Source organism: Carassius carassius, chromosome 35, assembly GCF_963082965.1.
Source record: "Carassius carassius chromosome 35, fCarCar2.1, whole genome shotgun sequence".
NCBI classification, from domain to species: Eukaryota; Metazoa; Chordata; class Actinopteri; order Cypriniformes; family Cyprinidae; genus Carassius; species Carassius carassius.
In genome coordinates, this window is record NC_081789.1 from 24,791,685 (window position 1) to 24,849,606 (window position 57,922).

The 57,922-nt window shown below is 34.9% G+C and overlaps 5 protein-coding genes and 2 long non-coding RNA genes across 7 annotated transcripts; 4 read left to right on the forward strand and 3 right to left on the reverse strand.

The window, feature by feature from the left end:
- Nucleotides 1–2,697: 2,697 nt before the first annotated feature.
- On the reverse strand, nt 2,698–7,753 carry LOC132116320 (C-C chemokine receptor type 7-like). Its single transcript, XM_059525112.1, has 2 exons — nt 7,211–7,753; nt 2,698–4,205 (listed from the first exon to the last, which is right to left on the reverse strand). Exon 2 carries the CDS (start codon nt 4,201–4,203, stop codon nt 2,953–2,955), a length of 1,251 nt encoding a protein of 416 aa, XP_059381095.1. The 5' UTR covers nt 4,204–4,205; nt 7,211–7,753; the 3' UTR covers nt 2,698–2,952.
- On the forward strand, nt 5,601–12,977 carry LOC132116322 (uncharacterized). The gene is made up of 3 exons (XR_009425622.1): nt 5,601–6,072; nt 11,642–11,774; nt 11,921–12,977. It is a non-coding gene; the product is annotated as an uncharacterized LOC132116322 (long non-coding RNA).
- Nucleotides 12,978–16,268: 3,291 nt separating this feature from the next.
- Nucleotides 16,269–20,299, forward strand: LOC132116321 (receptor activity-modifying protein 2-like). Its single transcript, XM_059525113.1, has 5 exons — nt 16,269–16,396; nt 16,647–16,682; nt 18,008–18,037; nt 18,134–18,284; nt 19,290–20,299. The coding sequence occupies exons 1-5, from the start codon at nt 16,342–16,344 to the stop codon at nt 19,531–19,533; spliced, it is 516 nt and encodes a 171-aa protein (XP_059381096.1). The 5' UTR covers nt 16,269–16,341; the 3' UTR covers nt 19,534–20,299.
- A 3,792-nt stretch (nt 20,300–24,091) lies between these two features.
- On the forward strand, nt 24,092–27,731 carry LOC132116324 (uncharacterized). Its single transcript, XR_009425623.1, has 3 exons — nt 24,092–24,175; nt 26,342–26,358; nt 26,715–27,731. It is a non-coding gene; the product is annotated as an uncharacterized LOC132116324 (long non-coding RNA).
- A 2,335-nt stretch (nt 27,732–30,066) lies between these two features.
- Nucleotides 30,067–34,494, forward strand: LOC132116323 (C1q-related factor-like). Its single transcript, XM_059525115.1, has 3 exons — nt 30,067–31,138; nt 34,101–34,317; nt 34,445–34,494. Exons 1-2 carry the CDS (start codon nt 30,488–30,490, stop codon nt 34,278–34,280), a joined length of 831 nt encoding a protein of 276 aa, XP_059381098.1. The 5' UTR covers nt 30,067–30,487; the 3' UTR covers nt 34,281–34,317; nt 34,445–34,494.
- A 10,756-nt stretch (nt 34,495–45,250) lies between these two features.
- dcakd (dephospho-CoA kinase domain containing) lies at nt 45,251–47,663 on the reverse strand. Its single transcript, XM_059524182.1, has 5 exons — nt 47,432–47,663; nt 46,956–47,068; nt 46,193–46,396; nt 46,015–46,102; nt 45,251–45,661 (listed from the first exon to the last, which is right to left on the reverse strand). Exons 2-5 carry the CDS (start codon nt 47,065–47,067, stop codon nt 45,376–45,378), a joined length of 690 nt encoding a protein of 229 aa, XP_059380165.1. The 5' UTR covers nt 47,068; nt 47,432–47,663; the 3' UTR covers nt 45,251–45,375.
- A 2,980-nt stretch (nt 47,664–50,643) lies between these two features.
- On the reverse strand, nt 50,644–57,507 carry LOC132116325 (protein FAM171A2-like). Its single transcript, XM_059525116.1, has 8 exons — nt 57,311–57,507; nt 56,466–56,693; nt 55,487–55,579; nt 54,236–54,388; nt 53,865–54,044; nt 53,594–53,707; nt 53,208–53,334; nt 50,644–52,926 (listed from the first exon to the last, which is right to left on the reverse strand). Exons 1-8 carry the CDS (start codon nt 57,405–57,407, stop codon nt 51,360–51,362), a joined length of 2,559 nt encoding a protein of 852 aa, XP_059381099.1. The 5' UTR covers nt 57,408–57,507; the 3' UTR covers nt 50,644–51,359.
- Nucleotides 57,508–57,922: the final 415 nt, after the last annotated feature.

A 57,922-nucleotide genomic window follows, 5' to 3' on the forward strand; every position in this document is an offset into this window, starting at 1 on the left:
TTCTGTCTTTGTAGGGATGCCATCGACCCGGTGCTGTACACTGCTGTTCTTTCATGTTTAACCACGGACACCCGAAGCGCTCACAGATAGGTACCCAAGGATTGAAACCAGTGGGAGATATCCGAAGTTACATCTCCCACTTCGGGATTTCGCGAGCCGGTCTTGAAACGAAACGAGTGGGAAATGTCCGAAGTTATTGCTTTTTTGTAGCGAGGTGAGAGTTCGCGAGCTGGGACTTACTCCGGATGCCGAAGAGTGTCGGTATCGATACTTGTGTGAAGACATGATGCCAAATTTTCGGCAATTTGAAACTGCTGTTATGAAGCGAAGTCAGGATATCCGAAGCGCACTTTTGTCTTGCAGGGATGCCGACATCGGGTTTGAAACGAAATGAAGAGGAAGATGTCCGAAGCTATTGCTGTTCTGTAGCGAAGTGAGAGTTCGCGAGCTGGGACTCGAACTCTGGCTTCCGAAGAGTATCGGCGTTCCATGTCAGCGCGCTGCTCACCCGGCTATCGACCTCGAAGCACACCCACAGTGATTTCTGGTATACTTATGTTCGTAACATGAAGCCTGTTTCTCTGAAACCACGTGATTTTGGCAGTCGTGTATGGAGGACCAAACCTGCAGAAAATAAAAATTAATTAATTAATAAATTAATAAATCTGTAAATAAATACATGTGGGAATAAATAAATATAAAATGCATGAATAAATACATTTAAAAATAAAATATTTAAATAAAATAAATATATACACGAATGAAAGTATAAATAAATAAAAGTAATTATAAAAATAAATGTAAAATAAATACAGAAAATAATACATAAAATAAAAAGTAATTTCAAATATAAATTCAGGGTTAAATTTGATTACAAATGAACTGTTGTTGGTTTACCACATCATTTATCTCACCTTTTTAATACATTTATTTATTCATCTATATATTTATTTATTTTTATTTTCTGCAGGTTTGGTCCTCCATACAAATCCTCTCGCTTTGGCTGGCGCTGAGCGAGAGAGACGCGTTTTTACAGCGCTGCACTTTGTAACCAATCACACAGGATTCTGCTGAGCTGCAAAGACCAATCAGAGACGTTGAGATGAGTCATCGCTGAAATGTTTTGTTCAGTGAGCGCACTCGCTGCAGGAATTCTATTCTCTGACGATTCTCTCATAAGAAACAAGAAGGTACAGATATAGGCCTACATACGATGTAAGATATTCATTTCAGAGTGTAAACAGCTTCAGTGAATATACTGAGAGTTTATGAGAGTGGTTCAATTGTTATTTGATAATATGAATGTTCTTTGCTTTCTTTTTCTACGATGAAAGTGTTATAATTACAATGTTCACATTAAAACATCGTCAGTCATATATAATGGCATGACACCGACACATATACTGTAGTACCTAAGTAAAAAGCTGGGGTTTTATGCGTAGTTTGATTGCACTATTAGGCTATATGCTCATCTCACATTATAGATCGGCTAATATTAAGGTGCAAAATGCATCTACTTACACATATTTGAGAATCGACATATTTCATGTTATATTTAACACATGAATCTTTCGGAAAAAACGGGAAAAAAAATAATAAAACGATAAGCCTATATCAGTTATATTTATATGGCTGCTGTAGGACGAGCATGACGAGCTTTATTTAGCATTTTTGTCAGTAGAAGAAATACAGGGCACAGAAATTAAAAAATGAAAATAGCAGAGAATAACACATATATTACAAAATAATTTTCATTGTAATTAATGTGAGCATATATTATTTACATTATATGTCTAATATATATATATATATATATATATATATATATATATATATATATATATATATATATTTCTTCTTACATTCTTAGTCTAACAGTGTACTAAAATTATTTAGAAATGAACATTCCTGGAAACCAGACTATTCTTTATGCTGCTGCTAATTGTATGTAAAGCTTTATATAGAGTTTTTGTGTACATGCAGTTGTCTTTTAAAAATTGGAAGTCCAAAATATTAATATAAAACTCAAAATTACAACAAAGTCAAAACATTCTTGTATTTTTTATTTTTAAATCTCAAAATCTTTCATATTAACATTTTGCCCTTTTTTATAATTATGACATTTTTAATCTCATAATTGTTTCGCATGATTTTTTTTTCTTGTGACATACAGTATCGGCTTCTATACTTATTACCTTTAAAATGAGAAATTATTTATTTCAGATTATCTAATGCGCATTTATTGATGACACCAAAGGTTTATCTCTCCATTTTTCACCTATGAAATCAGACTTGACCACAAGGTGGCGCCAACTTGTTAATAAAGACCTGCTTGAGTGTTTTAAACACTTCAAAAATAGGCAACTAACAAGAATTAAATGCTGAAAGAAATGTATTTCCATAGGTTTCCATTCATTTCTACCCATCGTTTTGAAATGCAAAAAAAAAAAAATGCAAAATTTATACAGAAAAATAATCTTTATTTTGCAGTTTTGCCAGTAACAGTAATACAGGTAAAACGAGTAATACATGTAAAATGAGAAATGAAAATAGCAGAGAATAACACATGCAAAAAATTTAATAATTTTAATTGTAATAAATGTGAGCAGAATAAATGTGGGCAAAATGTATTTACAGCATATATATATATATATATATATATATATATATATATATATATATATATATATATATTAACTCTTAATCTAACAGTGTACTAAAATTATTTATGCTGCTCATTGTATTTAAACTGTATAAAGAGTTTTTGTGTACATGCAGTTTTGTCTCTTATCCACTGGAAGTCAAAAATATATTAACATGTGATCATTTTTAATCTAATAATTGTTTTACCAAAGCATGTTTTGTTTCTTCTTGTGGCACACAGTAAATGGGTTTCTATAATTATTACCTTTAAAATTAGAAATTATTTATTTCAGATAATCTAATGTGCATTTATTGATGACACCAGCTCATAACTGAAGTCTTTTTACTAGATATGGGTATTGGAAAAATGAAGGTTTCAGCTGTGTCTGCGGCAGGTGTGTCCAGGGCAGGTGTTTTCTTGGAAGACAGGTAAGAAGATGGGAAGGATGAAAGTATGGTTGGAGCCGGAGACGATGGTGTGATGGAGCTTCCGTTGTCATGCTGTGGAGTTATATGGGACACACACGTGCACATGCACCCGGTGTCCATCAACAGCCTGATAATGTCGTTTCTGAATCTGACCCCAACGAGTGCGTAGAGCAAAGGGTTCAGGCAGCACCTCACATAAGCCAGATTGCGCGTTATGTTTTCCTGAAGGTGGAACTTGGTCCAGTCTTCGCAGTTTATCTGAGTGGGTTTGAATATTTTAATCAGAAGCACCATCGTGTAAGGAAGCTGAAAGAGAAGGAAAAGAACCACCAGAAGTGCCATCAGGCGCAAAGTCCTCTGTCTGCGCCAACAGTTGCCACCGGCACGGATCAAGGCACGTCCGATCGCCCCGTAACACACCACCATCGCCACGCAAGGGATGCAGAATCCTGCGATCTTTGCCATCTGGGCCCACAGCTTCCATTTACTCACTGCATCGCCCCAAACTTTCATATCACACAAGAGGACGTCTGAACCCATGTCGTTCTCCACGGAGCTGAAGAGCAAGTCTGGCAGGCTCAGGAAGACCGAAGTTACTGCGACTCCAAGAGCAGACAGTGTGCTGTAAAACAGAGTCCCAGAACTCCTCTTCCGTATGGCCCTGGTGCGAACCACCACCAAATAGCGATCAACACTAATGCAAGCCAACAACAGCAGACCTCCATAGGTGTTGATGGCATACATACCACGGTTTAGCTTGCACAGCCCCTCTCCGAACTCCCAGCTGCCGATCAGTGTCTCTCCCGTCTCTAACGGAAGAGTCAGCAGAAGCAGCAAGTCAGATAGAGCCAGGTAGAACAGGAAGACATCGGTCATGCAGCGTAGACGTAGACGACGGTATCGTGCAAAGGTGGCAATGACCAGCCCGTTACCAAACACACCTAAGAAGAAGACAATGAGGAATACCGTGGTCTGTACAGCAGTAATGGTCAGCTCCTGCTCTTTGCTGGCTACACACAGCTCCTCAACATCAGTGACATTGGCCTCGGTGACCATATCAGTATAATTGTAATCATAATCATAAGTGTAGCTTGATGTAAAATCTTCTGTAGTTGAATCAAATTGCGCCATACCTGCAACATGGCAGAAACAGTTCATCAGGTTGTCATCTTTGATGCATCAATTTCTAAGTCCTCTAAATGATCAACATGATCAAAACCTTCCTCAAAACCCTGTTATACACAATCTTTTCCATGCATTCTTTGTTTTAATTATTAGTTCATCATCCTTAGCAAGTAAAAGGCTAGTATAGTTGACCTTATTTCATCTTACGGTTTGCGCATATAAATAACAACTTAACCAAAATGCATATTTTTGCTTAGTTTGGACTTCTGAAGAAAAAAAACCTGATATGTTTTCCCATATTCTCAATATACTGTATCATCCTATAGGGGCCATGAAAGCTCAATATGATACAAAACATAAGAAACTACATGCAGTTGTTTTATATTTCGATTTTGTATAAAGGTTCAGGTTGTGTTAAAAGGGTTCAAAGGTTGTGTTATTGCAGTTTTCTACCAACTAATGGCGCTATTGAGATTCTGGTTTCATGTGAATACTAATCTCTAAACTGAGAATGTTTAGATTTCTACAATGTTTAGAAAGTGCTAAAAAAACAATAAACAATTATCTGATCAAACAATTACACATTTTTCATAATTTTTAATCAACCTGTCTGTCTTAGTTGACTAAATTAGTCATGTCATTCATAATTTCACGGGATTAAAGCAGGAATCTAAGGGGTTTCCTAGTGATTGAAGCAGAAAAAAATCTAAATCACTTGCTCAGGGATGCAGCTTAAATTTTTATATTAAATAAATAATGCTGAAAAATAACCAAAGGTTTAGTCAATTATTGTGGATGTTTAGTTTAACAAATTCCTTAACACATCTTTTAAAATGCAGCTGTTAGTATGTTTTTTAATTGAACCAGCATTTATGTCAATTGGATGTATCTTTCTTTTTTTAATGCAAAGCTTAGGCTACATAAAAAAAATTGGGATTCATTTGGGGTTTGCATTGCTTGACTTGATTTTACTGTCACGTAATAATATCGTAATGTCTTGTGGTCGGTGTGAGTTTCCTTCTCTTAAAACTATGCGTTAGTTTTTTATTTTTTATTCCTCATCGTGTTTCATTCAGTCTTGTGAGTTTTTCAGTTAGTGATATTTCTCTTAAGAAATTTATGGTGTTGTTTGTGACGCATAGTTTAATTCAGCAAGCAGTTTGATCTCCGTGTAACGAATAACTTTACTTTTAACAGGCTAGCTGTTAATAATACAATTTATATACTTACATACATATAAATACGCCCTTAAAGTAGTTTGTTATACACAGGCCTATATTTATTTGATCTTATCCAGAGTTTTATATATATATATATATATATATAATTATTATTATTATTATTATTATTTTTTTTTTTTTTTTACTCGAAAAACATAAGATCGGAAAGTCTCGCGTGTCACAACAACAAACGGTATCTATAGTAACTCGCGCCTGGGTGCTGCCAGATGGGTCTCTTAAGAAATGTCACCTTTAGTTTCAGGTGTGTTTTGTGGTGAATGAGAGCACGAAATATCTCTGTAAAAAATCTTCAAATAACGTCTAGGATGAAATTGTACTCATTCTAATACTCATCGCGTGCCACAGTCAGACAGTCGTTGGCGTCAATCTGTCATCCATTTCACGCTTTCAGTCAGCATCGCGTGCCAACGCGCTTTAAAACACTTTCGTGAGGAACGGGTTATTTATTCGAGCAGAAGTGAAGCTGGAAGAGCAGACTGAAGGGAGATCTCTTTTTATGATGGTTTTGTGGAGACACAGGCTTCTGTGCGACTCTCTGGTTATGAGAAGGAAGAGGATAATGATGATGGTGACGATGAAGCTCAGGACTGCATCACAGGTTTAAGCCAACGGCGAGACTGCATCAGAAACAACCGTAAGCTATCAAACGTTTATCAAATTAAAAATAATCCAGACATAATACATTTATTTAAAAAAAGTGTTTTAATAAACCATGCTTTAAATAATCCTAATTGTTCAGTTCATCGTGTTAATATATATTTTTAAACTGAGTTTGCGCTTAAAGTTGTTGATTTGATAACCGAAAGTGGCAATGCTTTGGCAGTGTTTTAATAAATTATGTATGCAGATTTAATTTAACACATTTAACACAGGTTTAACACAGATTTAACATTTAAATACTAGAATTAAAACACGATACATTTTATAATTTGCAACAATGGGGAAAAAACGAGACAGAAAAATTACATTTTAATATTTTAAACCGAACACATTCGTATCGGAATACAAAGTTTTTATTTTATTTTTTATAATTGATCAGTTTATCTATTTTTCTTATATTTGAGCTCTATAATAAAAGTTATAAATAACCCATATGTCGATTGGTTCAGTAATGTTAAATTATATTTCTCACATAAATAAAACCAGTTGATTTAGATGTTACCATTTCTTTAATGTTTACACATCAGGTAAAATAAAAAGTTTATTTGTAGCCTGGTATCTGGGATAATGTTTGTTTATTTGTTTATTTATTTTTATTAATAAAAATAAATTAACTTTCTGCATTGATATCTCGTAAATTATATTAAATATAATTTATATGAAATAAAAGCTTTTTTTTACCATAGAAAAAATATATAAATACTACTTTTGATGAAAGATTGGTGAGGTGTTAAGCCTGAAAATGTGGAATAAATCATATTTACCCAACTGCTATATATATAAATATATAAAAATATATATAAAAAAACACTAGTATTTCAAACATAAATTATTGTAGACATTATTATAGAAATATATTACATTGATATCCACTGTTATTAAGTGTTTGCAGTGAAAATACCATGAAAATTTAATATTTTGTCTGCAAAAAATAAAGCATTTTATTTTTTGCGTAGCCTAATTCACAGATATAAATGCAGAACTGAAAGCATATATTTATTATTACAATCTTAATAACAATCTATCTATCTGTCTGACTTCCATTAAACTCTGAATGTGGGCATCTGTAACCCTGGAAGGTATTAAATTCAATAATATGTGTGTTGACTCACCTCTGAGCGCAGGTCTTCAGGATATCTGCCTGTAATTCAGACCTCAGTGGTTTCTCTGAACTTCTCTGCTGTTAAGGGGCCAGTGTCACTCTGAGAGAAACTCTGCCTGGCACCCTATTTGGGCTTTCACTTCTTTGTTTGGCTGACTTTGCATTGCCCCACATTTCACACCAAAACATTTAAAGCACAACGAATCTCATAAACAGGAGGAGGCGTGTTTAAGTGTGGTTGCTGTTTCCTTAAAAGAGCACCCTAAGATGGTTTAGCATCAAAAGCCATAATATTTGAGTCACAAGCATGTGAACCATGATTAAATCAATGGTAATTAATGCACATCTTTTATAATTTCATGGTATCGCAGTGCACATTGCACGTCACATTGCTTTATGTTAACATGACTTCAGGACTTTTTTTTAGCAATCTGAACTTATCTCTGTTTTGCAACGTTAAATCATGCAATAAGCAGATTTTAAAGGATGTGCTTAGAACAGTTGTCTGTAGTTTCATAAATATCAGATTTGGCAGGCAATTTTCAGCTCCACCACACAAATTTAAATGCTAAATTTGTCATTTAAATTTAAATGCTAAATTTGTCCCTAAGAAAGTCCCTGCTTGCTAGGTAGTACTTTTTCAAAGGGCCGGAACTTCTGGGGGCGGGACTTGGACGCGTAACATTCTGATTGGTTGAGTTCACGCAACATTGTATTTCAACCACCATATATTTGCAGAATTGTTTAAAAATATTACTGTTATTGTGTAATGAAATGTAGTATTAAAATGATGTTAATTAGGTTTATTTTAAAAGACATGTCACCATGCAGACGATTTGCCTTCTTGGTACTTTAGACCACAATGGGAACGCAGACAGTAACAGGTCTGGGGGGGGGAGTTTGTGGGACAAATTGATACACTGAAACTGATACATGAAAAATGGATTTAAATCATTATATACTTTAGATCATTTAGCCTAGGTCATTTTCTGCATAAATGTTTCTTTTGCGAAACTCAAAAAACAAACATGGAAGAACAATTATTCTTTTCTAATAATTTTTTATTTATTTATTTATTTTTAACATAAAAGGGATAGTTCACCCCAAAATTTAAATTCTGTCATAATTTACTCACCCTCATGTCGTTCCAAACCTGTATGAGTTGCTTTCTTATGTTGAACATAAAAGATATTTTGAAGATTGCTGGTAATCAAACAGATGGTGATCCCATTGACTTCCATAGTATTTTTTTTCCTACTATGGAAGTCAATAGGAACCACCAACTGTTTGATTACCAGCAATCTTCAAAATTTATTTTATGTTCAACATAAGATAGCAACTCATACAGGTTTGGAATGACAAGAGGGTGAATAAATTATGATAGAATTTTTATTTTTGGGTGAACTATCCCTTTAATTACTTACTGTAGGAACTCTTGTAGTTTTGTAGCATTTATGTGATACATACATTATATATATATATATATATTAGTGCTGTCGAATGATTAATCACAATTAATCACATCCAAAATAAAAGTTTTTGTTTACATAATACCTGTGTGTGCTGTGTATATTTATTATGTATATAAAAAAAACATACATACAGTATATATTTAGGAAATATTTACGTGTTAAAATGTATATATTTATATTCATATATTTTATATTATATATAAATATATTAAATATACAAACAACATTTTCATGAATTATAGACATGCATGTCTGTGTATTTATATATAAATAATAAATATACACAGTACAATCATTTGACAGCACTAATCTATATATATATTCATTATTAGTATACATTTTTATTGTATTGTTATATATAATTTATATTATATATATATATATATACATATATATATATATATATATACATATATATATATATATAATTTAATTTCTACATATATATATATATTAGTTATTTGCAATAGAATGTAATTACAGTTGAACTTGATAGATGTTTGTTTAGATGGTTTGGGTCTCTTGGCTTGGTCTTGAGTTCAGCAGAAAGTCATACTGGTTCCCCAAAGTGCAGAGACCAGGTAGGTTTTATTGTGGTTATATTGTAGGTTTTGATCAGTGGAATTTGAGGTCGAATCTGCATGGGTGTCTGTTGCACCAGAACACCACAAGCTTTTAAACTTGCAAACGAGAAGCAGTATGTTTGCAGAAAATAGTTAGATAAAGCGTTCTGTTCAAAAACATGTTCCATGGGACATCTGATAAAACTGCATTTCAATATTCAAGCCCATTTATTCGATAAGTAACCATATAAGCAGCATCATGTTCAATCAGTCGGTCCGTATCAGTGGTCCTGATCACTTATTTTGCATGAATGATTTATAATAATAATAATAATAATTAACTAAACACAATCCTTATGTCTTAGTTTTGTGTACATATAATTTAGTCTGTGTAAGTATCAACGGATCGTAAAATTCAATTGATTCTCAGAGAGCACATATCTTTTCTCACACAATGCCCTACACCCTTTCTCTTTCCCATCCGTTTCTCTGTTTTGTTTTGAGTAATCTGTGGTTGGCAGATCGTTGATGGGTACAATGTTTACTTGAAGCATGCCGTTCACAGTTCATTCGAAACACACACACACACACACACACACACACACACACACACACACACATAACATTTGACCTTGTTTTGCCTGTGGAAGGTAATTGCGAGGCATTAGATGCTCTCAGTGCAAAGTCTGTTCCAAGAAGTTCAATTTGCATCCAAAAACATGTCAATGTTAAACTTTATTAAGAGTTGAGTCTCCTGCACTTCACGCTAATGAAAATAGCTGCTGTTGGCAATAACCAGAGGCTGCTAACTAAGTTTTAAAGTTTTGATAACAACAAAATTAGATTTTAATCACTGTTACATTACACACACACACACACACACACACACACACACAGTTTGTTGTTGTGAAAAGTGGGTTCATCCCATAGGCGTAATGGTTTTTATACTGTACAAGCTGTATATTCTATGGCCCTACACCAACCCTACACCTAACCCTCACAGGAAACTTTGTGCATTTTTACTTTCTCAAAAAAAACCTCATTCTGTATGATTTACAAGTGTTTTGAAAAAATGCGGACATGGGTTATGTCCTCATAAGTCACCCTCTCCTTGTAATACCTGTGTCATACCCATGTCATTATACAGAGTTGTGTCCTTATATGTCACAAAAACACGCCCACACACACACACACACACACACACACACACACACACACACACACACACACACACACACACACACACAGACACACACACACACACACACACACACACACAAAACACCTAAAATCTACTTGCATATGGCATATATGGACACTTTGATTTCAATAAAATTCTTAATTCAACGCTTGTAAATTTATGTATTATGTTTGGGTTTTTATGCATTTTCTTAAATGCAAAAGTATTATTTTCATACATATTTGCTGCATTCTGCAATTCTTATATGCTGCTTTTTGCGGTTTTAAAATAAGTTGTGTGTATGCTTGCAATCAAGTTGATAGCAGTATTAATGAAATGAAATGCTTATGACCGTTTTTTTTTTTTTGTGCAACACTTCAATTTTGTCACGATACGAGATGTGTTATAGAGTGTCACAGGAAGTATGCTTACTTGGTGCAACTGGACAATTTCCGATCAGAACGATAATGCAGAGACAGTGTTGGTGACATCTGCAGACTCTACACTGAAATTCAGTGTTATACAGTGACCCAATTAAAAATTATTATTATTATGCAAAGTTTCAAAAAAATTATTTATTTTTATTTTTTTTTGGGTGGGGGCAGCTATATATATATATATTTATATAGGTATATATATATATATATATATATATATATATATATATATATATATATATACGTATATATCTATATATATATATGTATGTATAGATATATATATATATGTATATATACGTATATATATGTATGTATATATATATATATATATATATATATATATATATATTTGTTTTTTTTTTTATTATTAAAAAAAAACTGCTTGCTATTTCTAGTTAACTGTAAATCTAAAGTTAGATATGTTTCTAGATCATGGCAACTATGCTAAAAAATTAACTTTATATTGTTGTTTTCAAATTTACTTACTTTTTCAGGAACACACATTTAGTGGAGCTTTTATATTATATGTTTGTATTGTTTATCATTAAGTGTTATTTATTTTTTTATTTTTTTTCTGTTTAAACCAACAAATATTGCAGGTTGGGTTAATGCACCAAAAAAAAAAAACCTTACTTTTGTGGTTCAGTGCCATTTGCCCTTTCTTTATAAACACTAAGGGATACTGGATAAATATTAAAGGGATAGTTCACCCAAAAATGTAAATTCTGTCATCATTTACTCAGCCTCATGTTATTTCTAACCTGTATGAGTTTCTTTCTTCTGCAGAACACAGTGTATTTTCCCACACTATGGAAGTCAATGGCTACCGTCCACTGTTTGGTTACCAACATTCTTCAGAATATCTTCTTTTATGTTCAACAGAAGAAAGAAATTCATGCAAGTTTGCAATAACTTGAGGGTGAGTAAATAATGAAAGTTTTTTTGTATGTTTTTGGGTTACTGTCCCTTTAACATAGTTGATAATTTTCCAGGTGTGTGTACACCGTAGTGGCAGATGTTATTAGATTTTTTCATGTTTAGTAAGCTGTTGTCTTGTGATGTCAGGTTGGGTTTGTTCCTCTGTCAGAGTTGCCGGTTAGATGACTGTTAGCCTCATCGTGCTTCACAAGTGTTGAGGAATATGGCTTTTAAAGACATTATAAGAGTTTTATTTCATGTGAGTGTTTATGTGATCAATGTATAATACATATCAATACATTTCAGTTCGATTAGCTTTATTGTCACATCCTGGAAACAAGTCATTGCAATACAATAGATATTCAAGAATCTGTACATACACACTAATACATTACAGGCACATGCTCAACTCCACATAACTGAAGAAAACATTCTGAAATAATAAATCATAGATCAACGAAGGCATAATTTTAAGTTCACTCAAGACATTTATTTAGCAGATGAATTTAACTCTTAAAGCACATGCAAACATTTGCCTTTGAGGTTTTTCATCTTTGTCAGTATGAGACATCTTACAGGTCACCAAAAATACACAAATAAGCAAAATTACCCGCAGCATGCTCACATTTGACTGGTGGTGGGTGTTCATTTCACACCATGCTGTAGAAAGATGCCATGTTTTCAGATCAGCACTTTTCCTCATGCTGTGTTATGCTATGTTTGTTCAGTTTATGCTTTTTCTTTTCCATTTTTTTTCTATTTTTATCTTGTATTTGCCAGCAGATTTTTTCCTCACATACGGGCCGCTGACTGAAAGCAGACGTGCACACATGGCACTGTTTTCTCAGAGTACTGGGTGCCATTTAGATAACTGTGCTCAAAATAAAGATATTGATCAGTAGGGCAGCTTTTTGGGTAATATGTGACAGGATGTGACAGATGTTTGGTAGTGGCAGCACTGCCAAACTAGCTAAAGCCCATTTCCTGTGAGTTATTTGCAGAAATGAGTCCTGTTTTTTTATTTGACACTGTGCCTGGAGTGTTGTTAGCTTCATGCCAGAAATCACAGTTTACAGCAGTTATAGAATCTCCACAGCTGTGAAATAATAAAAACAATATGTATATAGACGTATTTTTACATTTAACAAAACTAGTTTATTAAAGTTCTTAAACAATTGAATTAAACAAAGATTATTGGAGTACATTTAACAAGAAAATTCTATTTTAGTCTTTCTATTTAAAAATTGCATATTTAAAATTTGCCAATTCTTTGTTATTATTTGTGAAATTTACTAATACTTTCAGAGTGAACATTTTTCTACACTGATTTTATTTCTGAAGTAGGAAAATTAAGATTATTGGAGTAAGTTTTACAAGAAAATACTATTTCAGTCTTTCTACTTTCTAAATATCACATTTAATTAATCGTAATTTATTTGTAATTATTTGTGAAATGTAAAAATATTTTGAAAACAGGTTTTTAGTGTGTTTCTATTTTGAAAAAAAAAATGAGCACAAATGTTTTTCCTTACAAATTCTATTATCAACAACCATAGATGAGAAATTTTAATTGCTTAAATGTCCATAAATTCTTTTGGTTTTCTATTTTATAGCTTATTTTTGTTTATGTTTATTTATGTTTTAAATACAAAAACATAAAAAAGAAACTTTCATTGTAATCTCAGAGTTTTACTTTTTCGATATAATGATATAATGAGTTTTTAGATTTAAAAACGATCAGCAATCATGCTAATTTGTTTAAAGTAATCTTTATTCTGAAGTATTCTTTAAATAGATTAATTACAGGAGTACTTTCAGTTATTTGGTTTTATATGTAAAAAAAAAGTAGGCTATAAATGTTCTGTTGATCTGTTGACAGTAAATGACCTTTTAGACAAAGTGTGTCAGGTCTCGTTGCATGTTTATCCCTTGTACATGTTCTCCGCAGACAGCATGCAACCTCACGTAAATCAGCCGCAAGTTGTATGTTTAAATATTGACGTCTGGGTTTGGAGATCCCCTTATGGCACGTATTTGAGTAGATGCAGAAAAACAGCATTAACACTAAAAAACAATGTTTTGCTGCTGAGTTGGCGATGAAAATTGTGAAATACTATTGCGTCTTCTTGAATTTATAGTTTCTTGCATTACATCACGTATTAACTGAGCTGTCCGTTGTACTGCTTAAAGCATGAAAGCTGTAAATGGTCAGCAGAAACGTTCATATTTTTGCAGTGATCCTGCAATTAAGCATGCCAAAAAATTACTAAATCCTGCTGTGTGTGCTGTGGCATCATGAAGTTTCAGCTGTTTTGTTTTATTACCTAATATTATCTGAATTTGAGACATAGTTTAACAGAAGTGATTACAGCAAAGCTCTTTCGCAAACATATTGCATATTTTCATTCGAAATCTATCTACAGGAAGACCTAAAAAATGAACACAGCCAACAATTGTTTAAGATTATACAATTTTTCGTCTTCTGCAACATTTTGCTTATAAAGGCACGCCATGTGCATTTCAGCTTCAACTTTACTTTACTGTCATTCTCCCACATACAGAGTAAGAACGAAATGTCATTTCTGACGGACCAAGGTGCAAAGACACTGACAAAACAAGTATAAACACATTCATTATGAGGGTTAGACATCTTTAGCTGTTTACATGTATAAAAGTGTGCTTTATTTGAAATCGAGTTTCTGTAAAGTTTTCTGTGTTGCATAATTCACTTTGTGAAGTTTATTTACTCACCTTGATTATAATGTTGGATTACCCTGATCTTTGTAAACATTCATGTCACTATACTGTTGATCGCACTAAGACAGAAAGCTTTATTTATTTCAGAATACTGTGTGTACACCAGATTATACATCACATAATTGTGAACAGGGTTGAACATAAAAAATATACAAAAAAAAAACAATTGCTGTAAATTATGTAATTTTTTTAATGCATTGCAGTCTGCAAGGGACTAATTTGCACTCGTTGTGGAAAATTTGCAAGATCACGCTATAAAGATAGAAACTATGAAAGGTGTCAGTCTGGAAGGAAAGTGTTCTCAAAGAAAGCGGCAAAACTATACAGTTCGAGTCATACCTGCAAACCACAAGAAGTCACTTAGAATGAAATTGTGGTAAAATGGCATTTTAGTTAAATAAATGAGTTACGACTCAAAGAGTTGCCATAAAGAGATTTTAATTTCTTTTTCAATACAACATTGTTAAAGGTTCTTTTTTGTAATTATTGGTTTCATTAAGAACCTTGAACATCAAGAACATTTTTATTCCTCAAAAGGTTCTTTATAGTGGAAAACAATCCCTTTGATTATTTAAATGTTCTTTACACCAAGAAAAATTCAGGTTCACTGGAAGGATCTTTGAGAAAACAAAAATTCTTCTTCTTTGGCATCACTCCAAAAAACCTTTTTTGAAACCTTTATTTTAAGGAGTGAAATGAAGACGTGTTTTACGGTCAAATTATTGATTTATGATTTACTGAAAGGAAAATGAGAACAGTAAATAAGTTTATTTGTTGTCCTTTTTCTTAACACAGTAGGAGCGGAAATGAAATGTGTCTCCAAAACCACAATACAGAACTTAAAACACAGGTTAGTCAACATCGGAAATAGACGTGTTTACCACGTCAACAGTTTTACAAAGTTCTCACAACAATCAGAATGAATGTGCTTTTTTGCTTTGTTCAGGCTTTCAAATTTTCTGTTGTGTTGGAGACATCACATTTAAATTTTTCAATTGCTTGAAAATGGTTAAACCATGTATTTACTCCTAAACATTTGTGACATTTTTTTCATTTAGGGTGTGCATGCAAAGTTTCAACACATAGATGTGTTTTGGAGGCTGCACAAAAATTTTAAACAACCCTTGGTTTTCATCCAATTTGCCAAAAAAAAAACTTAGAAAAACACAAAAAAGTCAGGTAAAAAATAAATAAATATCCTGAAAACCTTTATTGTAGCTTGTCAAACACTAAAATATGAAATACATGGAAACTTATGAAGTACATGACACAAAATTGCAGACTCGTCTTCTGAATCATTCACAGTCAAAAAAATATGTGAAATTGTATTTTTGGCTGTTAGTTTTTTTTTTTTTACTAGACCATTGTTTATGAAATGTATGTTTATGAAAACATATCTGATAATAAAGCACACTTACTGGATGTTGAAAAGCCATTTGAAAGATAGCGTAGGAATCATGTAATCCTGTAGTTAAGTTGTATAATTCCCAGTGTCCACTGAGAAAACGCCCTTCGCAGAGACTTATCATCAGGGCAGGAAGTCAATAGCTCTGGCTCCAATGTGCAAACACAAAGCTGCACTCCTATTTCCACTAAACTGGAGCTCCAAAGAAATCTCTCATCCCAAACTATCCGCGAACTCCCAATGGATGGGAATGGGTGGGATGTTTTCTTTAGCCACACAGTCTCCCTGTGTTCCTCCCCTCTTTTGTTTCTCCCCTTAAATGCTCCAGCCACAGCTAACCCACGTCCATTTATTCACCCAATAGCTCCCTCACTCACTCTATGTAGTTGACATTCATAATTTCACAATGCTTCATCTCTCTGGATTACTTTTGCTTTTGCTGGATCCATCTATGATCTGTGGTAGGAGATCTTTAGTTTAAGATCTAAGATAAAGCATGGGTGTATCTGTATGAACATCAGCAATGCCGTTACTATTGTTTATGGATACTATCTAGGAGACATGAAATAACATTACAAGCTTTCTATGAATCATCATTACTATTGTTGCACTAAGCTTCCATCTTGTTTACAATAGAATAGATTTATTATAAGAAGTTGTAGCACGTCTGGGAGCAACATGGATGATCATTAAAAAGTTTGTTTCTTTCAGGTCAAACGACGCAAGATAACAGAATAGTATTTGAAGGTAAGCGAGAAGATACTAAATTATCTCTTAAAAAGAAAAAATACTCTTTAAAATCGTAGTTATTTCTTTAGGCATCAACAGAGAGAGAAAATTGAGATTTGCCAAAATCACCTGCTTTTCACATATTCTTCTGAGAAAACTAAAGCAATCACGCCGGATGTATGTTTTCACCACAAAATGCAACAACAACAAAAAGTAATTGCGACTTTTAAATCATACAATTATGAGTTTATATGTCGTAATTTGCAAAAAGTCTGAATTGTGAGGTAAAAGGTAAGAATTATGGGATAATAAAGGGATAGTTCACACAAAAATTTATGTTGGTAGTCAAACAGTTGCTGGCAGCCATTGACTTCAATGGTATACTTCAATGGCTACCAGCAACTTTTTGTTTTTTTGTGTTCACCAGAAGAAATTAATTCATATAGGTTTGGAACAACATGAAGGTAAATGATGACAGAATTTCCATCTGTGGGTGAACAATCCCTTTAAATCAGAAGAAAAGTCAGAATTGTGAGATAAAAAGTTGCAATTACCTTTTTTTTTCATGAAGTAAATGGTTTTCCACAAATCTCAATCGCAATCTCAAATTGTTTCAAATTGTTCTCAGATTTGCCAAGATACCAAAGTCTGCAATCAAACGTGAGATATTTCGATATGAACCCAAATATTTCTCATCTACGATGTCCATGTTCATTCTTGCTGCATGTCATCATTGTCTCGTTTGTGTCTTTTTTTTAGTTAAGAAAGTTTGGGATGAGTCAAAGATTAAACTTCAATGAAGTCTCATGAGCTATGAAAGAGAAACCTCTGAGCAATAACATTGTCTGGGTATTTATATGATTGTAATTTGAATGAAAGACAACTGACATCCATAAGAGATATTTTTTTCTCTCTAGACACACTAAAAATAATCTCAAACAATTTTGATGTTAATACACAAGTTTATCAACACTCTTTAATTCACAAAGGTGAAGGTTTATACAGTTAAAGAGGGACACTGCAGTTATTTTTATGCAATTTCTTTTCTATATATTTAAAATATATATTTTTTCATATTTAAAAAAAAAACTATGATAACATTTTATAAAGTGTCTATTCACCCTATATTGAATTGCATTGATAATAGGAATGCTAAAACGTCATTTACTCATTTCGTAATGGTATTTTTCCCCTAGATGAGAGGATAAGAGTCAAAAATGAAAGTGTACAGCAAAAACTGGACAAATCTTTTAGCACATGTAAATAATGGCTGCATTATTTATGCTTTCATGATTTCATCGCACACACTGCTGACATTCATAATGATATTTTCACTCTTTCAGAGAGACCCAATGTCACGTATGAGGACAATGGTAAGAGATTTCTGTGACTCTGGATGTTTCATTATCAGACTTTACTAGATCAGTTGTAGTCAGTATCCATTATTAAACAAATCTCTTGTGACTCAGAGAATTTTCAGACTCAAGATTCTCAAATTAGCTACAGTCACTGTCATGAAGAGGATTTGAAGTATAATGTTGGATGGTGCTGGGAGAGTTTCAATGAGAGCATGAGTGAACTGAGCAAGGACAATTGGTGTAATATGGAGATAGTGATAAGGTAAGCCAAAACTCATTCTTCACATGTGACTTTACTTAAAAGGAGTATAATGTCTATGTTAATCACATTTTGGGTCCAAACAATGCTCTGTTCATATGTCTTGTGGTTGTATTTTTAAGTATATACATAAATGTTTGCATCAAAAAAATTCATATGCATTTATGCATGTGCATCACATTCTAAAACTAAGAGTTTCTATGTCTTTTCGTACATACATTCTTGCTTACCTACATGGTTTATGCACAAAGAAAGGAAATGGTCATAGAACAATTGAAGGATGTGCAGTAGAAGTGAGGTATTGAAGTGAGGTAAGAAGTGAGACTGATTGCTGGCTAGTTAAGGGACACCGAGGCTTCCTGTTCCATTGAACAATGAGAGACATTTCCATTTTCTATAAAAACATAGATACGAAATCATGTCGTTGTTGTGAACAAGATTTATTATGTGTTTTTTTTTGGTACTATTTTCTATCACACAACTGACTTTAGGATAGTATCATTATAAACAGTAGCACTGCCTATATTTCAAAAGAGGTCAGTATATTGTTAACGTCTTTGAAAGAAGTGTTGTATGCTCTCCAAATATGCATTTGTTTAATCAAAAATACGGTAATTGTATTGTGACTGTTTACTGCAATTTAAAACTGTTTTCTATTGTAATATATTGTAAAATGTAATTTATTCCTGTGATGCGCAGCTGAATTTTCAGCATCATTATTCCAGTCTTCAGTGTAATCCTTGAGAAATCATTCTAATATGATGATTTGCTGCTCATTTAAATATTATTTTTTCCTTGAGGAAACTGTGATACATTTTACATTAGAATTCTGTAATGAATAGAAAGTTCAAAAGAACCGTTTTTTTGTAACAAAGTCACTTCTGATCAGTTTAACACATTCATTTCCAACTCCTTCATAGTGTACATAGTGTAGTGTAGTAAACCTTTGTGATTACACATTTCTTTCTGTCACATGCTCACTTTATGTTTCTCTCTCTCTCTCTCCAGAAACTACAACAAGTTAACTGAGTGTATTGAGTATGAATGCAATTTGCTGGAGTGCTTCTACCCTAATCACGTGGTGGAGGAGCTGTTTGTGAGGATACACCAGCAGTACTTCAGTTCTTGTAACAATGAAGAGGATTTACCCGACGCCCCGGCTGGAGTCGTGCTCATATCCACACTGCTGCCTATCCTCCTCATACCCTTCATAGTCTACATCGTGGTCTGGAAGAGTAGTTTAAGGGACTGAATGCTTTTGCCTTATCCTGGATGAGTTAAAGTGATACTTCGTCAAATCCTGTCATCATTTACTCACACTCACATCTGACACCTGTATGACTTTCATTCTTCTAAAGAAGATATTTTGAAGTTGTTGTTTGGATGTTCTTCCAAATAGATTTTCTTGTGTGTTTTGCAGAACAGAGGATTGAAATGAGAGGAGGTTGAGTAAATGATGACCCAGTTTTTTGTTTTTGAGTGAGTGGTTGCTTTAAAGTAAACTTTGAATATACAAAGTTCGTGTGGTTCACAATGATGTAATTACTGTAAATAAAACACGCAGTGGGTGTGTGAATTTTCAACACACTCATGATTGAATGTATAACAGATGCACGATTTGTGATCATGATATGAATATACTGTGGCTTACTAAAAAATACTGAGTGTCCTACATATCCTGCTAGACTTTTTTCGGGTGTTGTATGTCAGTTTACAGCTATTAATTGAAGTTTGAAAATGCTCAGCAACTTGTTCACACACGTGTAAACCTAAAGAACATTAAACTAAATATTGAAGCCTTATTTATAATGTATTATAATCATATTTGTAATGGCATGAATAATGCCTTATAAAAACCATTATAATCTGTTGCATCATCTCATGAGTCTTACCTGCAGTTATACATTACAATACCTAACAATTTTTGTTTATGCCTTTTAAAAGCATAATGATTTATAACACACAATGAACACATTATATACAAGTTACAATGCATTATGGTTCCCATAGTTATAATGAAAGTCTTATATTTTGACATTGTTTATAATATTTTAACCTTAGGTTTAATGTCTTATAACCACTTCATAATATCATAATGATTTTTTAAAAGGAGATCAAGACTTTTTATTTTGTGAAAAGCAGACAACTGCTAAATAGTTATTATTTATCATTACAATGTATTTCAGTTGTATACTAGAAAACTTAATTTGTTGATTTTAAGCAGTAACAAAACACTCATAAAATTAGTAAGATACTGTGCAGATTCTGAACAACATCGAAATATTACAAATATAGGAATTATAATTATTAACATTAATTTAGTGAGCAGTTATGCATGAATAAAACTAGACATTAAAATGCATGCTTTTTCATGCATTGATCAATTTTGTGCTCTTTGGCTTTTCATAAAGAGTTTCAGACTAGTGGAAAGAAAATATCCAAAATACACAAGGCATTATCCAGTGTTCAAGTTTTATTAGTGCATATTAATAAGATATTGCCTCCTTTGAATATTAAAACATACCATTTCAGAAGACTTTTTATTTTTTAAATGTATTCATTTATTTATTATTATTATTTATTATTATAATATATTTTTTTGCAATTCTTAATGTTCTAAAAAAAAAAAAAAGGTAAGTACGATCTATTAGTTGTTGTTTTTTACCTATTCATCTGAGGTGCTTTGCCTTAAGAATACACCTGCAATACATTATAAATACAGGCTTCATAGAGAGTGTTATTAAATATTATTTATTGTTTATCAGAGCATCTCTCATATTTTGATTTCTGTCTCCTGCACATTCTAAAACACAAATAGTGTAAAAGAAGAACCACAGCTCCTCCCACTGCCAACACCACTGCTAGCAAAAAAATGCCATCACGTCTTAAGAGTGATACGAGTACCACCATAGACATGTGTAGAAAGGCTAGATAGCTTACCGGCGCTGAGAGCCAATGGGACCCGACGACGTCACACGGCGGCCATCTTAGGACAGGACCGCTCGTCCAGTTATAACATTAAAGTCTATTGTGCATGTAGTGCTGAAATAACTATATTTTGCTCAATTTTCCACCGATTTTCAAACGGCTTGGTGTGTCATAAACTTCAGGGATGCGGCTATTTAACTGCATACTTGTGAAAAATTATAGCCACGGAGTTTATTAAGAAAATAGTATATTAAGTAGACTAGACAGGTAAAGTACTAGGTATACCCATACACACACACAGTAATGATTATAGTCAATATTTATAAGGTACATGAAACATGAAATAGTGCAATTTAGTTTATTACTAATATTTACATTATTAAATACATGTGTAAATTTATGTATAATATAAATCTGTCTCAAGTTGCCATTCTGTAAAATAAAGAGAAAAGAGATGGGTCTTTGTTTTTTGTTTTTTTACTTAGGTCCAAAGGCACACAATTAGAAAAAACTTACAAAAAAAATACACAAAAAAACAAAAACATTAAGACACAATTGGACACAAAACTCTTTCCATCAATACAATATAATCAATACAGCTCCCTCCCTCTCCTCCTCTCATTTTCCACAAGCGTAATCAGAAGTTCTGTAAACAAAAAACCAACAAAGTAATCCAAATGTAAAGATGTTTTTAAGAAACCAAACCACTTGGAAATCATGTGTAACTCAAAGCTATGTTGAAACGAAAGACTAACCCTGCCTCTCAGCCATGAAACACACAGCTACGCTGCAATGTTAAGCGTTTCTCAAAACGTGAAGCTACAATTTAAACATCGGCATCAGCACAAATCATAGCCACGTTAATAAGGTTTGTAATAAACCAAACCGTTTGTAAATCCGTCAAGAATTCAGCAAGTTACGAGCATTTTAGTTGGCGTATGTCACTAACCTTCCGTCCACAGCAGCAGGGAGCAGCAGCGCAGTCTCCTGACCTAAGATGGCCGCCAAGTGACGTCACAGCTGACTCCGCCTTGAGCCATCTAGCCTTTCTATACATGTCTATGAGACGAGTACCACGACATTTAATAAGAGTCTGTATGTAAATGGGAAGCATCCTCATGCCACATGACGTAGTCTATCCAAAACAGGGCGCTGCGATTATTGGTAGGGTTACTATTATGGCTTTGCAGTGCGGTGCATGCTCCTTGACTTATCAGCTGCTGGCAGTTCACACCACGGTGACCTCGTGACCTCTGGAGTGAAGGACCTGGATCATATTCATGTTGACCCAGCGGCTGCCGTCCACAGGAAAAACAAGGACCTTCCCAGCCAGAGCAGAGGGAAGGTTTATGAAGAGGAATCAGAGTTAGCAGCAGAAGACAGCGTGTAGATTTTATGACATTCGTTATGCCCTAATGCACAGAAAAACAATAATTTTGACAGACATAATGCATAACATGATGAAATCGTAATTCCTTGAACAAAAAAATGTTTGCTCTGTGTTTATTTGATCGAACACATTCCTCCAATGTTGGAAAATACCTAATACTTGAGTGCATGCATGGACACACACAGTGTTTCGGAAAACCTGAATAGACAGTGTTATGAAAAACAGATGTGTCCTGTCAACCATTGAGTTTTGGGAGAAAGATTGCATGTTGTATTTGCACGTTCTTTTCGTGTGCATCGTGCATATTATAAAAGACTCAATGGAAAGTGAGACTAAAAATGCTGACGGCATTTTCTGCATTTTAACACGAGTATGATATAACAGTTGTAAGGTACAGGTTCATTACTATAGAAACAACTGATTTAACCAAGTGTAGTTTTCTTGCAAAGAAAAAAAGAGGAAAATAAAACACCATTACCTTCTTCTGTTGTCTTCCTCTCTCTGATGAAACAAGAGTTTGTTCTGTCTGGTTCCACATTCAGATCATGATTTAGTATTGCATAACCGAGTGGAGGTAATCCCAGGAAAGTAGGCATTGTTAATGTGTTTGAGTTTGCGTGAGAAGTGTGCACTAGTACTGTTTCATAAAAACCTTCTCCAATGATTTCTCCAGGACTTAAAACAAGGAAAATGCACTTATTATTGATAGCCTATACATAAACAAATCTCCATGTTTATATACATATAAAGAGAGAATCAGAAAAATCAAAGAGAATTATTAATTCCATTGTTTTCTCTCTTTCTTGTTACAGTTCAAGGATGATGGCAACATGGTTATATGTTTAATATCTTAAGAAAATTAGATTAAATGTCAGGTCATTAAACTCTTTAGATAGGAATAAAGTGTTGGTAGACTGTAAAGCATGCAAGACAACACCATGAGAATGGAGTGAGAAGAAAATATAGTAAAAAATATTCTAAATGGTCAAGAAACTCAAAAATAGTAACAAGACACATATATAATATACCATAAATAATATTAGGTCTTTTCACACTTTTGCATAATATATATATATCATTCATAGTGAAAAAAAGTAATTAATAATGTAAATAATCTAAATTGTGTTTGTATTTTGATTTCTTTTCATTGTTCATAGAAAATTTGAGGAAAAATACTTCCAAGGTCAAAGTTCAGAGAGACTTATGATGAGCTCATGAGTTTCCCATTTTATATCGAAAAAGTTATGAAGTTACGCATTGTTGAATAAAAATCATGCTGTCCTTCATAGTAGGTAACAACGTCAAGTTAATAAATTATTACAATACTCAACTAAACGTTTTTTACTTATTTATTTAAAAATGCAAATGTGACATTTAACATAACGGTGTTTAATATAAAAATAAATTATTAATCATTGATCAACATCTGAAATAATTATTTTCCACTCCGGTCGCGCCCATCTAAATGAAAAATCAGACGCATTGAGCATGCGCACATCCTGAGGGCGGTAAACTACTCATCACGAGCACGGTGTTGAGGACACTTTAAACGTCGACCTACATATTAATAAATAAGGTGAATTTTTTGGTGAATTTAACTTTAGCATAGCAGCATAATGCCACAGGATGGCGACATTTACAAGTGAATATTGTGGCTGAGCTTGGAGACAAATCAACAATTAATACACGTTTAAGTTTTAATGTTCGTCATTGAAAGGCCTAAGTTACTATAGTGGAGTCTAACACAACTCAACACACTTGTCTGATATGATTCATTTATGATTTGGGCCATTTCTTAATGAATGAAAGGTTAATTTTTAGGTCAGAAGAGGTTAGTGCTGTCACAAAGATGTAACATCTGAATGTGCCCTCTTGATCCACAATCATTAATAATATCAAGACAATAAATGACAAAATCCATGTTAGGACAGTAACCCACTTTATATTTAAGTGAATTAAAAGTTCAAATCCACTATGAAAGACTGAAAATGGTCATTAAAAGTAGTCGTCAGACAAATGTGTGTTGTTTAGTTTCAAATAAATATGTGCTCATTTCATAGTCTTTTAACAATTAGCCAAACCAATTAACTATCATTTGAAAATATTTTGTAAAATTACGTAGGCTAGTATATGTATGAATTTGTCTGTGAATATAGAAGCAATATAAGCATATCAGCAGATTTAATTCAAATAGTAATATGTCATATAGATCCTAAGCACAGATTCTGAGTCATGTGTGTGCATCTACAAACAGCCTTCAATGCAAACTCAAACTGACACGTTGCTCTGTATGGTGGGTGGAAAACACACACAAACACGCACACAGAGAGAAAAACACACTGATCTGTGGGCAGGTAGCAATCTGACATGAAAAAGTACACTTTGGCACGTTACTGTTTGAATGTGTGTGTGCATGTTTGTGTGTGTGTGTGTGTGTGTGTGTGTGTGTGTGTGTGTGTGTGTGTGTGTGTGTTTGTGTGAGTGTGTGTGTGGTACGTGCCGTAGGAAGCAAGCATATGTAAATCAAAACCATCTTGATTCCCCACATATTATTTTGAGGTTTACGGCCTCCACGGAGACAACAATCACTCCTACTTATACAAAGACAAACAAATCTTTGTTTCACTGATTTAAAAAACCTTGACCAAAAACAATAATTAAAAATTAAATTACAGTAAATAATCTTTTGGCTTGTAAACAATATTGTGCTTAATTCATAAGAATTAAAAGAAAAGTACCATCTCCCACTATATATATATATATATATTCGTAATTCGTTCTGTTAATGTGTTTGGGCAATTTTTGCACACACTGAACCACAAGTAATACATTTTTTTTTACTTAAAACATGCAGAAGCCCTGAAGAAGAAGGTAAAAGTGTATTTTTGATTTGCCTTCATGAGTGTTTTTATAGGAATGCACAATATATCGGAACTATGTTTATTTTTGGTTGATTTTAGAGATTATTTTATTGGGATCGATATTTATGAAAACCCATTTCTACCACATAAAAATAAAACAAAATCATTCTTTTGACATAAAGTTTTAGTGATGGGACTTGTCTCTTAATTTCAACATTATATGCCAGTTTTTTTCTTATGTGGCAGAAATAGATATTGGACCTTTGTGCATTTATTATGACTTTTAGCTATTTTTACATTTATTTGCTGCCAGATAAAATTCAGATTTTTTTTCATACTGTACATTGTTTTATACTGTGTGTAATGTGATGCCTAAATTTTCTTGATTATTTTAGTATGTATATAAATATTTATGTATTTATATACTTTATGTATATGAAATTGTATAGAATTTAAATATCGGCTGTTGACTGGTTACAAGTCATACTAAAAATAATTATTCATCAAAACAGTTAATAACATCAGCCAGCATTTTAATATGTGCATTCATATCTATTTCCTTTTTTATTCCTGCTATGTGTAACAACACAAACACATCAAAATGACATATTTCTGTACCGTAATTAGCATGTACAGTGGTTTCAACTCTGGCCAAGAGAGGAACATTGCTAATTATGATTTTTTTTTTATTCCTCCATAAATTGCCCCAGGTCACCTTGACTATGAGAAATAAATGCTTTCGAGTAGACACTAAGAAAAATGCAGGGAAATTATGCACAAATATTTTAGGTGCTTTTATGTTGTTACACACAGAGCAAAAACATGATAATAAAACTGAATAATAAAAATGTTTTTCCTGCTGTTTTTACCTTTCCCTTCAGGGCTGTTTGGGACATTGGTGAGTGTCTCTCACAATATTTTGTAGTACGAGTTCCTCAAATGCCTTGGTACCATAAAATAGTGTGATATTTAGGCTGTGTGAATGCATTGTGTAACTTGTGAGGTGATGCTGAAATGACTGGACAGTGTTTTTTATAATGCTTTTCATCGCTTTTAAAGTTACCAGCTATTGCCTTTCCTCAGTGTGCTGCCAGACATGGACACCATTTCATAAAAAAATCCCGCACATTTATGTCCATGCATACAGACACTGAGCACATGCATGCAAAAGCAGCTTAAAAGATCATTCTAGCTTAAATCATGGTCTGTCCGGCCCAGCCTGAGGTTTATCTGTACATTATGTTTGCTTTCAAGTAAAATCGAATAAGCAACAAGAATTCCCCCCTCGCTCAAGGATGAGCAGGACACGTGCATCTCTCTGGGGGCTTGTGACTGACTCAAGGGGCTTGTTGTTCTCAGCTGGCCGAGGCATAGGGAGGAGAAGAGCAGTGGAGGAAGTAAATTACATAGGGAGGGCTGGAAAAGTCTCTGTTCTTGTCGCATTACTGCGGCCGCCGTCAAGGGCACCGCAGCCGTGGTTTGAGTCACTGCGCTCGGAGCTCCGCACGGCCTTTGTTCCCTGCAGCCAATGATCAACATTCTCTCTGTTTCAGTGACTCACAGTGATAGTCAGCAAACCCTCCCCTAGTCTTCATCATGTCCCATGACAGCATCACAAGCCACTAGAGAGGATGGAAAAGTATGTAATGTCTGTGTGAAAACGCAGCTTCGGTCTTAGATTGTTGTGTGCGGTGGAATAAATGAAAGGCACCGTGTACTTACAAAGAGAAAATTCCTGGAGCAACATGAATTTAAAGTGATACTAGATGCTTTTTTTTTTTTTTGCTGTGTATAGAACTTGTTTTAAGAACAGTTTTTATCCATGCCTTTAAAGAATATGGGGTCCAAAACAACATTGAATCCCATCTATTATCAATGTATAAATATAAAATATTTCAAAACATATTCCATAAAAGGAAGAAACTCTTGTATCTGGAATGACATGAAAAATTACGAAAAGTTCTTTTTGGGTGAACTGTCACTTTAATTGTCCTTCTCAAGTGATGGCTCATGGCTTATAGCTATTCTGGTTACTAGCGCTGACCTTTAGCCATTACACCATTGCAACCAGGAACTTGAACTGGAATCTAATGAATAAAATGAATTCATAACTCATTTTACTTCTGTAATGCAACACATTTCTTAATGAACCAAGATAAATATGTAGGTTTGGACTAAATTATATCCTGTTGTGAGGAACAAGTTATGACTTTTAACAAATGTTTACAAAGTCACTTTTAATTTGTACATAATTTGAGTAAATAATGTGCACTGAGGCATTCTTCACAATAAGACCAGGACCATGCATTAAATAGGTAAATAAGTAGAGAACATTTTGATCAGTTTTATTTTAGTTATTGTATTGTAGTTTTTATTAATATTTAGAATTTTAGTTTTTCGTTTTTATATTTAATGTTTAATTCCGTCTTTTAGGGTATGTTTACCTGACAATGATGTACTAAATTTAAAAAAAAATGTTTTTCCTTTGTGTTTTTTGTCTACAGACCACAATGTTGTCAAAACAATCCCTGTTCAGGCAGATATGCGAAAATGACCTAAAACATTGTATTGTGCATGCTTGGCCAGTAGTTGACGATGTCACTTTGTAAGGAAAGGCTACGCACACATGTAATATGCATGCATAAGATGTCACCATTTCCATAAATTTGAATTTATTTTGGTTTACACAAAGAGAATAATAGTCACATGTTAAAAAATGAATAAAAATAAATTACTTTGACACCAACTTTCAAAAGTTTGCGTTTAGAAAAATTGTACGTTTTTAGCAGAAAACAGTGTTATGTTAACGCCCACTGTATGTGCTTTTGCTATTTTTATTATTTGCATTTTTTAAATGCATTTTGATTAGTTGACAAGGCAACAGTTTTAAATCTAATATTTAGATTTTATTTAAGCTTTATATTAATAAGTATAAATGTTTTAAATAGATTTAGTTTTGATTAACAATAAAAACCCTGGTTTTATTCCATGTTAACTTTACCAACATGACTCCATTCTCAAGATTGAGCATTAGCTCCTGCAGCTGCAATGGAACATCTTTTTACATGGGCTGAATCAGACCCAGGTGTCCAGCATGGTGGGAAAATTCTACCACTGTACCAGAAATGTGCCCATAACAAGCCCAAGGCTGTGCATTTCTAAGCAAGTCCTCTTTCAGACTTGGCATTCATTAAATAAATGGCCAGAAAGGACCTGTAATAAACCAGCAACCTCAGGAAACCATTTACCACCTGCTTCAGCCGGCCGTGTGATGTTCTTGAGCTCTTCGCTTAAAGTTGGTAATCATAAATCCTTTATGATGGTTGCTCGCAGAAATGTGTATGTTGAATGTGATGTAAGGTGCTTTAGAAAACAGCATGTAAACAAATGTATTGAGATTTTGCATGAAAGTTAGTAGTCTTTTATGTTAGACTGTAAAGTTTGACAGAGTTAGTTATGCCATCAATGGGTCATGTTTTGACATCCACTTTGACGTGCATAACAAAGAACTCAAGTGATTGAACTTGATCATGGCTGTCGGAAGGAAATTTGTGGACCGCTCATTTTTCAAAGCAAACTTAAGGTAAATTATAAATATCAAGAGAAAACTACCAAGATATCATACCAACTTTTATTTTCTTTCTCTCACAGACAAAGTATGTCATTAATTGCTGTTCAAACTGATTCTTAATTAGATGACCATTGTAGGAGCAGCCACACAGCAGGATTGTGTCGCATAATTTCTGACCCTGTCAGAACTTCGTTGGAGGCTAAGATTAATCACAAGGGCAACTGATTGTTTACTGGTGAGCATGTCACATTGAACATTAAAAGACCTGTAATAAAACCATTCCAAAAATGCTATTTTTTCTCTGATGGAATAAATGTGGTTTACTGGGCTTTAGAAAGTTGGGTTGATGAAGAAGTCTGGGCCCTAATTCTCCATTCACCATTCACATCTTGTTTCTTCAACTTTTCAGGTAAACGACATGGGAAAGCTGGCATTGCATGCGCTTTGGATCGAAATACCTCCTGAATGAACAAATATAATGTAAATATTCCCATTTTCATACAGTTGTGTTCATTAAAGCAGCCTGCTGTTCGTGGTACAACTGGATCATAGCACAAGACAACAAATGATCATCAACTCTCATACGAGTTAGTGTTAATTTAATGAAATGAGACAATACTAGCATGCCAGTAGCATGTTGTCATAATCCGAGTGAACAATGGAAGAATTACTGTGTGTTAAGTGCACATAAATGAACAATGACATAATTACATAACGATGCCAAGAAGATGTGTCGAGGGACAGAGAAAGAGGGAAGTGGAAAAATCCTTTTGCTTGCACTCAGCAGGTGTCCCTTTCGATTAACTGATGCTTAGAATGCATCCTGTCATATTTACTTGACCATCACGCAGACAGAGAAAACAGACTATCTCTTCTTCATTTTCCCTCTCCTCTCGTGCTTTATCTAACCACCACGTCTAAACCCTGCCATCGAGTCTGGCTGTTCAACAAGTGGAAAATCAAATCATATTTCAAAAGACTGCACAATAAAACACACTTAAAGGACTTGGCATTGGGTTTCCCCAAATACCCTTCTTTCTCTCTGATTTTCTCTCACTCTCCCACTGTTTCTTCTTTTGCAGAAAGTCTCCTCCCACTTGTCCTTTTTGAGTCATACAAAGAAACCCACTAGAAGGGCATTCTCTCTCTGTCTCTCTCAATCCTACTTCCTTCCTCAACGCCCAAACACTTCTCTCCACTCACCTGCTGAAACAGTGATTGCTCTCTCTCTTTCAAGCAAGAAAGACACACACACACACACACACTCATCTGAGATCCCTGGTGGTTCTCATTTTCCCTCTCATCTTCGTGAGCACCTGACGTTGAGGGAGTTTGTTCCCTCTCACTTCCAGAGGTCAATATTCCGGCTTACAGCGAGAGCTCCGTGCTGGCGGCCCAGCCGCTTTCCCGCTTTAGCCTGGGACGGAAGACCCTGCTGGGGGCCGGTACGGCCGTCATGCTGCTCTTGGTGCTGGTGGTCCTCATTCCTGTTCTGGTTCATTTGGCGGGCAGCACCGAAAACGGAGGTCAGTACGAGATGCTGGGCACTTGCCGAATGGTCTGCGATCCATTCTTGGAAAAAACTGGCACTACCGATGGTATCGGTACGGGCACGGCTACCACTAATACACAGTTGGAAGCTGAGGCGCTGACTGATCATAGCATGGGACCCCCATTGCCCACCTACGCCCACGGACCACAGGGCAAACCAGGCCGCCAAGGAAAACCAGGGCTTCCAGGTCCTCCAGGACCCCCGGGACCACCTGGAGAGCCAGGTCCTCCAGGACCAATGGGGCCACCGGGAAATAAAAACCACACAGAGCGGCCGGACATCTTTGCTCTGGGTGGAAGAACAGCTACCGGAATGGGGACAGCCATCTATACCATGGGACCCCGTGTGGCCTTTTACGCAGGTCTGCGAAACCCACAGGAGGGCTACGAGGTTCTGAGGTTTGATGACATAGTTACAAACATTGGGAATAACTATGATGGATCGACTGGGAAATTTGTGTGCAAGGTTCCAGGGACGTACTTCTTCACGTATAACGTCCTCATGAGAGGAGGAGATGGAACGAGTATGTGGGCAGATCTCCTGAAAAACGGACAGGTAAGAGTGTTGCAGCTAACACACCTGTACTGAAGTTTATGAAAACAATTTTTTTTATATAATATTATAATATTCATAACTATTTATTTTACTACACATCTGTTGTTTTATAAAATGTTAAATATAATGACTGCAGATTAAGATGACTATCAGTCCTAGATCTGTTTAACATTGCAATAATGTCTATGTCTGATTTAAATGGAAAATAAGGTGCATGTTATTCCGGCAACATATGCAATTCATACATTACATAACACTGGAAAAACAGAGTGCCACTCGGATGTAATTCATCGAGTTTCTGAATAATTCTACAGGATATCCCGTATGTAACAGAGAGTGCATTTAGGGTTGCTTTCCAGCAAAGGTCAGTTTCATGTTTGAGATGAACTTCTGTCATGTCTATGGTCAATGTAAACCGTAAACAAGGAAAGGTTTCACTAAACCAAGAGTTCACCTCTAGTCAGAAGGGCTGCTTTGTGTCGTGCTCTGTGTCTGTGTGTGTGTGTGTATACATACTATACTTTTCTTTCTGACATCCCTAAGTGTGTATGGATGGATGGATAGATGGATCATTTTAAATATATATATATATATATGAAGTATTTAAATATACTGTGAATGATTATTAGTATTTTTAATAGTATATATATACACATATTTATAATATTGCTATTTTTATTGCTGCTATTAAATGGATAGTGAATACAATTACAAACCATCTTAGGTCTATATGACTTTCTTCCAAGCATTATAATGGGGGTAGAGATTTTGCTGTGTGGAGTACTTTTTATGATGAATATATGCACTTTTTTGGGCTTCAAATTTCGGATCTTATTCACTGCCATTATAAAAGCTTGGAAGAGCCAGGACATTTTTAGTATAATATGATTGTATTTCTCTGAAAGTCAAAGGTCATATAATCATGGTGTATTTTTCAATTTTGATTGAACTATCCATTTAACACAAAACACTATCTTTGTGTATCTTTGTGACATAAAGTCTTGACACAAACACTGTGCACACATGGCTATTCTGTATATATCTTTTATCCCCTTTGCTTTAGCCAGGCTGTGGGCTCTAATTATAATTCCCTCATGCTCGGTCAGTTATACACAAGGAAGCACACATGATGGATATGAGTTCATACACAAAGATACATGTATATATACACACCCACGCATGCTGTGTGCTTGAGTCAGCTGTGTTACTCATATGAGCGCAGAGAGAGATGGCTCACAGCGACAGCATTTCACCGTCTGACTGATGCCCTCATATCTCAGCGACTTCAGTCCCTGTCCATCAAACAAGTAATTGACAAAATTGTCCATTCTCTCAGGGTCCCAAATAAACACTTACAGCTTTTTTTATCCCATTAGCTCAAACCTGCTTGCCCAACCTGGTTTTAAAGAGGAGGTGGCCTGTTTTATTTATAGAGGCTGGAAATAATGAGGAAGGTATAGTGAGAATTTGATGGGATTGTGACACAGACTGGACACAAACCCACATTTCACAGTAAGAAACAGCTCAATATTTCAAGGCATATTGGTCCCTTTTAAAGCACTCTGTGGCCATCTGGTAAAACCCCCGACTGCATTTTTCTGTGTTGGCAGTAGACATACAATTACAGGTTATATGCAGTTGAATGAAGAAAGAGCAAAATCACCAAAAGTTCTTGACAAAATTTTATTTCAGTTGCATATTACAGACCTGGCAGCAATTGTATGATAAGTTATGCTTCTTTAGCTTAAATCATGCAGTTAACTGACCATTTTGCATTTAAGGTGTCTGGATTTGAGTGGATTAATTCTATAGTTTCAGTAAAGTATGTCAGATTGTTCCACGCTTGCATTAATTTAGGCTTTGCCATTTTCTTAATGCAATGCATTTGCAAAGCATGTGCAAATAACAACAGAAATTGTCCCTGAGAATGTGCATGAATTGCTTTTGATTTGTTTGTTTTTTTTTAAAGATGCAGCTTTCATGTTTCGTATTGTATTGTATATTAATGCATGTTAGTTTTATCAGAATTGGTGTGCACCTGTATGAAGGAAGTAGACTTGTTTAAAGCTTGTAACCACATTTCCTTTGTAGGATTCTTGTATTTAAATTAACTGAGGAACATCCAATTCTTGTTTGCCTCCAGCTTTACTTCTGATCGCATTTTCATAATTTACATTTTTAAAAGGTCTGCCTTAGAAGAAGCACAGATAAACCATCAGCTATTCGAAACAGATTCATGAAAACATTAACTCATTTTAATCTGCCGGAAAAAAACATAGCTGGTAATTTGAGAGTCAGACAGTATGTCATCAAAGTAATGAGATTATATGCCATTGCATAAAAAAGGAAAAAACAAAACAAAATGTGTGTTTCAATCCCATCAGAAAATCTTCATCCAAAAATGTTATTTCTTTCCCCTTATGTCATTTAAAGTTCAGCATTTTTCAAAAGAAGTCTCTTTTATGCCCACATAGGCTGCATTTATTTAATCAAAAACACAATAAAAACAGTGATACTGTGAAATACTAACAAAAATACAAACTGAACTTTCAACATCATTACTCCAGTCTTCAGTGTCACATGATCCTTAATAAAATGGATATTTCCTGCTCAAAAATCCATTTCTGATTATTATCAATGCTGAAAACAGTTGTCCTGCTTAATTGTTTTCTGGAAACCTTGATACTATTTTTTTCAGGATTGTTTATTGAATAAAAAAGTTAAAATAAAAAAACTAAAATATAAATCTTTTGCAACATGTCTTTACTGTCACTTAATGCATTCTTGCTGAATTTTTTTTCTGTTTCATTTAAAACCACTTTACTGACCCCCAAATTTTAATGATATAGTATACATATTATGAGTCACTCTCTTTCAGGTTTAAAAAGACTGAACGGCTGTATTAAATGTCAAATTGAGCTGAAGTTCCTGAGCTGAATTGTTCCTCTTCCCCTCTTTGCAGGTGAGAGCCAGTGCCATCGCTCAGGATCAGGATCAGAGTTATGACTACGCCTCAAACACCGTCATCCTGCACCTCGACCCCGGGGACGAGATCTTCATCAAGCTGGACGGTGGGAAAGCGCACGGCGGGAACAGCAACAAGTACAGCACTTTCGCTGGCTTCATTCTGTACAGTGACTAGAGGTCAAAAGGTCATTGAATTCAGTCTCGGTCTGTAGGTAAGAGTTGTTAGGGGATCTTAACTGATTTAGGTTGTAAATCTGATTTTATTAACAACCCTGACATGTTTAGGTCAAGAACGATTTCTTATTTTTGTTTTAGCTCAACTGATTTTGTTTGCCACAGGCTATGTTCACCTGAAAATCAACAGCTATACACTCATAACTGAGTCATAACTGTCTCCGACTTTATGTGAAGTGAATGACCCTAAATGATACCCTAAAATCTTAATGAGTGTATGCACCTGCTTTTGACTGCTGTAAATTGCACCCTGTCTCTGAGAGTCTGTTGTAAATCATAGTAGTGCATCTGTTTGTGATTGCTGTGTGAATGTGGAAGTATTAACACTAATAAAGCTAAGCATTCGTTTCAGCTTACAGCTAAAGCTAAACCCATTCATTGTTGTTTCTACCAATGAATTATGAAGTATGTGGCTAATATTACCATTACAAATAAATCTTATCCAACTAAAAGTTACTACTGTACTTAACAACGGATGGAGATCTATTATAACTTTAATAGTAATGCTGGTTTATGATGATGACGACCACTATCTAAAATTATGTTCTGTATATATCACAATAGCCATGACCTGTAAAATGTATCCAAATATCTAAATGTTACAGCTTATAGATTTTTGCTTTTGCTAATAAATGGGATTTTTCTAACACTTTGGGACACTCGGTTGATTGCTAAGCGATGCATGGAGTGTCTGCTGTGTTGTTCACAAAGACAGCTGCCTTCAAAGGGAGCATCCTAACACAAATAAATAGTTCACCAAAAACTGATAATGTACTCCCCTAAAACCATTTAAGATGTAGAGGAGTTTGTTTCTTCCTCAGATTTGGAGAAATGTATCATTCCATCACTTGCTCGCTAATGGACGCTCTGTAGTGAATGGGTGCCGTCAGAATGAGGGTCCAAACAGCTGATAAAAACATCACAATAATCCACACCACTCCAGTACATCAATGAACATCTTGTGAAATGAAAAGCTGTATTTTTGTAAGAAACAAATCCATCATTAAGACTTTTAAACTTTAAAACCTTTAAAACCACTTCTGTCCAAAATATGAGTCTGTACTCAAAAGTATTATTATGAATAGAGGAAGCAACATTTTGAAGTAAACAATTTCTTCATGTTGGATTTGTTTCTTACAAACACAGATTTTTGCTTCACAAGATGTAAATTGATGGACTGGACTGGAGTGATGTGGATTATTGTGATTTTTTTATCAGCAGTATGGACTCTCATTCTGACGGCACCCATTCACTGTAGAAGATGAAATGCTACATTTCTCCAAATTTGATGAAGAAACAAACTCATCTACATCTTGGATATCCTGAAGGTGAGTAGATTTTGAACAAATCATGATTGTAGATTTTTGAAGGATGACAAAAGTGAAGGAAATTTTTTAATTAGTCATAACTAACATTTTTCTTTTTTCTTTTTCTTTTTGTATGCCTAACAGTTTTATGCTTTTGAATACTAAATGTCCCCAACTTGAGCCAAAGGTAGTTAGTGCTGCAGTAACAGATGCACATGGACATGTTGTAAAAAGTACATATATATATATATATAATTTTAGTTTTTTTATTTATTGTACTTTTACAGTGAACAATTTTAACAAAAACTGCTAAATTAAATGTTACATTTCTCCAAATCTGATGAAGAAACAAACTCATCTACATCTTGAATGACCTGAGGGTGAGTAGACTTTCAGCAAATTATAACATTTTCAAGTATTATATACTGTATATACTATATACTTTGAATTACCTTTTATTTTTATATTTTCAACTTTTATTTTAATTTCAGTAATTTTGTCATTTTATATTTCTGTTTAGCTTCTCATTTCTTTATTTGTAATTTGATAAAAATCTCCCTTCTGTGCCAGACTATATGCTGTTAATTCTTATAAATGAGTAGATCCCTCTGTTATAAAGACACAGTAAATCAGAACAAGAGATAAAAGGACTGATTTTAACGATAAAGAAAAGAGGAGCGATCACAGCTAGGTATAATGAGTGTGAAATGCCCCATGTCTGGAGGGAAGAACTTCCTCCTAATCAGAGATGATCAGTGTTTCAAAACAACAGAGAGAGAGAGAGAGAGAGGGAGAGAGAGAGAGAGGGAGAGAGCCTTGGAGCTGCATGAGCGCTGGGAGGAGAGGCCAGAGATGAAGGCTGCTTATGTATACAACAAGATGTTTAGATGTGAAGTTTAAATGACATGGTCTACTGCCGAGACACTCTACACTTCATTTTCTATAACCGTGGACAGATTAACCATCTTGCACGTTTGAGGAGATCATCACCACCCTTGAGGTTTTATTTTTTTATTATTACATTTTTGAGCCTCTCGTCAAGAATGTACACCATATCTGCTCTTTCATTAATGGAAAAACTCTCTCAGTTAAACGATATAATTAACTCCTAATGTCAAAGTATAATAGCTCACAGCGATCTTCAGTGGAGGTTGTAGAATGGTTTAAAGTCAGAGTCAACATGAAGTCAGAATTCACTTTATTTACTTAATACACTGATATGGGTTGGGTTATGATTATTGTATGTTATCAAAATATAATACCTTTCTTTGCTTCAATGTAAAATCTGATTAGTGAAGAAACTAAACTTAAGTCAATAAGCTTTCATTTAAAGATGTCTGTTAAAACCACCAAATCAGCTAGTTAAAACCTAAAAAATAATATACTTTAAACTTTATTCACTGATATTTAATCTTTAATTTTTTATCTTATCTTTATTCACGTACGTTTTATCTTATACCTTATATTTTATATGTTTTCAGCACTTTTTTGTAAGTAAAATCTACTAATCACATTTATAGTTCTCTGAAATGACTAATGCCAGACATAATGTTAACCAATTAGTGGATAAATAATATTACTAATTAGTCTGCTCTTGTTGAAAATGCTGCTTTTCAAAAAACTTTACAGTAGCCTGCTTATTGCATTAATTTAATGCTGGCTAACATTATTGGAATAAAGCTTACAGCAATAGCAAATATTTTTTATTTTAGTTTAAGTTTTAACTATGCACTTTGTCATTTTTATTTAGTTTCTAGGATATATGTACACAGACATTTTTAACAGCTTTTGAATACTAAACAAAAGTTAGTGTGTTGGAGTAATGGATGTCTATAGATGTCTGTCTGAATATAAAAGTAACCATACAACCCATGACTTGAGTAACAAGCTTAACTAATCATTCGGGACAAGCCAAAAACACGGTTTGGAAAAAGGATGGTGTTCTCGCTGATTATATAAATTATGTAAATTTTGAACACACAAAAAAGTTACAGGCTGCAGCTTTAAGTTTTTTTTTCTTTTAGTTGAAATTCGTTTCACACATCAAAATGGATTTGAATGCCATTTTTTGCTGACTTTAATCTGAATGTCATATGGAGTTTGCATATATCAAACTGCATTAAGTAAGACACCTTCCTGTAAAATATACCACAAATTCATTCCAGCCACAACAATTTATATCTCAAATGGTAGGCGATGCCAAGAAACTATAGTGTCAACCTCAGATGCCATGGCCACTGACCACCCACTGAGCGTCAGATGGAGATTGTGCACAAAAAAACACTGGATAGCTGACAAAGTCCATTTCCATCTGCAATAATGAGTTCTTCTGAGGATAAACTTTGCTCAACTTGCCAGAGCTTTATTGAATTGGTAAGCAGCTGGTTTACATGCCAGATTTCAAATATGGCCCTTCCAGGCTAAGTCATCTTACTGTAAGTTCAATTAAAATCTGTCGCAGGTCACAGAAGGGGCAATTGATGACCTGGAAAACTGCCCCACTGTGGCCTCGAGACGGGTGTTTAACCCCAGGACTTCGCCTGTGGTAAGTGTACTTAGTAAGTCACTGTGCATGAAAAGAAGCGTCTGCTAAACAGCCAATAACCAAACATCAAGGAGAGGTCAGTCTACCCACAATCCCCTGCTCCTTTCCTCTGGGGGTGTCTATGTGTATCCTCAAATTAGAGTCATCGTAATCAGAATGTCATTTCAGACACAAAGATACCCACCGTCGCGCACATCAAGACGCGGAGGATGGAAAACAAACAGCTGATGACTGACAGGTGAGAAAGGTAACAGTCTGAGACTCCAACACAAACAATTCATCAACTGAGATCTGCCAATGACAGGCTTTCAGCGGTTAAGCAATGATGAAACATGATGATGATATATAACGCACAGCCTGTTGAGCTTTTGCGAAAGCAAGTATTTAAAACTTGCACGTTTCATTCAGCTCGCATAGAGTAATCTCTTATTATCCATGGATTAAGCTGTTAAAGAGCACAGGCAGCTCAGCTAGAAGCAGTGTAAATCAGCAGATCAAGTCAGTGTAGGGTTGTTTTCAGACAGGCAGAGATGAAGGTGATTTTCGTGCATAATGAGATTGCGATGCAATTTCCAGACCCCTTTGATAAGTCTGGTTTTCTTATCTCACCGAGACAGACTTGAGTCTACAGCAGGACACCTGCTTATATTAACAGCGCTCTCATCACCGACCAGCAAGATCTTCAGTAATGTGATTATCGATACCAGGAATCTCTGTTTAAAGTTTGCCATTGTTATATGCTAAAGACTGACCACAACAGCAACAACAACAAAAAACAGTAGATATTTTAAAGGAAATATAAGATTTACTAGAGTTTTCATTCAGAAGTTAATAGTAAAATTCACAACAACAAAAAAAGAAAGTAACACATTGAACAAAACTTTTATTGAGTTAAGAATGACAGAAATATTATCTTTTTGTAATACATACTCCAAAAATCTTTTATTGACAACTTGTATTAATTTTTTCTTTTAGTTTTTACATTTAGTTCATGAATTAGTTTTTCATGATTATTTTCCTACAAGGACGTTTTTGTTGCTGTGCCTTTAAAACTTTAATACAACATCTTTTTCACATGTGAAAGGAGTTTTAGTCATTTTTGGCGCTCACACATGGGCTGCTGTTGGGTTTAATATAGTTTTTAATTGCTCCATCCTTCAATAAGAGCCTTCACAACATCACACTGTTGATATCAGACTTAGATAATGAATGGATGATGAAAAGTAGCTCCTTATATCTAACCTTGGGATTCTTCTGAAGGATCTGTGAATCAGCAGCTGCTGTGCAGCCAGAAACATCAAAAAAAGGTTTGCTGAACTTTCCTACATTTTAATTTTAATATTAATTTAGCAATACTCAAAGTCAGTTCACTTTGCAGCCAAATTTGTAACAGCCCCAGCTGTTTTTTAGCCATGCAAATACAACTTAATCTATACTTAAATGGGAAAGACCAAAGTCTATGCAACTCTCTATGAAATTACTACAAGCTCTAAATTTCACATTAAATTTCACATTAAAGCCCTGAACTGGCAAAAGCAGAATGAAATTTGAAATTAAATTCAGTCGAATAATTACTTTTTAGTAGGTGCAATTCATGCTTTTGAAGTATTTTGAGACATTAACTGAAATATTTTTGGAAGTTGTTATTAATATTTTGAATAAGTTTTTATTTTTATATGTTCTGTTTTCATTTTTATTTTAGTTAAGATTTTAGTTTTTTTTTGTCAGCTTTAATTTTATTTTATTTTTTAGTTCTATATAATTTTGTATACATTTTTATTTCAGTTTTAATAGTACACATCAACACTTAATGAAAAGTTTAAAATATATTTTATAAAAATATTAAATATATATAAAAAAAAATATTTTATTTCAGTCAGTGTTTACTTAAATTAATGAAATATATATATATATATATATATATATATATATATATATATATATATATATATATATATATATATATATATATATATATATATATATATATATATATATATTTTTTGTTTTAGTTTCAGTTAATTAATAAGCCTGTGCGCACTTTAACAACACACTTGAGATATGCTTTACCATCCATCATTTTTAAAGTCAAAATTAAAATCTGAAAATAATTCTGTATTATCATGATCATAATAAATTGTAAAGCTTAATTAATGCAAAATGTATTAATGTACAAAAAAATTAATGTATTTTCCAGACTTACAAAGAGGTCAGTGCTTTTTTTTTTAACTATAAGGTGAGACTTCCAGAAGACACTTTAAAATTGAATGGAAAAATGTTTTGGCTGTTTTGTAGAGAATATTTCATTAAATACTTTTTTTTTTTTTGACCTAGAAAGAAAGCATTCTAAAATTTACAGGATGATTTTAACTAATATAATAAATAGCTAATTAACTAAATAATTTTTACTCTAAGGAAAGAAGGAAAGAAAAAAGCTTCTTAAATATGTTAAATGCATCAAAGTATCAATCCCCAAATTCAATTCATTTTCATTCAGTACAATAGGGTGGAATTGGAAGATGGGCGTGGGTTGATGGCTGCGTTGAAGGGGCGGGGCTGCTTGTGATTGGTGGAATTATATTATTAATCTCCTCCCAGATGTTTGAGGTGCTCAGATGATGTAAATGTCACTTGGCAAAGTCATGGCTTCAGGTAACATGGTGCAGAGCAGATGAAGAGATTTGTTTGGCCCTCCTCTCATGGCCAATGACACCAGCAGCTGTCTCAGTGTGACAGGAGTTCAGGGCAGGTCAGGAGCAGTGGACACGGAGCAGATCTCACCTTTAGCTCAGAGCGAGACGCGGCCCGCTGAGCCTGGGCTGGCAGGTGGGCCGCATGTGGGTCAGCTGGTGCTTTATCTGCTCTGGCAGCCTCCAAACTGTAAATGACAAGCGGTAGCACTGCTGTGATCTAATGTCACGTACTGTACTGAATGTGTGAAATGCGCTTTCAGATTGTTCCAGCTACATTTGCAAGCTACCAATGAATGATTTAGATTTTACATGGTTGCAATTGACAGATGCTTCAGCATCACAGTCTTAAAATCAGGAATAAAATCTGAGAATAACTATATTATAAATTATATTTTATATTCTGGCCCTTAACCTAAAATTATTTATTTTTTTTCTATATAGAAAATTAAGTAAAAATATGCTTAATACCAAAAAAAAAAAAAAGAAAAAAGAGAGAGGCATAATTCAAAGACAAAACATGATTATTTTCTTGTTTTAAGCACAAACTGGCTTAATTTTTATACATTTTCCTTCATGATTTCATGGATTTTTAAATATCTCTAATGGAAAACAATACAAATTATTATTTTTACAGTAATTCGAAGTAATACTGGAGAAACGCCAAAAACATTGGAAACCAAATAATATTGGATGCCTTTAACTTTTATTTTGCATGGACCTTTGTGCTTCATATACAGACATGGAACAACATGAGGGTGAGTAAATCACATCATTTTCATTTTTGGGTAAACTATCGCTTTTAGAGCCTGAGTAGATGAATGTAGAATATCATTATAGGTCAAGCTTGTTAGTTTTCTTAAAGAAAACCACAGGTGTTGCCAAGTATTCATGGAAACATGCTTAATCACTCTTCTCGAGCCCTGATGTGCACTTTTATCCCATACTTTAAGAAGTCAAATTCAGTATATTAAATAAGTTCCCACATTCAGGCCAAACGCACACACAAAGCAGCTGTCACTTCTCATTTGGTGGGTGTTTTCCAGCTGACTTGTTGTGATAGGGCTGGGTGCATCGACAGTGTGTTATGATGTGGACGAGCCTGCAGGCCACAGAAAGAGACAGAGAGAGTTCTAGGGAAAATATCAACAGGACACACAGTTATTCCTAAAAAACTGTATATCAGATGCTTCTCTATTGCTGCCTGCATGTCCCATACAAACCACTCATTCAAGAAGCTGTGAAAGAGTTCATCTCATGAAAACTCAACATCTATGGATCCTTAAAAGGGAACGAGAAGTTTTACAGTACATTAAGAAATGAGAAGGAACAATAAGAAAATATGAATTTGCCACCTAATTTTCATTACTTAAGATAAATAACTTACTAAAATTATGCCTGTTTTTAGGAATAACAACTTTCTTGCAACATAGTTTTTATTACCGTAAAGCAATAAATATTCTAGTTTATTTTTCAATGATGTGTTAAACTGATCAAAAGTGACAGAAAAGACATTTACAATTATATGCGTTACGTCCTGTGACGTAATTTGTACTGTTCTGGGGTCAGTCAAGAGTTTTTGTTTTCTCAGTTTTCCCTTTTCCCTTCTCTTCTTCCCTTTGGTCCAAAAAAACTAACATTACGAATTTATTCTGCATTGTCTTCTCTTCTGGGTCTGTTGTGAGTGCGTTCATCATTTTTGGACCAAAATGTATTTTCGATGCTTCAACAAATTCTAACCGACCCTCTGATGTCACATGGACTGCTTTGATGATGTTTTTCTTACCTTTCTGGACATGGACAGTATACCGTACACACAGCTTCAATGGAGAGACTGAGAGCTCTCGGACTAAATCTAAAATATCTTAAACTGTGTTGCGAAGATAAACGGAGGTATCACGGGTTTGGAACGACGTGAGGGTGAATCATTAATTACATAATTTTCATTTTTGGCTGAACTAACCCTTTAACTGCTTAACTTACCACAAAACAGGACGTTGGTTCCAGACAGGAAGACAAAAGGGTTATGGTCAGTGTAAACAACAAGAGGGGTACAACTACCTCCAACATAGACTTTAAAATGCCTGAGTGCCATTACTAATGCCAGAGCTTCCTTCTCGATTGTACTATATTTTTGTTGAGACTTCGAAAACTTCTTGGAAAAATAACAGACAGGATCCACTTGCGTCAACTTATAGTTTGAAAGGCAAAGACAAGTTAGGAGCTGATAAAATGGGACTATAACACAGAAGGTCTTTGGCAGAAACAAATGCATGGTCACAATCAGGACTCCACAAATTTCTTTGAAGTGCTAAGCATATCAGTGGGGTGTGACACAATTGTTGCAAATTTCTTACAAAATCCTCGATAGTACCCTGCCATTCCTAAAAATCTGCGTAACTGACGCTTGGTGCTGGGTGTAGGGAATTCAATCATAGCAGACACTTTTGCTTCAGTAGGATTGACATAACACTCACACTTGGCCAAATTGAGGGTTAACTGAGCATCCCTTAACCTTGTAAACAGTTTCTCCAAACTGCAGATGTGATCTTCACAGTCATCTGCATATTCCTCAGTTGTAATTATAAAGCGGGAACATAACATATGAAAATTTCTATTTCAAATCTGTTGTTCTTTAGAATTTTCTATTTATCAAAATTTTTTTAAATAAAATTGTGCCACAGTTTCCACACAAAAAAAATATGAAGCATCACGACAGCAAATCAGTATATCAGAATGATTTCTGAAGATCATGTGACTCTGAAAACTGGAGGAATGATGCTGAAAATACAGCTGCACATCATAAGAATAAATTATAAATCTTCCAAGGACAATTTCCTTGTTGCATCAAAAAAAAAAAAAAAATAATAATATATATATATATATATATATATATATATATATATATATATATATATATATATATATATATATATATATATGGTTTTTAAAATGTTATGCCAAAAATACTCATTTTTTAGTTACTTGTGATTTTTGAGATGTTTCTGGTACTTTCACCCGTAACATTTCTCAAAGTGACAATGTTCAAAAAGTTTACTTTTCACTCTAGATACTTTAGCTCTTGATATGCAGACACTTGATTATGTTTGTTTCAGACTAAAGTGCTCTGACAGGACTGCATTCACACACACACACACACACACACACACAATCTCTATCCATTGCATAATGACAGATGCACAATCTTAAAACCTTGACCATCTCTCTCTCACACACACACACACACACACACACAGAGGTCTTACTGTGCAGGGCCGCTGGCCCGCGTCAGTCTGTGTTAGCATAAGAACAGCTTATTAAAGACAGAGAACATCACCACAGGCCAACCCTGAAGATGAAGGACTGAGTGAAGAAGACAGAGAGAGAACTCAAAACTGTCATATCTGTCTGTGTCCGGCTGATGTACATGTATATTGCTCATGTTTACACAGCGAGATGAACATAAACGCTCTAAAAAAAAATGGAGCTGCAGCAACAAAACCTGTTGCTTAAGAAACTTAAAAATTGCTTTAAAAATTGCATATGCACTGAAAAAAATTAGTAAATTATGTCAAAATATTATTTATTTATTAAACATTACTGAACCAACCTAAATACAGCACTCTATACCTACACATTTTTTGTCGTTGTTGTTGAATTAGGTAAAAGCTGCAGGTTAACACATTTTACCAGTTATTTTATAGTTTAATGTTAGGTTTTAATTAGATGTTCAGTTTTTATTACTTAATTTTTTTAATTAGATTTTAACTAAACTAATACCAATACGTAAAATAAATTTTACTTTATATATGTATAAAATGTAAATAATTAGTATTAGTATGTTGAAAAATAATAATAATAATAATAATCTATTATTAAGAATTAGTTTTATTTAATATAATGATACACTGCTTTTAACAGTGTGGAAAACTATTTTGCATTATCCTGAAAATCATCAAAGTGATTTCCCCATATACTGTATATATATATATATATATATGTATGTATAAATAAATAAATATATATATATATATATATATATATATACATATAATATTTTTTTTTTAACATGCATATCACTGGATGGGTCATTGAGCATAACAAATAATGAATCTGCTGCAATAATTCAAGTTGTGGCTTTTTATGTAGCTCAGGCTGATGGTGGTGAGGTCAGAATATCAACAACAAAGTGAGGTTAAACATCAAATAAAAATGATTTAGACAACAAAAACCTATGTTAGCATATAAAATCGTTTCTTTACTGAAAAATGTAAATTCTGTCATCATTTATTCACATCGTTGCAAACCTATAGGACTTTACTTTCTTCTGTGGAACACTGAAAAGAAATATTCTTGGATTTTTCTGTCCACACACTTCCACAGAAGAAAGAAGACCGCATATAATGAGCAAATGTTGACCGAAATGTAGATTTATGGGTACGCTATCGGTTTAAGTCCTATTGCTGTTGTTGTGGAAGCATTTCAGTATGTTTGTTAAGAGACCAGCAGTCTGACTGTACATAAAAACAGACCGCCGAGCCCAGCGACAGCTGCAACAGCGATGGCCCTGATGACCAGGAACTCCATGGAGTCCTCGAGCTTGGTGTGCAGCCGCAGCACCTGTCTGTGAGTGTCCTCACGAGAGCCCGAGTTCTCGATCACATGACTGGCGAGTCCTCGCTTCTCTTTGAGGGGCATCTGAGCGCCGATCCTCTGCTCGGCCTCCTCCTGACCCAAACCGTCCCTCTGCATGAGACGGGACAGCTGCGTCGCTGGGTCACTGCCCAAATACAGACACATGAGCTGAAGAGACCAGGCTTATTACTGTTAAATTAGTTAAAACCGTTAAGTGTAATGAGAGACCAAAATTAAATATTACAAAAAAGTTAAATAAATATTACATTAAAGAAAAAAAAAAGTCCTGAAAAGCTGAATTTAAAATAAAACTGAAAATAAACTGTAAATAAATAATAAAATTTTTAAAGAAGTGATAAAAGAAACTTAATAAATAATGCTAAAATAACACTGAAAGACCCTTTATTTGCTTTAAAAACTACAGTATCACACAACCCAGTCTGACTTATACAGTATTTATGAAAACAAGGAAAATGAAAGAGAGAAAAAACATCATACCAGTAAACGACAACCGCGTGTGTTAGGAAACGAGTGAGGCGTCGTGTTTCGAAAAGCAGCGGCACATCCAAAACCACATATCTGTAGCCTAAAGATCAACCAGCAATAAACATTAGTTCAGGAGATTTTGCTACACTTTTATCATTCTATGTTTGATTGTATGCATGTGTGAGTATACCTTTAAGGAAGTACAACAGTATTTGTTTGAACATTTCTTTATGTATTTCTGGGTGTGTGATGGAGTTGAGAAGTTTTCGTTTCTCGGGGCTGGAGAAGATGATCTGCCCCAGTTTCTGTCTGTCAATCTCGCCATTGTCTAACAAAATTTCACGTCCAAAATGCTGCACGATCAGTCTGTACGCTGGGCTTTGGGGCTCCACCACTGATACACAAAGAAAAATCACACAATTAAAGCACTGATTAAATAAATCAATTTATATTAAACAAATAATATAATTAAATCAATATTTTTTTATTATTATTTTAAAATAATTATATCTAAACATGTATATAAAATATTTTATAAAATATGAATTAATACAAACTATATTATTTTTACCAATTTTAAATAATTTAGGTTTATGTGTGTGTACAATTTTTTCAATAAAAAAATCTTTATTTTTATTATTCAATTAAATAAAAATCTATACACATTATAATTACATTTATATATTGATTTAATATTTAAGCTAGAAAAAATGAATCTAGAATACACACTTACTAAAGTTAGTTAAGTTTTTACAATTAAATGGTATTGAATTTTTTTACATTAATTTGTTATCTTAAAAAAAAAATCTAAATTTTTTTAAATGCTTTACGTTAATTTTCTACAAGCTGCCTACCTTTTTTTCTTTTCTTTTTTTTTTTCAAAACACAAAATCCTATGAATTACTTTACAAAATAATGTTATAATACACTAAGGACTAACAAGCACTAAACACCTTTCCGGGCCACCACATCTGCATCGATGACAGGACAGCCCAGTTCTTTCAGCTGAGAAGACACTGTGCTCTTCCCTGAGGCAATGCCTCCAGTTAACCCCACAAGAAACATGCTGAAACACAAAAATCATAGTTATTTACCCTCTAACATCTAATTATACAGTATGTGGCTGATGAATGTTGGTCGTTGGCGCCTTCTAGCGGCCTCTACTGGAACTTCAATTAAAATTCGGGCTCATAAATATGTAAATACACGAGTAATCGGTAACCTAGATTCAAACAACATTTCTAATTCCAATAATGACTTGCATAATGATAGATGTCTTGTTATGTTTAACACATTAAGTGGTAAAACTCAAGTTACATTTTGCTTGGGTTAAAATTCACCCATACCACAACGATAATCTGACTAATGACGTTAATAAACAGCACTGACATTTAAAAATGTTAAAAATATACAGAAGACGCACACTTACCCAACAGCAATGACCTACTTCATAAACTGGAAACAGAGATTATAGACGCGTTTCTGCATAGATATACAAAAAAACAGAGGCGAATTTCAAAACACAATATGCTAGTTAATAGCAAGTATCTAAAGGGTCTGACGGCTCTATAATAATGCTATATAAATATAATCCCATTATTTGTGTTCATAACATTGACCTGTGCGCTTTGAACGTAAGGTCTCTCTTCCTCTACTTCCTTTGTAAACAAATTCAACGCATCAAACAAGCGCCGCCACGCGGACTGGAGCGCAACGACAACCCTGTTTTGAAATACATGACGATTTTATAAAGGAGGATAAGATTCTGCACGTTTTTAAGTAAAACGTCTAGATTTCCATCATTTTGTAATGATTGCTAAACACCTGCCTGAACCAACAAACTGGTTTAATTATTTATGCAATGACAGACAAGAGTAGAAATTGTAGATTTCCAAGAGGCTATCTTGAAAAATCTTGCACTATTTTGACATTTGGTTAATGATTTTATCCAACACAATGTGTGATTTTCTTATGTCATTTCTCTACGCTTGTAGACAATGAATCAATCCTTCTTTTTAAACAAATAATGTTTGGGATTAAAACACACTGCATCTAGTTTTCTAGTGAGCATAAGGACTATTATTAACAAGTCTGACTGTGTTTAATTAGATGATAGAGCTATATACCGCAAAGTACAAAGGCACATGTACCTTTAAGGTAACAATATGCACCCCATAGGGATATATATATATATATATATATATATATATATATATATATATATATATATATATATATATATATATATATATATATATATATATATATATATTTGTAGGCCAGAGGACGAGGTCATTTTCAGACCTGGTGTATGATATTAAATCTAATTATTGTCCCTTAAGTTTTGTTAAAATTAAAGGATCAAACATCTCCAAAGACAATGCCAGACTTTACTGCAAAAAAAGCTTGTGAATGTGGGTAGGTCATATATTTCTTTATCACTAACTGATATGAATTTACTCTTTTAATGAGTTTTATGTATAATGTTTTCCTTGTTGAATCAATGCAGTTTTACATTTTTATAATGACCTTTGGCTTTTATTATGTTTAACCAGTACAAATTAAAAATGCCTAAAAGTTCTAAACTATTAATACTAATAGTTATAATAAAAATAGGAAATTACACAATTTGCCATGTGTGAAAATGCAGGATTACTTTGAGTTTTATTTTTAATAAAAACAGAAATGCAGGAAAAATTGAATTTCTTTATTGTACAGCACATGACTTTCGGACATGTCAGAAGTGAAACTTTTTCCCTAGGATATTATGAACAAATTATAAAATTGCAAAAGGTCCATCTGACTTGATTGTAGAACAATTAAGCAAAGCTGTTGTGCACAATGGAAACAACATCATACTATCATCAGAGTCATATTCATATTCAGTCAGAAAGAGAAATATTTACACAGTACAGAGGGAAATGTGTTTCAGAGCACCACATCACATGATAAATGTACACTGACAAAGGCATATCGAGATTTCCAGTGAAAATTTACCCACAGACTGTGAACAAAATATAAACAGACAGAGGAAGAGAATGGCTTTGATTTCAGTACTAGTAGGTTTGATTGAAACTCATTCTAAAAAGAGTGTGCAAATGTAAAATCTGTGAAATTGTGGGTCAGTATGTAAGGTTAAGGGTTTCAGCACCGAGTATATAATATAAAACAAACTAAAATCCTCTTAAGAATTCCACCACTACAGCTTACACTAGATGTCTAAGTCTCACTCTTAATCGCCAACTTAGTATAAAATAATCCAGAACTTAATCTCAGTTCCAGTTATATATGTTTCAGTTATTATAAGGAAGTTATGAAGGGTTGCGAAACAACTGACACACATATGAGGCATGTTGCAACAGTAGTGTCAAGTTGACAATCATCACAAGAGACAGCGTTAATCACTGCTCTACATGTGATTGGCACCAGATCAGCATGAGCAGAGCTATTTTAGTTAAAGTCTCTTTGTATTATGTTTGATAGTCATCAAATAGCTCTTGATTATTCATAAAATGTTGCTTCATAAATTACATGTCATGTCTTTAATGATGGGAAAAATAATAGAAAAGTGTCATAAATTATAAATTAAGAAGTGTCATAAATTATGAGCTTTTAATATTTTAATGGCTTATTAAAAAATCTGAGTCAGAATTTTGTCACAGCCAAGTTCGGATGGAAATACATTAGCCAAACACTGGCCTGTAAACTGGCATATAATATTTCATTTGAAATTTTGGCAAATTTCTTCCCATCAGGCATCTGTAGCAGATGCACCTATTATCCACCTTCATGCTTTGATAGTGTCTATTTTAATTTGTAGGCATAAAAAAAATCTGTTGTCCTATATTAGTTATCTCATGCACATAAAGGCTATCATACATATACACAAAATTTTAATGGCTCTCTTTTAAACAAATGAAAAGCTGGACTGAAAATGCTAACTGTGGTGAACATACATTCATATCTACTGTATCACATTCAATGCTTTTTCATTGTAAGTGAGATTGGGGCCCAGATTCGGAGTCAGCTTTTCCTATACAAATCTGCACTTTAATGCAACTAATGCTAAGTTTAGGCCTATCACAATTCTAAAGATTATATTCAAAAACAACACTGGAATGGAAGATGTTGTATGGCATAACATATAATACAATAAATCAAAAATGCAATGTGTAATGACATAGAAATTGCTATAACATCAGATAAATGTGAACTTTAAGCCTTCTTATTTTAATCTACTTAAGGACAAACAGTAAAAAATGTGGAATGTTTGAAACTTGAACTGTAAATTTCAGATTAGCACTGCACAAAAAATCTGAAATAGTATGAAAGATTGAAGGAAAATTTTAATTGACATCAAAATAATGAGTTTCGAAGGTAGAAGAATGGCAAGTTGGGACGAGATACCAAGGAATATACTGCATAAGAACATAAGAAAATGGGAATCTAAAAGTTTTACAAGACTTCTTGTTTACAAGAAAACATCAAGTTCTTGATCCAACATATTGAAGACTCAAGCTTTGGAGAAAGCCATCCATTGAAAAAGTCTATTACCGAGCCGTTGAGAGTGAAAAGGTACTTGGGTACTTTTGGATGCAATCGTTTGTTTGAGTCTAATTTATATGGAAATAGAGAGACTGTAAGATAATGTATTCCTGTTGTAGACCAGCATGTTGTGTTGTGCTTTATTTTAATGCACTTGCCCAGTTGTTTGGTATCTTGTGTTCTTCCAACTGCAATGGCATTCTTCTCTTCTTAGGGAAGTCGTGGCCTAGTGGTAAGAGAGTTTGATTCCTAATCCTAGGGTTGTGGGTTTGAGACTTGGGCTGGCAATACCACGACTTAGGTGCCCTTGAGCAAGACACCGAACCCCCAACTGCTCCCCAGGTGCCACAGCATAAATGACTGCACCACTGCTCCGGGTGTGTGTTCATGGTTTGTGTGTGTGTTCACTGCTCTGTGTGTGCACTTTGGATGGGTTAAATGCAGAGAACGAATTCTGAGTATGGGTCATCATACTTGGCTCTATGTCACGTCAATTTCACTATGACTAGTCTTGAATTTAATGTGATTCTTGGTGTGGAAAACACTAAGATGGTATGATGCCACCAAATTTGTGTTCTTTGACCCCTGAGGTGCATTCAAATTGATCAGTGAAAGTATGTTGTCATAGAAAGACAAAAGAAAATAACAAAAATCCAATGGCGCAACAATCATTTTGGTAACGTCTATCAAATTACAACGACACAAATAGTCGGTCTGTAAAAATATCACTGGGTCAGTAGTCATTATCAATTTGAACACATCTCTAGTTAGTCCAATTATTCAAAGGCAGCTACTGGGATTGATTTCTCACTCTACTTCTTGGGATGAAAAACCATTAGGGGGCGCTCTTCAATGCGCTGCCAAGGACTCTTCTTGTTCTCATCCTTATCATCCAGGTCGTTGTCATCTTCCGGACTGGTGACAGAGTCACGCTGTGTTTCGCTGTTGCTACTACGTGAGCTGTTCCCCCGGCTTCGACCCCTTTTCGGCATTGAAGACCCCCTTGGATCCTCAGGACCGTCATCCAAAAGAGGGGTCAATGGGTTTTCCAGTGGTGAACTGGCTCCCATGCGGCTCGCTCCTCCACTTAGGTCCAGAGGGTCATGGTAGGTTGGTTTGGAGTAGTGTTTCCCGCCTCTTGTACTGTTGGAACTGCTTCCTCCATAGCCCTTACGCCCACTTCCATAATGTTCCTCTTTGTTCTTGCGACTGGATGTGGACTTGCGCTCATGTTGGGTGGATTGGAAACTTGTGTCTATGTTACGGTCCTTACTACTCCCTGCAGGGGCACTCAACGTGCTTTGGGCGCTGTGGTTGCCACTATGTGTTCCACCGTGGCTGAGATCAGCACCTACATCTATGTATGAGTGGCGCACATGAGCGTTGGCACGTCCATCGAGTGATATGAACCAAGCACGAGGGTGTTGCTTCACCCCCAGTTCCAGAAGCTTCTTCTCAGTGAGCGCTTGCAGCTCCCCGTTCATTTGGGAGATGGTGGAGTCATTAAATAAAACAGGTATGTGAACTGGTGCTGGTGTTCCACCGGGGGCCCAAACACTCTCATCAGAGCCTGCTGGAGAATCACCTTGCTGGGCTTCTGCATGGCCTGAACCAGGGGTTTGGTTTTGGTGGTTTTGGCCTTGAATCCCACTGTTGGCACCTTGCGAACTCTGTCCATCACGGTCTGCTTGATTTGTCCCATCTTTACCCTGATCTGTGGCACCAAACTCGGACGAAAACCTCATGTAGTGGGCCGGGATCACAAGAGTTGGTACCATAGAACGGTACATGTTCTCCTTCATCTGATCCAGTGAGCTGCAGAATATAATTTGACCTGGTTGTGTGTTGAGTGATGTTGGGCGAGCAAGGTGATCCGGCCCTTGCAGAACCTGCGAATACTCTGGTGGCTTGTCGACAATTGGTGGAGAAGGTGGGTCAGATGTGTAGCCCCGGTTATCATTGACAACGTGCCTCCGGCGATACTCTTTATCCTTGTCATCAGGGCTATAGTTGCGTCCATAGTCATCATGTATAAGATTGCTATCCAGATTGCTTGTATCTGTGGAACGATGTACCTTCATGGGGAAACTCTCTGCATTCTTTTGGGCTCCTTTAGACTGCTTGGTCTTAGAGGAATGCCGAAGCTTATGGGCAGGAATGTGCCTGGTAAACTCATCCCGAGCCCCCTTGAAGGCATGGGAAGGGGATCCTTCGGATTTGTTGGCGTCCAAGTTGCCATTGGAGGAGGCAGATTCAACATGGCCACCACAGATGAGGTTCAAATGGGACATGGAGGTGCCTTGGTCCCGCTTGGATCCGTTCAGAGCTGATGGAGCTTGAACCTGTTTCTGCTGCCGTCTGGGTTTCAGACATCTTCGTCTGGAAAACGGATGTTTACATTTAGAAAAAACACTCTCAGTGAGTCATTTGCTGTAATCTTGTGAAATATACCTTATAATCAACCCAGGCTCAGAGGGAAAACATGCCTGTGGTGACAGTTCTTCAAAATGGTATTATGTTGCTTCTTGCATGTTTCAAACAACTTTCAAAGTGAAATGCCCAGTGATAGGCACCAAAAGCACAATCAAAATAGAGGCATGTCTTTCCACTGAGCCTATGCTACTTTTAATTACACATAATTCAGACAAACTAGTACATACCTGCAATAATAAAGTAGGACACAAAGCAAGACTAGTACAAGCAAAGCAAGAGATCCCAAGATGGACAGGAGGAAGAAGGTATGGTAGGCAGTGATGTCCCTCAGGCCTGGGTGAGACAAACTTGAGCCTAGTGTTCAAAGATAAAGCCTGATTAGCATGTCTGCATGTAATTGTGTTTGAGTCAAGGTACAAGTGTGTATATTGTTGTATGTACAAGTGCAATTGCATTCGAGTATGTTACTGTGTTCATAGTGTGTGTGTGTGTGTGTGTGTGTGTGTTCACTGCTCTGTGCGTGTACACTTGGATGGGTTAAATGCAGAGCACAAATTCTGAGTATGGGTCACCATACTTGGCTGAATGTCACGTCACTTTTTTCCACTTTTACCTGGTGAAAAACGGAAAGCTGCAATCCAGTAGCCAAGCTGGGAGGCAGTAAAGTCCCACGTGAGCTGTGATCCTTCTCGAGTGATAAATCCTGTTCCATTTCGTACCCATAATCCTAGAGAGCAAATGCATAGCATTATTCCCAAAAAAGAGGAGCTAGCATTGACAGGGCTTATGCAGGATGTTCATGTTGCTTCCATTATACCAGATAGGACAATATTTACACAGTTACCAACACTATTTTTTGGTGCCTAAAGCATGGTTGTGAGTACCTGTCTTGGTGTCGTACATCCATACAGGTATGCTGGTGGCAGATCGTATGCGAGTATCAGAAGGCAGTGGCACAGAGATGTGAACTGGCTCGCTGACCTCAACCGCTCGACCCTCACGGTCAAACAGCTGTGCGCTGACCGCTGCTATTGTTGTTAGATCTGTCCAGCCATTCTCTCCTCCTTAAAGCAATTTACACCGTTATAAATACACTGTATTATCTATAGCTATATATATTTTTAGTAAGTCTCTCCTACATATTTTTTTGTTTTTTTTATGGAGCATTTATTATGGTTCAAATATTTAAATATCTTTATATAGAAAGACTAGTATTTTATACTAGAATATTATACTAGAATAGTATTTTTAATACCTGTGTTGTTTGGTTCCAGAGCGAGAGGGTAAGGGAATGAGTTAATTTCATTCTGGTCTCTGGCTGTTGTTAAAACTGCAGTCAGTTCTGTGTAGGAGGAGTTAAACTGTAGGCTCCGCCTTGGAACCTGCAGCCATGGCTGGCTCCGCCCACCTGAAATTAAAACAGTATAGCAAATCAAGTGTAATGACTGGCAAGTAACATAAATATGTATTTTTAGAGAAGTTAACTTATACAAGAATTAATGAATTCAAATGAAATCAAATAAATTTTCTTGAAAAATCATAGGCACTTTTTTATGCATTTCACATTATTTGGAGCCTTGGAAGACACACAGAATTGTGCATTTTGTGGAAACCAACAATATTCTGTTTGCATAATAGACTAAATTATTAAGCCTGGGAGCCTAAGTAGTATATTCTGGAATATTAATATCTTATGCCAGTTTCCAATGTGTGTGTGTGTATAGAACATCTTTGCTTTGAATAAGTGTCTGCAAAATGACTAAATGTAAGGTAATGATTGCGCAATGTAGCTGGGTTTCCACTTAGGCAATTCACTTTTTTTGTTCTATTATTTTCTGAAATGCAAGCCTCTCTGAGGCGCATAACTGATAACCTTACAATAGATGCCTTCTATGCTGCAATAAACGCCCTATCATTACAGTGGAATTAGAGCAATTAGATAGCAGATTCAGATGTCAAACGATTCTGTAATGGAATTAGAATATTTCTGCCGTTGCTATGGTGACAGCTGCAAAAAACTTAAGTGTCAGGATGACGTAAGCTGAAAGCCTGAATAGCAATGTTTAAATCCAAAAATTCGATTTACACTTATGTGCAACAATGGAATATCGCATAAAACACGAATAAAGCACTGTTTCCATCCAAGGAGAACAAAATCGTCACTTCCTGGTAAACTAGCTCTAAATGCTATGCGCCTTTTTTTCTTATCAGATAAAAAGCTTATCCAACTCAAATGTGCGCATTGGCTTTTTCTGCGCATTTTTCGAATTTTTAAGCGATATTCCAAAATGCCCATAAAAATAGGTGGATAGAAACGCACACAATGGGTGAGAAGGAAAAACTACTTTGTTAAGGACATGCATATGCCAACTCTCACATTTTTGTACACCCAAAATAAGCAATAATAACAATAATCTTCTATTTTCTGATAAGAATGTTGTGATAATCATGCTTGTTTTAGTGTATGTTTATAAAGTTGTTTTAATGGTCATTGACGTTTTCTTACTCGGGGAGCCATGAAACACCTGGATGACATCATCATATAGTATCAGTGTGCCAGGCTTCTGGGCCATCAGGTAAAGACTGACAGAGGCATATACTAACAGAGAGAAATAGAGATGTGTTAAAAAGCTGGTTAATTAAAACTGAAATAGATGCCTGTTATGCCATGAACAGTATGTTAAAGTATGTCATTCTAAATGTCCCTTCACAAATGGTATATGACAATGACAGTTTGGTACAAAAAAGGCTGAGGCTGCATCTTTTTTTCTATCATTGAACCCTCATGTTGTGTTCTGGTCATTTTGACCCAGAGAGGATATTCTTTTTCCTGAAAATGCTAGGTAATGTTATTGCATTGGGCAAAAACTTACTATCTTTGTTCACACAGTGTATGATTCTGTCTTTTTATGTACTTCTTTTTTCAATAAGCACAGGCTTTCCATTTCTTTTTTCAACTGATTAATCATAGGCCTCTTTGATCTTTTTTTATACACCTCAGTTTTGGAGTGAACGTGGCCAAAATTATCCACAAATAATGCATTTTTCACTCAAAAACTGAGATGCATAAGCTCAGACCAATGAGGCCTACTATTAATCAGTTCCAGAAGGAAATATGAAATCTCAGCTAATGCTAACTGAGAGAAAACAGGTTGACAAAAAGATTGAATCCAAGATTTGGGAATAGGAATATCATAATAAGAAATTTACAAGCAGATTTTCAATAGGTCAGCCAATTTTGATTGGGAAAAGTAAATTGGGTAAAGTTTTTTCAGCACAGTATAAGGGTTAAGCATGACTAAACATTTTATATGAGTTTATTCAGCATCGCCTTTTACACTCAACACTTAATAAACAAAGTTTTAGGATTTTTGAAAATTTTAAAACAAAGAAAGTTATGACATTAAATCAAGAAAAATTACATTCTGAACAAGATGTGACTTTTATATGCAGAGTTAATTTAGTTCACATTAGAGTTTACTCACAGGGTAAACGGCTGGCATGCCATGGCACAGAGCTGGTGAGGTAATCTCTCTGAGATGCCGTAATGATTACCCATGTTCCCGTGCGGTACAGGAAGCTGACGACCTGCACACCATCACTGCCTGCTTTGCTTTGTGCCAGCAGAGTCTGGTTACTATGAACGGCAATAGCAGCATTGGGCAGGGGGGAAAGATCACCGCTGTCAAACACCTGGACCCTCACCTGCACCTCTGAGGGGGACAAAAACAAGTTCATATGATCAGATGCATGGCGAGAACGTCTTCAGACACGTTTGGATTCAAAAATAATAAATCCATCATAAGATTCTAACCAAAAAATAGGATGAACTAAAAGACCAAATTCATATAGAAAGATCTGAATACAGACAACTGCATGGTTCTCATAAAAACATATCAGGTAACTCTCATATAGCATTCACAGCTTCATACAGAAGACAGCTGAAGTAATATATAAGCACACTTATATTGAGCTGTCAGTGGGCCTCATTAAATCTCAGATTTGCATATTTGACATAGACACAAAAAGCTGTTTAGAAAGATATCGTGCAGCCAAAAAGCTTGAGTAGGCTATGTCAAATTGGGAATTAATTTGCAAAGGCCGATACTCAATAATATGCACTTATTGTTTCCTGTCTATAAAGCCATGCGATGCGTGAAATTCGTACAAATCTGCGTTTCCGAGTTTGCGTTTAGCAATCATAGACCGATGCATACAAATGATACGATGTTGCAGTAGCATTTGTCTCGTTTGCTCGATGTTTTGGGCACAAAATAGCCCACCACTCCCTCATCCAGACCCGCTATGCGTCCCATTATTCTCTACTCACCCAGAGCTTCCCTTTCATGGATCGATTTGCCAGCTGTCCCTTCAAAACCGCACAAAAATATAAAGAAGAAAAAACGAAGGACGAAAAGGGACGGCATCTTGAAAGCTACATCGCTGTTTCCACCTCGTCAGCCATATGTGTGTGTGTGTTTTCAGACATGGTTGCCAGCATCCTTCAGTGTGATGCGGGATGCTGCGCTGCTGCCGCCTCTCATTGTCAGTATAAAAGGAAAAACAGCGACCCCGCGTGGACAAACAGGGCGGTACGTTTAATTAAACCTACAGCAATTTTGTAGTACCTACTATTTGTTTTAGGAATCTGTTCTGATTACATATAGATACGACCGCGAAAAGTTGGAGGTCGTGTCAGCAACTATAAGGGAAGGTTTGAGTCAAAGTCCACACTAGAAGTGATTTTGGTTTCAAATGCCTCAATAAAAACTTTCTTAAAGGAATAGTTTACCTGAACTTTAAAATATAACTGAAAATTTACTCACCCTTGGGCCATCTAAGATGTAGAGGGGTTTGTTCCTTCATGGAAACTAAATAAATAAATAATAAATTTTGTAAATTGCCATATGTCACTTGCTCACCAATGGATCCTCTGCAGTGA

Coding starts and splice junctions, on each gene's coding strand:
- LOC132116325 (XM_059525116.1), bottom strand. CDS start 57,407: ATGCCGTCCCTTTTCGTCCTTCGTTTTTTCTTCTTTATATTTTTGTGC. Junction 54,389..55,486: donor GGTGTTTCATGGCTCCCCGA/GTAAGAAAACGT, acceptor TTTTAATTTCAG/GTGGGCGGAGCCAGCCATGG. Junction 53,335..53,593: donor AGCTTTCCGTTTTTCACCAG/GTAAAAGTGGAA, acceptor TTTGAACACTAG/GCTCAAGTTTGTCTCACCCA.
- LOC132116321 (XM_059525113.1), top strand. CDS start 16,342: ATGCTTCATCTCTCTGGATTACTTTTGCTTTTGCTGGATCCATCTATG. Junction 16,683..18,007: donor TAACAGAATAGTATTTGAAG/GTAAGCGAGAAG, acceptor TCACTCTTTCAG/AGAGACCCAATGTCACGTAT. Junction 18,285..19,289: donor AATATGGAGATAGTGATAAG/GTAAGCCAAAAC, acceptor CTCTCTCTCCAG/AAACTACAACAAGTTAACTG.
- dcakd (XM_059524182.1), bottom strand. CDS start 47,067: ATGTTTCTTGTGGGGTTAACTGGAGGCATTGCCTCAGGGAAGAGCACA. Junction 46,103..46,192: donor ACTGTTGTACTTCCTTAAAG/GTATACTCACAC, acceptor GTTGATCTTTAG/GCTACAGATATGTGGTTTTG. Junction 45,662..46,014: donor CACGCGGTTGTCGTTTACTG/GTATGATGTTTT, acceptor GTATTTGGGCAG/TGACCCAGCGACGCAGCTGT.
- LOC132116320 (XM_059525112.1), bottom strand. CDS start 4,203: ATGGCGCAATTTGATTCAACTACAGAAGATTTTACATCAAGCTACACT.
- LOC132116323 (XM_059525115.1), top strand. CDS start 30,488: ATGCTGCTCTTGGTGCTGGTGGTCCTCATTCCTGTTCTGGTTCATTTG. Junction 31,139..34,100: donor ATCTCCTGAAAAACGGACAG/GTAAGAGTGTTG, acceptor CCCTCTTTGCAG/GTGAGAGCCAGTGCCATCGC.